We start from the raw sequence: 72089 nt of genomic DNA, 5'->3' as shown, positions 1-72089 counted from the left end.
CAGGAAAGGATCTTCCCCAAACTGTTGCCACAAAGTTGAAGCACAGAATCAAGGGGCATAGAATTAAGGGGCATAGCCCGAACCATGAAAAACAGCCCCAGACCACTTTACAGCTGGCGCTATGCATTCGGGCAGGTAGATTTGTCCAGGCATCCATCAAACCCAGGTTCGTCTGTCGGATTCCCAGATGGTAACGCGTGATAGCGCGTTCCCACTGCTCCAGAGTCCAATGACGGCGAGCTTTACACCACTCCAGCCGACACTTGGCATTGCGCATGGTGATCTTAGGCTTGTGTGCGACTCCTCGGCCATGGAAACCTGTCACGCCTGCTCCCTGGTGCTCGAGGGCGCCAGGCTGCTCATCATTACACACACCTGTCACCATGGATTTGCGCATCAACTTTCATTGGACTCCCCTATACCTGTCTATTCCTCAGTTTCATCCCTGTGTCAGCATTAATGTCGTTATGTTTCCCTTGTCCAGACGCTGTCCGTGTTTTGTTTCATGTCTGTTATTTATTAAATATTGACTCCCTGTACTTGCTTCTCATCTCCCAGCATTTGTTCTTACAGAAACCAATTTCATGAAGCTCCCGACGGAAAGTTATTGTGCTGACGTTGCTTCCAGGGGTAGTTTGGAACTAAATAGTGAGTGTTGCAACCGAGGACAGACTATTTTTACGTGCTTCAGCACTCGGCGGTCCCCCTCTGTTAGCTTGTGTGGCCTACCACTTCACGGCTGAGCCGTTGTTGCTCCTATAGGTTTCCCCTTCACAATAACAGCACTTATAGTTGACCGGGGCAGCTCCAGCAGGGCAGAAATATGACATCCTAAGGTGGCATCCTATGATGTTGCCAAGTTGAAAGTCACTGAGCTCTTCAGTAAGGCCATTCTACTGTCAATGTTTGTCTACGGAGATTGCTGGCTGTGTGCTCGATTTTTATACACTTGTCAGCAACAGATGTGGCTGAAATAGTGGAATCCACTAATTTGAAAGGGTGACCACATACTTTTATAAATATATAGTGTATAAAAAACCATCATATCAAAGTAAACTTAGTCACGCAATGATATGTTGTGTGGTCCTCCCACTGCAACTCAGAAAAGCATGCATTTATTAGGCTACAGATTAAATAACTTATGAACTTCACAACGTGGTGAAAGTGGACAGTGATGCGCTTGATGCTCCTTTCCAAAAAATATCTTATTCTGGTGACATGATGATTTATGCTTGGCTACTGTTTGACAAGTAAAAATGATCTTGCTCTTATCCATATTAATTTTCTCATGTAGGTTGCCTATCCGCACTGTATCTGCGAGCTGTTGACTAGACCAAAGTGTGCACATTTGCAATATAACTTTTGTGACGCAACCAACAGTAGAGTGGAAAATGCAATGGAAACCCATTTTAACTTGTATTTTTATTAGGTACATGGGAATTTAAGTGCAAAAGTTATTTTTATGTGCGTTACGCCATCACACAGCCTGTTATCTGCAATAAGTCCGTTTGATGGAAACTCATCTCTGGTGAGAAAATGTGCATATTGATTTATGCAGATTTTAGAGTATTCGCATATCTTTTTGCCAAGTGTGTTGAACTCTCATGTAATTTAGACCTACAGTACCAGTCAACAGTTTGGACACAACTCATTCAAGGGTTGTTCATTATTTTTAATATTTTCTACATTGTAGAATAATAGTGAAGACATCACTATGAAATAACACATATGGAATCAAGTAGTAACCAAAAAAGTGTTCAACAAATCAAAATATATTTTAGATTTCAGATTCTTCAAAGTAGACACCCTATGTCTTGACAGATTTGCACACTCTTGACATTCTCTCAACCAGCTTCACCTGGAAGGCTTTTCCAATAGTCTTGAAGGAGTTCCCACATATACTGAGCACTTGTTGGCTGCTTTTCCTTCACTCTGAGTTCCAACTCATCCCAAACCATCTCAATTGGGTTGATATCGGGTGATTGTGGAGGCCGGGTCATCTGATGCAGCACTCCATCACTCTCCTTCTTGGTCAAATAGCCCTTACACAGCCTGTAGGTGTAGCACAAATGGTAGTCCCACTAAGTGCAAACCAGATGGGAAGGCTGCAGAATGCTGTGGTTGCCATGCTGGTTAAGTGTACCTTGAATTCTAAATAGATCACAACAGTGTCAACAGCAAAGCACCCCCCATCGACATCGGGATTGCGTGATAAACCTCCAGGTAAACGCTGCACTCCCAGGAGTCATGTGTATCCTTTATCCCAGGAGGAGATGTTGGCTATGGAGACATATGTCATGGAAGCTCTGGGACAGGGGTACATTCGGCCCTCCGTGTCACCCGCCTCCTCGAGTTTCTTTTTTGTGAAGAAAAAGGATGGTGGTTTGCGTCCGTGTATTGATTATCGAGGTCTCAATTCCATCACGGTGGGTTTTAGTTACCCACAACCTCTCATCGCTACAGCAGTGGAATCATTTCACGGAGCGAGGTTCTTCACGAAACTGGATCTCAGGAGCGTGTATAATCTGGTGCGTATTCGGGAGGGAGATGAGTGGAAAACCGCGTTTAGTACCACATCTGGCCATTATGAGTACCTCGTCATGACGTACGGGTTAAAGAATGCTCCAGCTATCTTTCAATCCTTCGTTGACGAGATTCTCAGAGATCTGAACGGACAGGGTGTGGTGGTGTATATTGCCGATATTTTGATCTACTCCGCTACACGCACCGCGCATGTGTCTCTGGTGCGCAAGGTTCTTGGGCAACTGCTGGAGCATGACCTGTACGTGAAGGTGGAGAAATGTTTTCCAAACGAGCCGTTTCCTTCCTGTGTTATCGTATTTCCAGCTCGGTGGTGGTAATGGAGGGTGACCGCGTCAAGGTCGTAATTGGCCGACTCCGACCACGGTAAAGGAGGTGCAGCGGTTCTTAGGGTTTGCCAATTACTACCGGAGGTTTATCCGGGGTTTTGGTCAGGTAGCAGCTCCTATTACCTCACTGCTGCGGGGGGGGGGGGGGGGTGCGTTTGCAATGGTCAGCAGAGGCGGAAGGTTGAAGGCGCTGTTCACCGAGGCGCCGGTGTTGGCGCATCCGGACCCTTCTTTGGCGTTCATAGTAGAGGTAGACGCATCCGAGGCTGGGGTTGGAGCGGTGCTCTCACAGCGCTCGGGTACGCCACCGAAGCTCCGCCCCTGTGCTTTTTTTTTTGCTTTTTTTCGAAGAAGCTCGGGCCAGCGGAGCGGAATTATGATGTGGGGGACAGGGAGTTGTTGGCTATGGTTAAGGCCCTGAAGGTGTGGAGACACTGGCTTGAGTGGGCTAAGCACCCTTTCCTCATCTGGACTGACCACCGTAACCTGGAGTATATCCGATCAGCTAGGAGACTGAATCCTCGTCAGGCAAGGTGGGCCATGTATTTCACCAGATTTCGTTTTACGATCTCGTATCAACCAGGGTCCCTCAACACTAAGGCCAACGCGCTGTCCCGCCTCTATGACACTGAGGACCGGTCCATCGATCCTACTCCCATCATTCCGGCGGCTAAGCTGGTGGCACCAGTAGTATGGGAGGTGGACGCGGACATCGAGCGGGCGCTAAGGGAGGAACCTGCGCCTCCACAGTGTCCGGAGGGTCATAGGCACGTGCCGCTCGCTGTTCGTGATCAATTGATTCGATGGGCTCATAGTCTACCCTTGTCGGGTCACCCGCTCACCCGGGAATTTCAAGGACAGTGCGAGGTCTTAGGGGGAAGTACTGGTGGCCCACCTTGGTGAGGGATGTGCGATTCTATGTCTCCTCCTGTTCGGTGTGCGCCCAGAGTAAGGCTCCTAGGCACCTGCCACGAGGGAAGTTACAACCCCTCCACGTTCCACAACGGCCGTGGACCCATCTATCGGTGGATTTTCTTACTGACCTTCCCCCCTCTCAGGGAAACACGACGATCCTGGTCGTTGTGGATCGGTTCTCTAAGCCCTGCCGGAAGCTAGGTCAGCAGTGTGTAGGGCCATTTAACCTCTTGAAACTCAAGGGGCAGTATTTCATTTGTGGATGAAAAACGTTCCCGTTTTAAACAAGATATTTTGTCACGAAAAGATGCTCGACTATGCATATAATTAACAGCTTTGGAAAGAAAACACTCTGACGTTTCTAAATCTGCAAAGATATTATCTGTGAGTGCCACAGAACTGATGCTACAGGCGAAACCAAGATTAAATTTCAAACAGGAAGTACCCCAGATTTTGGAGGCGCTGTGTTCCAATGTCTCCTTATATGGCTGTGAATGCGCAAGGAATGAGCCTACACTTTCTGTCGTTTCCCCAAGGTGTTTGCAGCATTGTGACGTATTTGTAGGCATATCATTGGAAAATTGACCATAAGAGACTACATTTACCAGGTGTCCGCCTGGTGTCCTCCGTCGAAACTATTGCGTAATCTCCAGGTGCGTGCATGTTTCCATTTTGAAGAGAGGAGAAACTAAACTGCCACAAGTGACTTATCATCGAATAGATATGTGAAAAATACCTTGAGGATTGATTCTAAACAACGTTTGCCATGTTTCTGTCGATTATTATGGAGTTAATTTGGAAAAAAGTTTGCGTTTTAATGACTGAATTTTCGGGTTTTTTTCTCAGCCAAACGTGATGAACAAAACGGAGCGATTTTCTCCTGCACAAATAATATTTTTGGCAAAACTGAACATTTGCTATCTAACTGAGAGTCTCCTCATTGAAAACATCCGAAGTTCTTCAAAGGTAAATTATTTTATTTGAATGCTTTTCTTGTTTTTGTGAAAATGTTGCCTGCTGAATGCTAGGCTTAATGCTATGCTAGCTAAAAATACTCTTACACAAATGCTTGTTTTGCTATGGTTGAAAAGCATATTTTGAAAATCTGAGATGATAGTGTTGTTAACAAAAGGCTAAGCTTGAGAGCCAATATATTTATTTCATTTAATTTGCGATTTTCATGAATAGTTAACGTTGCGTTATGCTAATGAGCTTGAGGCTATACTTAAGATCCCGGATACGGGATTGCTCGTCGCTAGAGGTTAAAGTCCTGAGGAGAATAAACGCGGTTTGTTATCGATTATTACTTCCTTTGTATTATCGCATTAACCCCTCGTTTCATGTCTCTCCTCAGGCCGGTGGTAGCTGGTCCCATGCAGGAAGGTGAGGTTCCGGAGGTCCCTCCGCCCCCTCTGGACATCGAGGGGTCCCCGGCGTACACGATACGAGCTATTCTAGACTCAAGACGCCGGGTGAGGGGCCTGCAGTACCTCGTTGACTGGGAGGGGTACGGTCCAAAGGAGAGGTGCTGGGTCCCGGTGGGGGATATTCTGGATCCATCTATGTTGAGAGAGTTCCAATCGCCCTGCGCCTCGGCCCCCGGGTCGTCCCCGAGGCCGGCGTCGGCACGCTGCGAGTCAGGGGGGGGGGGGGGGGTACTACTGTCACGAATATTACCGACGGTGGCTCCCCTTCTTGTTCGGGTGGCGCTCGGCGTCACCGGTCTACTAGCTGCCACCGATCCTTTGTTCCGTGTTCGTTTGGTTTTGTCTAATTGTTTTCACCTGTTCATTGTTTGGTTGTTAGGGTGGTGTTATTTAAGTTAGTTTAGCCCGCTTCTGTTTGTGCAGGCTTGTTCTTCTGTATTTGTGAGAGGTGTTAGTGTTTTGTTGGGTTTTCTCGCTGTCCTGGTATTTTTACCTAAGGGTACCTAATGTAGTAATAGTTATGCCTGTGTTGGGTAATACTATTTTGTTATTTTTGATTTTGGACATTAAAGCGTGTTTTTTCCCGCATCCTTTGCTCTCTGCGCCTGACTCCACACCCATTCACTCATTAAGCGTTACACATGAAGGCCTGCTTCATGCACTCTCCTCTGAACAGTTGATGTTGAGATGTGTCTGTTTACTTATTTGGGCTGCAATTTTCTGAAGCTGGTAACTCTAATGAACTTATCCTCTGCAGCAGAGGTAACTCTGGGTCTTCCTTTCCTGTGGCGGTCCTCATGAGAGCCATTGTCATCATAGCGCTTGATGGTTTTTGAGACTGCACTTGAAGAAACTTTCAAACTTCTTGAAAATGTACATATTGACTGACCTTCATGTCTTAAAGTAATTATGGACTGTCATTTCTCTTTTCTTATTTGAGCTGTTCTTGCCATAATATGGACTTGGTCTTTTACCAAATAGGGCTATCTTCTGTATACCAGCCCTACCTTGTCACAACACAACTGATTGGCTCAAATGTATTTAAGAACAAAATAAATTCCACAAATTAACTTTTTAACAGGGCACACATGATAATTGAAATGCGTTCCAGGTGACTACCTCGCTGGTTCATAGAATGCCAAGAGTGTACAAAGCGGTCATCAAGGCAAAGGGTGGCAACGTTTAACACTATTTTGGTTACCACATAGAAAATTGTAAAAATAAAGAAAAACCCTGGAATTAGTAAATGTGTCCAAACTTTTGACTGGTACTGCTGTAAATTCCCAATAAATGACTTGCTGTAATACAATAGAGTACAATTATAAGCATTATAAGCTTTATGAGCATGAAACATTTTGGTTAAGCGAACAACACACGCAATTACTGGAACTTGCCTGTATGTTTTGTTTTTTTGTCAGTGCCTTGAGGTTAATTTGGAGAATTTTCTGAAATACTATCTTTTTAACTGATCGTTTGTTCCCTTCGTTGGCTTTGCCACATGTCTACGCAGGCTGTATTGGAGCCAGAGGGTGTTCCTGACAAACAGAATTTAACTTGCTGAGTGTGGTTTGTGCTCAGATTAATATACACAAATAGATCCATAGATAATAAGTCGCCTATACTTTTCCAGTGAGAATAATAACAAGTGTAGTGGAATTTCTAAATACTATCAAATTAGGAGAGACAAACTTATCACACGTCAGTTATACTTGAACTAAATCTTTATTCAAGTAACTTATCGACAAGGGAGCTGGTCACAATACCCACACAAGGTGGATATAGTGAGAACTGACTGAGTGGAGTTAGCTTCTGGGTTATATACTAGCTCAAGATAGGTCAAGATAGGTGCAGCCTCAAATGACGTGCAATGGTTCCAAACACCAACCCCGCACATCCTGTGCCAGTCCTTAGGCCCCAAATACAAAGAACTTGTTGTTTTGTTTAGTACTTAGCACATTTGTCTCTAGTTTCCACCTTGAACTAGGGAAGAGAACAATCTCACCCTAAGAGGAGGTGACTGACGCACAGACACTGTGGAGATAAGTGATTGGTTCCCCATTACTCACGCCATCCCTTCGCATGGTTTGCAATAAGCAAAGACACATTCTCCTCTGCCATATTCCCTTTCTGATATTCTGCATAGCAACAGGGACATGTGATAGACAAGCCTGACTTCTCCCCTCTCTGGACCCAAAGTGACTGAGGCCCAAATGAGGGAGGAAGTGCAACTGCTAATAACAACTAATAACAAGAGTTTCAGCAGTTAAGTCATGTAAGCATATTATGCAGATTAGACATCTTAATTATCTATGTTACTTAGCTAATTCTGATTTCAACGCCACACAAGCCATGAGCCAGCTTCTTGTGGTCAATTTGCAGTCTACAAATGATTTGTAATTATGTTCCAGCCCCCGACCATCAGCTCAAGAAAGAATTGGCCCGTTGCTGAGTCTTGTTGATGATCCCTGTCCTATAGGATAAAAAAGGATAATATAATTCCATCTGGGTTATCAGGAGGGGTCAGTCAATGAATTATGCTCGTGAGCAAACATTCTATAACTGCTGGTTGCCCAACCTTTGCTTTATACCTGTTAGAATGACACACTCCAGTTTACAGTATGTATGCACCCTTTCAGTTTGTTTACTAATCATAGAAGTAGCAGAAAAAGAAAATTTACAACAAAAAATGGAGATGGCCTCAACGTCTGTGCGCTCACAGACGTCATAACGGGACAGATACTAAGAAGAGTCCTCTTTCATTCTCTATGGTCTCAATGCATTTGAATGTATACTGTAGAATATGAGATATTAATAGAGGGTTTTACCATAGTCAGCGGAATAACCTTGAAGTGATGAGTGTGTCACAGGGCTCTCTAGGACCAATCAATCAAAGACAGCCTATTAACATGAGGTAATGTGGTCATTTATCTGTCTTCCATTCTGCACAGACCCTACTGCTATAGTACCCCAGGGCTTCACACTCTCCTGTATCATCTCACTATGATTATGACTGGCATGGACATTTTAGAGCTTTAATCTCTTGAGGTGAGGAATGTGTCCTTTGTAAGTTAAAATCAAGTGAAATGCGCATCACCGTTTCTGGGAGGTGTTTAATATCATGTCAGTATGCATAGGGTATACTAGAGGCTTAGTTAGATCCACTATTTATTCAAATGCATAAAACTTAATTTCCCAGCTTCCTGTTTATGCCTGTAAAGTCTAATTTGTTGACACTATTTTCATAATGACTCACACTTATTTCATTATCAGTAATCAATAAAAGCAATTATTTGTCTCCCAGAAGTACAATGGCATTAGCATTAGAGATAATGACTCTTGCCTTTATGGAAAGATTTTTGATAGTAAATAGTTTAAGACACACAGTGCGATGTAGTGTGGGGTGTGTAGGGTCAAACTGACATCTACTGTTCCTGTTAAGGTGGTCATGGTAAAATTCAGGTATCGCAAGATAATTGGGTTTTAATCATAGAGAGATGGACCTGGAGGCTCCTCTCACTCTGGGAGAGACATGAAATATCCAGCAGGACAGTCTGAGGTGCACTTGAGATAGCACGTTACACAACACTAGGCTTGCCAGAGTAATGTGTGAGCCTGCTCATGTGGAATAGAATACACTATGGTGTACTGGAGGTGATCTTGATATGATGACCTAGCAGGCATCTACTTGTGGGTAACAACATGGGGTTATGTGATTTACCGTAGAGATTGGTTTGTCTGATATAAGACCTTGTTACTTTGTTGAGTCCCTTGATGGAAACAAGTCCAACAATAATTGGCTAGATTTTCCATGTTGTATATTTACGTAGTTGAACACAAGTTGTTCTCTATGGACTTATCAGAATTAACAGCTACAGAAAACACATTTACTTCTTCCTATAAAAACTCACTTTGTAGTGTGAATAGAAAAGGTAGAATGAAAGGCACCAGCACCTGGTTCTTACTGCATGTGTCAAAAGTCATGAAAGTTCTATAGAATCTATGCTTACAGGGAGCACAATTAATTTTAATGGGTGGTACTGCTTGTTACACATGACAGTATCCTCCACTCTGTCTGTAAATAGATGTAGTTAATGGGGCATATTATAACAATGCACTTTGACCTGGCACATTCTATCACGCTCTCGTTACCGGTAACTGCTACCCACCAGCTTTACAGGAAACATGCTCATACAGACAATCTGTTCCTTACTGTAAAGTTTCCATAGCAACTCTGCCAGAAAACTCTAGCTTTGTTCTATGTAAAACATCGTCATGAATTTGATAAGACCAGCAATAATAGTGCCTATAGATGTCTCTACCCATCTCCAGGCAGAAATGGCTTCAACTCCCATAGAATGTATTGCAGGTGGTAAGTGAGGGTACAGTGTATGTAGACATTAAACAGTGTTATAAAGTCTCAGTAGATTGGAGAAGTTTGGTAATCCAGCTAACTTCTGGAAAGTGGTCAAATAGTTGAAACAAAATTCCCCTTTGTTGCCCCTGCAGGTTTTGACAGCCACTGGTCCCATACTAGACAAAATTCCCATTTGTGTTGCTTATAATAGCCATTGTTCTTCAGCTGGCCACCTATTTGAAAGGATCATCTCTGAAAAGTCCTATAATTCTACTAGAGAGAGTGCTCTAGTCACCTCAGAACAGATTGTAAAGAATTCTGCACATACGGAATCATTTCAACCATTTCACAGTAGTGGGAAAAGCATCCAATTGTCATACTTGAGTAAAAGTAAAGATGCCTTTTAATAGAAAATTACTCAAGTGAAAGTCTCCCAGTAAAATACTACTTGAGTAAAAATATTTTGTTTTAAATATACTCAAGTATCAAAAGTAAAAGTATAAATAATTTCAAATTCCTTATATTAAGCAAACCAGACTGAACCATTTTTTTTGTTTTTTTAATTTACAGATAGCCAGGGGCACGCTCCAACACTCAAAGATCATTTAAAAATTAAGAATTTGTGTTTTGTGAGTCCGCCAGATCAGAGGCAGTAGAGATGACCAGGCATGTTGTCTTGACAAGTGTGTGAATTGGAGCATTTTCCTGTCCTGCTAAGCATTCAAAATGTAACAAGTACTTTTGTATCAGGGAAAATGTATGGAGTAAAAAGTACATTATTTTCTTTAGGTAGTGAAGTAAAAGTTGCCAAAAAAATAAATAGTAATGTACAGATACCCCAAAAAAATACTAAAGTAGTACTTGAAAGTATTTTTACTTCAGTACTTTACACCACTGCCATTTGATTTCTATGATGTACTAAGTGCTTTGCTAAAGATATATATTTTTAAAATCGATGGGCTGATTCACTTAATCCCTTCTTACTGCAGCACCCTGCACCACCTATTGTAGAAATATTGACCTATATTTTTTACTTGACAATTGTTTCTGGTGTTATCCCTAAGATCTGGAAAGCAGATACATAAAGGAGGAGATCCTTCTGACTTAGATAACTACTGTCCAGTCTCCAAATTATCTTGCCTTTCCAAAGTTTTAGAATCCCTGGCCATCTGTCAGCTAAGAACTTCTCACTCTATTCTAAATGTGCACCAATCCAGTTTTAGACTTGGACATAGCACCGTTTCACCTTCTATGCTTGTTTTAGATGGTATTAAATTGCTATCATAAAAATATATGTGTCTGCGCTACAGACAGCTATATCGGTCCGCAAATACAGAACTAGTAAAGGCCCAGTGCACTACTTTTGTGGGGGGAATTTCTTTTTCTTACAAAAAACTAAATTGCCCGGACTACAGACAGCTATATTGGTCTGCTAATTTTAATTTTTATTCCATTTTTAATTAACCAGGTAGTTTAGTTGAGAACAAGTTATCATTTGCAACTGCGACCTGGCCAAGATAAAGCATAGCATTTCGACACAATACAACAACACAGAGTTACACATGGAATAAACAAAACATACAGTCAATAATACAGTAGAACAAAGAAAACAAAGTCTATATACAGTGAGTGCAAATGAGGTAAGATAAGGGAGTTAAGGCAATAAATAGGCCATGGTGGCGAAGTAATTACAATATAGCAATTAAACACTGGCATGGTAGATGTGCAGAAGATTAATGTGCAAGTAGAGATACTGGGGTGCAAAGGAGCAAGATAAATAAATAAATACAGTATGGGGAGGAGGTAGGTAGATACATGGGCTGTTTACAGATGGGCTATGTACAGGTGCAGTGACCTACCTTTAAGCTGCTCTGACAGCTGGTGCTTAAAGCTAGTGAGGGATATGTAAGTCTCCAGCTTCAGAGATTTTTGCAATTTGTTCCAGTCATGGGTAGCAGAGAACTGGAAGGAAAGACGACCAAAGGAGGAATTGGCTTTGGGGGTGACCAGGGAGATATACCTGCTGGAGTGGGTGCTGCTATGGTGACCAGTGAGCTGAGATAAGGCGGGGCTTTACCTAGCAGAGACTTGTAGATAACCTGTAGCCAGTGGGTTTGGCGACGAATATGAAGTGAGGGCCAACCAACGAGAGCGTACAGGTCGCAATGGTGGGTAGTGTATGGGGCTTTGATGACAAAACGGATGGCACTGTGATAGACTGCATCCAGTTTGTTGAGTAGAGTGTTGGAGGCTATTTTATAGATGACATCACCGAAGTCAAGGATCGGTAGGATGGTCAGTTTTACGAGGGTCTGTTTGGCAGCATGAGTGAAGGATGCTTTGTTACGATATAGGAAGCCGATTCTAGATTTAATTTTGGATTGGAGATGCTTAACTTCTTGGTGACAGGGGGGCAGTATTGAGTAGCTTGGATGAATAAGGTGCCCAGAGTAAACTGCCTGCTACTCTGTCCCAGATGCTAATATATGCATATCATTTAGTAGTATTGTATAGAAAACACTCTGAAGTTTCTAAAACTGTTTGAATGATGTGAGTATAACAACTCATATGGCAGGCAAAAACCTGAGAAAAATCCAACCAAGAAGTGGGAAATCTGAGGTTTGTAGTTTTTCAACTCTTTGCCATTCCAATATACAGTGTAAATAGGGTAATATTGCACTGCTTAAGGTTTCCACTAGATGTCAACAGTCTTTAGAACTTTGTTTCAGGCTTCTACTGTGAAGGGGTGCTGAATGAGAGGGTGTTTGGCAGAGCCAGGTGTTTGGCAGAGTGCCATAGGCTCTGACGCGCGGTCACGAGAGAGTTAGCTCTCGTTCCATTGCTTTTCTACAGACATAGGAATTCTCCGGTTGGAACATTATTGAACATTTATGTTAAACATCCTAAAGAATGATTCTATACTTAGTTTGACAAGTTTCTATGGGCTTTAACCTGTTGGATCTCTAGGGGCGCTATTTCATTTTTGGATTAAAAAACGTTCCCGTTTTAGGCGCGATATTTTGTCACGAAAAAAGATGCTCGACTATGCATATTCTTGACAGTTTTTGAAAGAAAACACTCTGAAGTTTCAGAATCTGCAAAGATATTGTCTGTAAGTGCCCCAGAACTCATTCTACAGGCGAAACCAAGATGAAACGTCAAACAGGAAATGAGCAGAATTTCTGAAGCTCTGTTTTCTAATGTCTCCTTATATGGCTGTGAATGCGACAGGAATAAGCTTAGACCTTCTGCCGTTTCCCCAAGATGTCGGCAGCATTGTGACGTATTTGTAGGCATATCATTGGAAGATTGACCATAAGAGACTACATTTTCCAAGTGTCCGCCTGGTGTCCTGCATCGAAATTGGTGCGCAAAGCCAGGTGCAAGTATTTTTCCATTTGATTGAGAGGAGAAACCATGCTTCCACGAACGATATATCATCGAAGAGATATGTGAAAAACACCTTGAGGATGGATTCTAAACCACGTTTGCCATGTTTTCAGTCGATATTATGGAGTTAATTTGGAAAAAAGTTCGCGTTTTGAGGACTGAATTTTCGGGTTTTTTTTGTAGCCAAATGTGATGTACAAAACGGAGCTATTTCTAATACACAAAGAATCTTTTTGGAAAAAACTGAGCATTTGCTATCTGAGAGTCTCCTCATTGAAAACATCCGAAGTTCTTCAAAGGTAAATTATTTTATTTTAAGGCTTTTATGTTTTTGTTGAAATGTTGCGTGCTGGATGCTAACGCTAATGCTAACGCTAAATGCTACGCTAGCTAGCTACTTTTACACAAATGATTGTTTTCCTATGGTTGAACCATATTTTGAAAATCTGAGATGACAGTGTTGTTTACAAAAGGCTAAGCTTGAGAGATGGCATATTTATTTCATTTCATTTGCGATTTTCATGAATAGTTAACGTTGCGTTATGGTAATGAGCTTGAGTCTGTATTCATGATACCGGATCCGGGATGGGGAGATCAGAGAGGTTAACAGAACTTTTTGAACTTTTCGTCCGACGTTCGGCTGGACCTGAACGTGCGTTTGGATTTGTTTACCAAACGCCCTAACAAAAGAAGCTATTTGGACATAAATTATGAACTTTATCGAACAAATCAAACATTTATTGTGGAACTGGGATTCCTGGGAGTGCATTCTGATGAAGATCATCAAAGGTAAGTGAATATTTATAATGCTATTTCTGACTAATGTTAACTACAAAATATGGCGGATATTTTTTTGGCTGCTTTGTTGTCTGAAAGCTGTACTCAGATTATTGCATGGTTTTCTTTTTCCGTAAAGTTTTTTTGAAATCTGACACAGCGGTTGCATTAAGGAGAAGTATATCTCTAATTCCATGCATAACACTTTTATTTTCGTCAACATTTATTATGACTATTTCTGTGAATTGATGTGGCTCTCTGCAAATACATTGCATGTTTTAAAACTACTGAACGTAACGCGCCAATGTAAAATTTGATTTGTTTGGTATAAATATGCACTTTATCGAACATAACAAATGTATTGTGTAACATGAAGTCCTATGAGTGTCATCTGATGAAGATCATCAAAGGTTAGTGATTAATTTTATCCCTATTTGTGCTTTTTGTGACTCCTCTCTTTGGCTGGAAAATTTTAATTATGAGATTTTTGTTGTTTTGAATTTGGTGCCCTGCACTTTCACTGGCCGTTGGCGAGGTGGGACGTTACCGAGTTTACAGTCTAACCAGACACCCAGGTATTTGTAGTTGTCCACGTATTCTAAGTCAGAGCCGTCCAGAGTAGTGATGCTGGACGGGCGAGTAGGTGCGGGAAGTGATCGGTTGAATAGCATGCATTTAGTTTTACTTGCGTTTTAAGAGCAGTTGGAGGCCACGAAAGGAGAGTTGTATATGGCATTGAAGCTCATCTGGAGGTTAGCTAACACAGTGTCCAAAGAAGGGCCAGAAGTATACAGAATGGTGTCGTCTGTGTAGAGGTGGATCAGAGAATCACCAGCAGCAAGAGCGACATCGTTGATATATCCAGAGAAGAGAGTCGGCCCGAGATTTGAACCCTGTGGCACCCCCATAGAGACTGCCAGAGGTTCGGACAACAGGCCCTCCGATTTGACATACTGAACTCTATCAGAGAAGTAGTTGGTAAACCAGGCGAGGCAATCATATGAGAAACCAAGGCTGTCGAGTCTGCCAATAAGAATGTGGTGATTGACAGAGTCAAAAGCCTTGTCCAGGTCGATAAATTCGGTTGCACAGTAATGTCTCTTATCAATGGCGGTTATGATGTCGTTTAGGAACTTGAGCGTGGCTGAGGTGCACCCATGAACAGCTCTGAAACCAGATTGCATACAGGGCTAGTAAAGGCCCAGTGCACTACATTTGTTTATAAAAAAAAAATCTGATTTTTCAGGGGGTGCTGCAGCACCCTCAGCACCCCTACACCCCGCGGCTATGTGCAGACGAAATTGGTATGTATGCCATTCCCCCAACCAGGCTATGTTAGAGCTGCAATGTGACTTTGTTGCCTTACAGAAAGCGCTGGTTGGTTTAAAACTTGTACGTAATACAGGCAAGACTAAATACTGTATATGTTGTTCTCTAATTCTCTTAAAAGGAACTACATGTTTATTAATTGGATGTTTCTCCCATCGATCAGGTTCCCGCCTAAAATTATCTGGACATTTGGATTGACAAAAACGTAATGTTAAAAAAACATGGATGTGCTAGTAAAAAAGCTAAATTTAAAGTGGGCTTCTTTCTTAGAAATAGATCTTACATCTCCCTAAATAGAAGCAGGCAGATTGTACAGTCAACTTTCCTGCCAGTTCTTGAATATGTTGACACCATTTACTAGATTGCAGCAGCCACTACTCTTAAACCTTGATGCCGTCTACCATAGCAGGGTTTCCCAAACTCGGTCCTGGGGAACGTCCCGGGTGCACGTTGAATTCTTTTGCCCTAGCACTACACAGCTGATTGAAATAATCAAAGCTTGGCAATGAGTTGGTTATTTGAATCAGCTGTGTAGTGCTTGGGCTAAAACATGCACCCAGGGGGGGCCCCAGGACCAAGTTTGGGAAACCGTGTGCCATAGCTCCCTTTGCTTTACCATAGGGGACAGTACTAACCACTGCATCCTGTATCAAAAGGTTGTCTAGTCCTTATTAAAGACATCATTATTCATTTTTTTGTTAACAAAGCTCTACTACACAAGCTTCCAACTTACCTAACTTAGTTGCTAATGTATAAAAGAATGGGTTACCAAACCTGCTTGCAGAATTGGTTAGCTTTTGAGGTCCCTCTGGTCTTGACCAATTTAGGTAAATCCTCCTTTAGTTTTAGTGCCCCCCATTGTTGGAATAACCTACAAAATTCCTTGCATCGTGATTCCCTGGTGCTGCTAGGGCAGTTTAGGACTCTGGTGTTGAATTGAGGATTGCAGTTGTGTCGATTTGATTGTGGTGCTTTATTTGTCGAAATGGTGGTGTTGAGGTTGTACCTTGTGGTTATTTTTTATTCTTCTTGTACATTTTTCTTCCTGTTTGTGAGAAAATGTTTGTAGTCAGAGCACTATTATGTCTGACTGATTAAATTATACGACATGCTATTTTATCAAATCGATTACCTAACGTTTGATTGATTACATGATTGAATTAAACGATGCAACAATTAACTCATTAACCTGGGGCACCACGGAAGTATTAGTTTATATAGAGCGGCTATCTCCCGAATCCACTCTTGAAGATCTTTTATATCAATAGCAGTCAATTATTAATCGTCACCTTATTTAGTCTCATCTGAACATTGCAAAATTATTGGTTATCTTCACAAACCCTGCCTAACAAGTTGAATCAGCAATACGGAAATTGGCTTAATTATTTATTTACTAAATACCTAAATAATCACACAGAATTACATATACACAGGATGGATCATACATACTAATCATGTCATAAAAGAAAAAGTCCCTAGCGGACGAAACCGATATGACGGCTGGTTACACATAGCAAGGGAGTTGGGTTTGAATGAAAGAGCGGGAAGACTGAGGAACAGAAGGGGATTGGGTCTCTATCAGACCTTGAGCAGCTATGCAACCGTAAATACAGAATCTTATGCATTCTAATAACCGCTGTCATGATGTTGCCCTCTTTGGGTATAGCAAGCCTCATCCCCCTCTCCCTGCCTCCCCTTTTCCTCCTTCAACTAGGCTGCTGTGATCAGAGAGACGTCGTACATTTCTGAGGATCTCCTCATGGACACGCAGTGTAAATTTTCATATCGCACAAAGGAATTTCTTCCACCTCACAGAACTTGAGGTACGAACAAATTTCATGTTCCGGAGAAAGTATAAAAGATCAGTGAAGAATCCAGCTGCGAACTGGTCCGTTTGTTACAACTTGGGGAAGCTCATGGGAGACGGTGTGGCCACATTACCATAACGCTGTTTATATAATAGCCTCAGATATGAGGTTTACATCTAATTGTTGTATAAGATGAATGAGTGAGTATGATACTGTTTGTAAAATTGTGTAATATGATTTTGGACTGTTTAATGAAGGAAAATACAATTCCTTTTTGATTTGAACTAAATCAGAGGACTGCCCCTGAGCCTAGTTAGGGTCAGGCATCCTGGGACAGCCCCTTTTCTGCAATTCCGAATAAAACCCAACTTTGAGAAATTATCACCAGACCATGTTTTTCTCCATTAGGAGAGGACGAAGGTTGTAGACCATTGCTGAATCTTTTAACCATACCATGTGGTTAAACTCTTAGACTATCGATACCGACAGAATAAGAACAAGTCTTTGATATTAATTACTAGTCTGCAGCTAGGCATTTGGTATCATTGAAAGCGAAGAACGACAACCGTCGAAACATCCATTCTATAACGAATGAAGGAATGTCCCCTGAACTAACCACTATAACCACAACAGAAAGAGGGAGAGAGACGGACAATTCTACAAAAGAAACAAACTTTTCACCAGCGATCAAGACGACACAGTGAGCGTATGTATGTATATGTATGTGTATGTATATATATATTGCAATTGTTCCCGAATGAGTGAGCGTTCATGTGTAAAGGATTAGCATTTCAATTGTTATAATTATCAACTCTGTAGTAACTTCTCAGCTGACCCCCACTCCCCGTTTTGTCCACCAAGCCGCGATGCCGGTTTAGCCCACTAGGGCACATTCCCTTATCACTTCTTGTAACCATATTTACTGTGTTTGTTTATGCATTTCTGTGAATAACTTAGTTAGTAATAAATAAATGATTTAAGACAATTGATGTATGGATGACTCATAGTGAAGACTGGGTTCGTGCAGATAACCAACAATTTGCGATGTATGGAATGAGACTAACGTGAGGTAAATTTAAATAATTCATTAATCAGAAGACTATGGATCAGATGAAAATATCTGAAAGGTTATATTAGGAAATTATAACCTTGTAATCTGAATATTTTTCCTTGGTGTCCCGACTTCCTAGTTATTTACAGTTATATGATTAATCAGTTAATCGCGTAATACTAATTACAGAGAATCTTTGATAAAAAGTCTTCAATTTAATGATAGTAAAGACACGATACTGCCCATTTGGAAAAGGAAAATGCAAAATATATATTGATATATTTACACTGAGCTGAGCTTTGATAGATGGGTCGAAGATAGAAGACTGGTTTGGCCAGCAGAGATCACCCTTGTCCCTTGTAGAATCTGTCTGGTCGTAGAGCGGATACGTTGAAGTACCCTGTCGTTCTCAGAAGATTGTCTGTCCTTTCCTAGGCAAAGTACGTTTACAGCTGCTGCTGATAACTCGACATATAGGATGTATCACCTCTTCAGTGAATAAGAGTTCAAAGTTCATACCAAGTTGCCATACTCAGCTCGTGCTGTATTCTGGCTGGTCTAGTCGAACTTCACCATTCCAGCGTGGTGATTGTCACCTCCACATTGAAATTCTCCCATTTAAACGTTAGGACAGCAGTCCTAATATTTCTTTAACTAAATGTTAATTTCGTTAGGTTGTAGTTGAAATTAGCCCTTTTAAGGCTAATACAGAATTTAGTCTTGCCTGTATTACGTACAAGTTTTAGCCCTTCATCGGGAACTAATTGACTTCCATCAATGGGCTTTTGTAGTGGAAAAGAGAAGGGCGTGTTTCATAGTTCTCAACCAATGTATGTTCACTTGGGCCACTGAGTGAGCATAGTTTACTTTATGAAAACAATTCTCTCATTTCTAAGCTAAAATTACATTTAGTCTTTTCACAAATAGTTTCATATTTAAATATTTAACAACAATTCCAATTCTACTATAATGTGTAGACTTTCCAAGATACAATTTATGTCATCCAATCTTCAGATATAATGTCCCAGACACCAACTGATCTGACATCATATTCTTTAAGTACCAACAAACACTTTTAACTGGTTGGATTACAGAAATATTGTTCTTTTCCCCAATCTTTTTATGTTGCCATACTAACAAAGGGCTTTCCAATAGTCCATTCTGTAGAATGGATAGAAAAGGGTTAATGGTATTTATGGGGGGGTCATAAACCTCACCCAACAGGGCAACATCATGACAGCACCATTGGGAATGAGACCCTGGTCTTAATTGGGCTTCCCTGAATAAATACATTTTAATAATAAAAATAATATACATGTAGGCCAATTAGAGCTGTATTTTGTTGATATCCCATGCCCGTCCTTTGGATTGAAGTATCCTAATTATCTAGGTTTGTTTTTGGACTCTCTGTTTTGCTTGCTGGCAGCATGATTGATGGTACCTCAAAGATAACATTTGTCTCTGCCTGAGACAGACCCAACTATGTTTAATCTGCAGATTAGAGAATTTGACATGTTTAATTCATGAAACAATGTTGAGGCAGCTATCACATTTAGGAGGTCCAGCTACTTTTCAGTTTTTATATCTTGTTGTGATCATCTCCCAGTTGCGGTAATAACACACTTTGTCTTAGGCCAGATCTAAATAGACTGGTGTGTGTTGTATCTTAGCAAGATTACCTTCAGCGAGCAGAGCATATTTGTGTGGGGACATTGTGATTCATCCAAGCAATACAATACGTGCAGTGTGTACCCCTACCCTAGGGGAGTTCAGTGGAAAAGTGTGACAGTGATAGCTACTCTGCTGTCTTCTTAAATAAGCCTTCAATTACATAATGCAAGAGGAACAACGAAGCTATTTGGTTAACTGATTTGTGAAAGATTTCTGATGTGAATTTTTTAGTGTTTTTCAGTATTACAGTTTTGCTCTATGACTGTGTGTATGGTCATTGCTGCTATGCACAACATGTTCTAGGTCTCATCCTTATGGCCTGTCATTGGGTTCGGGAATACTGGAAGCTTCCTAGAGATACACAGTACTTAAGAGGAGAACGTGTGTGAACATTTTTCAAAGAAAGCTGATGCTGTATACTGGCCATTTGGGTTGGGTCCGTGCTATCCGGTATCCTTGGGACTTCCGTGAAGTAGAAATTTAAAAGGGTTAAGGTAAGGGTTAAAGTTAGGGTTAGGTAAGGGTTAGGGTTAAGGGTAGGGACGTCCCAAGGCTTCCGGATAGCACTGATCGTTGGGGTGGGCTTGGTTTTGGGGAGGGTCCGTGGGTGGCTTTGACCCATTATTTGGATTCCTCAAGTCTTAAACATTGGTAAGAAGTGGTTCGGTCCAAATTCGGATGTTGGGTGCTATATTTATTGAATATTATATGAACCCTATAATTTGAAATGGGCAATTTGGGTGCAATCAATTACCTTAATCTCTCAGAGTTCAAATGATCTTTCAACAAAATAATGTTTGAGGAATCCTGATGTTATCTGTTTCTAACTACAGAAACCGTTTCAGAACAATCTGAGTGTCGAAATCCTCTTTCTTGTGCATTTTGAGGTGGAACACTGTGTTTTATGGTCTTAGCTGACAGTAGACCCCTTCCCACCAACATCTAGCTCAGCTCCAGAGCTATTTTTAGCCATTAGCTCTTTCCCTCCCTCTCTCACTCATACCTCCTCCCTCTCTCTCCCACTGTTATCCCCTTAAAGACTGGGGATGTGGTTGGGGGTGAGCTTCCACCAAGACTGACCCTGTTTTCTTCTGTTATGCATTATCTCAAAATATAACAGTCTCAAAATATAACATTACTGGAGCATCACTTCAAAAATACATCACGCACATCATATACGTCCACACACATAAACACATGCACTACATGTATGCGGACACCTGCTTGTCGAACATCTCATTCCAAAATAATGGAGTTGGGCTCTCTTTCCTGCTATAACAGAAGGCTTTCCACTAGATTTTGGAACATTGTTGCGGGGACTTGCTTCCATTTAGCCACGAGCATTAATGAGGTTGGGCACTGATTTTGAGTGATTAGGCCTGGCTTGCAGTCTGCGTTCCAGTTCATCCCAATTGTGTTTGATGGGGTTGAGGTTAGGGCTCTGTACAGGCCAGTTAAGTTCTTCCACACTGATCTCGACAAACAATTTCTGTATTCACCTCGCTTGTGCGCGGGGGTATTGTCATGCTGAAACAGGAAAGGGCCTTCCCCAAACGTTTGCCACAAAGTTGGAACCACAGAATCGTCTACAATGTCATTGTATGCTGTAGTGTTTAGATTTCCCTTCACTGGAACTAAGGGGCCTAGCCCGAACCATGAAAAACAGTCCCAGACCATTATTCCTTCTCCACCAAACTTTACATTTGGCACTATGCATTGGGGCAGGTAGCATTCTCCTGGCATCCGCCAAACCCAGATGGTGAAGCGTGATTCATCACTCCAGAGAACGCGTTTCCACTTCTCCAGAGTCCAATGGCGGCGAGCTTTACACCACTCCAGCCTGTGCTTGGCATTGCATGGTGATCCTAGGCTTGTGTGCAGCTGCTCGGCCATGGAAACTAATTTCATGAATCTCCCGATGAACATTTATTGTGCTGACGTTGCTTTCAGAGGCAGTTGGGAACTCCGTAGTGTGTGTTGCAACCGAGGACAGACGATTTTTACATGCTACACGCTTCAGTACTCGGCAGTCCCGTTTGGTGAACTTTTCTGGACTACTACTTTGTGGCTAAGCCGTTGTTGCTCCTAGCCATTTCCACTTCACAATAACAGCACTTACAGTTGACCGGGGCAGCTCTAGCAGGGCAGAAATTTGACCAACTGACTTGTTGGAAAGGTGGCATCCTATGATGCCACGTTGAAAGTCGCTGAGCTCTTCAGTAAGCAATTCTACTGCCAATGTTTGCATGACTGTGTGCTCAGTTTTATACACCTTTCAGCCATGGGTGTGGCTGAAATTGCTGAATCCACTAATTTGAAGGGGTGTCCACATACTTTTGACTCCAATTTATACATGACAATGGAGGGACATGCAAATGTATCAGTCATGATGACTCATTCTGGGTAGCTGGTTCTTTTATTCATTACATCTAATACTAAGTCACAGCCTAGTTCTCCCCTATTACTGAGTCCCATACAGTGATACTAATAGCATTGTTACTTAACGGGTTTTGTCCAGATTTGAGTATATTCAGGCGCTAAAACCATCCTCTGGAATAGGTGAGCCATGTAATGATGAAATAGATTTCAGGCATAAAAATGGTAGTTTATTGTTTATTTAGTAGACTACAGTGTATAAGACCTCCACAGAAGTTCAGAGAGGTGTGTAGAGTGCACTTCTGTCTTTTCTACATACGCTTCACTGTTTACTGACAGGGGATAACTTGCACGCAACAGTGTGTATGTGTGTATGTGTGTGCTTGTGCTTCTGTGTAAGAGGGAGTGGAGGAGAAAGAACACCAGTGAGTGGGGGAGAGGGAGCAGTAGAAAGAACAGAGTAGGGGAGAGAGAGAGCAAGAGAGCAAATCTAAAGTAAGAGAGAGAGCGCAAGAGAGAGATAATCAAAAGCGAGAGAGAGAGAGAGAGAGAGAGAGCAAATCATAAGCGAGCGAGAGAGAGAGCAAATCATAAGCAAGAGAGAGAGAGAGAGCAAATCATAAGCAGAGAGAGAGAGAGAGAGAGCAAATCATAATCAAGAGAGAGCGAAGGAGAGAGAAACCAAGGGACGTCTTAACACGTTGCCGTGACATGCAGGTGTACGTCACAATTCCCAGGAAAGGTTCTCTTGTGTGAATTTAAATGGGCTTCAGACAGAGGATTCCCTTCACTTGGAGTGGAGCTGCTCTCTGTTCTGTAGTGTAGTGAAGCGGAGCAGAAAGAACAGGAAGAGAGGAGAGCAGAGGAGTGAATTGGTCCCACTTCCCATGCAGCCCAACTGTTTGACAGAAGGCATGATCCTTGGTTCTAATCCAGCTACTGCCCTTTTGTGCTCTGAGGTACTGTATGTTTCCTACCTTGCTTTAGCGAAGCTTATGTCTACAGTATACATACATGTATGTATTGTACATGCTGTACTGTAATGCTTTGAATGTGCTTGAATGAATGGGTGTGAATGGAACTGTACTATGTGTTTAAAATGAATGAGCACAAGTTCAGTGTCAGATCACTATGTCATCATACTACAGGCTAGTGGTAGTTTATCATCACTTCATCGATATGTTATCAGTCACCTTTGAGGGATTTTCTGTTGGTTCATTGCATTCTTCAGTTCATTTTTCCATTTGGCAGGAGATGCATGTTTGGTCACTAACCTTTGATTACATAAATGAGGTGATGTAGTGTAATAAATGGAAGTTTAGCTGAAGGGCAGCTGAGGAGAGCACCCTATGGTAAACACTTTCCTCTAGAGTCTGCATCCACCTGCACCTTTATCAGTCGTCTGTTGTCAAGCAAAATGATGCTGCTGGTTGCCACTGCCTGAATAGGCACACACCTACTGTGGAAAAAGACCTTGTCCCTGCACCTTCCTCGCCTTCTCATTTATATCAGTCCCTGAGCAATAATAGCCAGTGACGTGTAAGAATACAGTATAATGATCTCTGCCCCAAGAGAGGAACAAGTCTGATTAATGTTGTGTACATGGAACATAATGTGCGGTAGGTAGGGGAGAGATGGGGAATGTTAGATGGAGAGGTGGAGAATGACCATGTATTGTAGTTGCACATTTTGGGTGTTTGAATTCTAGTACTGTTCAAGTCAATGGAAAATGCATAACATCACCAATTTAGCTCCAGATTTGTAAAGAGCCTGAGGTTGAATTGTTGAAAAAGTTACATTGTTTAATAATTCAATGGTAGCTCTTGAGTGAACAAATGACCCCTTCATTGCATCAAATAGATACTTCTAAGATCAGAGAGCACTCAATGATTCTGTCACATTTTGATAACCATCTTCTCTGGTAGAAATAATGATATGTTATGTTAAACATAGAGGTCTCTAATTTAATACTTTACTTGGAACAGTTTACTTTAAAACATTCATCATAACGAGCAGGAATAATCTCATAGATTATTAAACAGAAGTGTGACTGAAGCAAAGGGATTACTTGAAATGAGGCGTAAAGTGGACAAATACAGTGCCTTGCGAAAGTATTCGGCCCCCTTGAACTTTGCGACCTTTTGCCACATTTCAGGCTTCAAACATAAAGATATAAAACTGTATTTTTTTGTGAAGAATCAACAACAAGTGGGACACAATCATGAAGTGGAACGACATTTATTGGATATTTCAAACTTTTTTAACAAATCAAAAACTGAAAAATTGGGCGTGCAAAATTATTCAGCCCCCTTAAGATAATACTTTGTAGCGCCACCTTTTGCTGCGATTACAGCAAAAGGTCGCTTGGGGTATGTCTCTATCAGTTTTGCACATCGAGAGCAAAATCTACAATGGAATGGTTCAAAAATAAACATATCCAGGTGTTAGAATGGCCAAGTCAAAGTCCAGACCTGAATCCAATCGAGAATCTGTGGAAAGAACTGAAAACTGCTGTTCACAAATGCTCTCCATCCAACCTCACTGAGCTCGAGCTGTTTTGCAAGGAGGAATGGGAAAACATTTCAGTCTCTCGATGTGCAAAACTGATAGAGACATACCCCAAGCGACTTACAGCTGTAATCGCAGCAAAAGGTGGCGCTACAAAGTATTAACTTAAGGGGGCTGAATAATTTTGCACGCCCAACTTTTCAGTTTTTGATTTGTTAAAGTTTGAAATATCCAATAAATGTTGTTCCACTTCATGATTGTGTCCCACTTGTTGTTGATTCTTCACAAAAAATAAAGTTTTATATCTTTATGTTTGAAGCCTGAAATGTGGCAAAAGGTCGCAAAGTTCAAGGGGGCCAAATACTTTCGCAAGGCACTGTAACTAAGAGGATAATTACCTCATTTGATTTAGGGCTGGATTCAAGCAAAGCTGCCTTGCATGTCTAGACATAGTTTTGTTCTGTTTAGAAGTCTGCTGGAAACATATTGAGATCTGGCGTTGCATTAGAGGAATTTATCTTTCTCTCCTCTCTCTCTCTCTCTGTGTGTCAGGACGTCTGAGTTACCAGTTTAGATGTCTTATGTGTTCCTTCATAGCCCTGCGAACAGTCCATAAAATAGAGCCGTTTTTTACTCTCATATCCTCTCTAATAATTCTTCAGATGCATTTGAAGGGCACAGACAACAGTTGGCTGTATTCATGTGTTATGTCATTGGCACTGGCTGAGGTAAAAAAGAAAAATGGCATACACTGATTGCTTTACATCACTGCTATGCATTAGCACTTAAATCAAGACAAATATGCATTGATACGTCTCATCCAGTTCACATTATTCATTTTGACGTGAGCGCAAAAGCATGGCCACCTCCTTCATGCAGACTTGAGTGCCAGCTGGACGTCATGCATATGGGAAATACACTGAAACATGGAGACAGTGCAGATTCGAGGCATAGACATTACAATCTGGAGCTATGTGGAGTTACCTCTCTTTATTTCAGCCTTTTTCTTCTGCATCTTCTGCGTTTGTTCTATTTTAGGTTTTCATTGAATTCCACTGAATAATGATTGATGGTAAACATCCTCCTCCTGCATTCTTCTGGGTCACTCTCTCCATTAATCTAGATCCCATTGATCCTCTCATTATTAACTGTAGATTTCGTAAAAGGCGTGCTGCACAGCACTGCCTTCCCCTGCTAGGTGCCAATTCTCCCAGCCAGGGTGACAAAGTATGTGAGTTGGTAATCCACTGGGGGTCTGAGCAGTGGAGGAAAACCTGCTGTGTTCCATGTTTTCACCCATGTCCAGCTTAATGGGCAGATCTGGGATATTGGACTCTGACTCTTCGTAATGAGTTGTAAGAGAGCAGACTTTTGCCTTTCGTAGTGGATAGAATATTCGTTATCGTGATTTACGTCCCATTGAAAACCAGGACCTAGGCTGAATCCTCCAGAGATTAGCAAGATCTATCTTGTTAAATGTCATACATTGTATAATCTGTAGGACATGTTTTCTGGCTATTTTTAGACTGTTTTTTTTTAACCTTTCCTTTTATTTTGAATCTTGTTTTAAAGATAAACAGAAGTAAGCAATACAACCATAAAGATCAGCAAGACATGAGTAAGTGTCAGTAAAGAGGATCCCTTGTGTCAAATAGGAATAATGCACAAATTCTTGAAGACCCAACCCATGACAATATTCACTGCAACCTTGGTGTCAGTCTGTTAATGAAGTGACAATTCAGTCTCTCACTGCCAAGAGGAAAATGTCATAAGGCACTAATTTAACCATGGCTCAGATAAACAATTACTAGACCCCACACTCTTCTCAATTTACATCATCAACATAGCTCAGGCAGTAGGAAGCTCTCTCATCCATTTATATGCAGATTATACAGTCTTATACTCAGCTGACCCCTCCCCAGTTTTTGTGTTAAACGTTCTACAACAAAGCTTTCTTTGCCCTTAACCTTGTTCTGAACACCTCCAAAACAAAGATAATGTGATTTGGTAAGAACAATTCCCCTCTCTCCAATGATGTGATTACTACCACTGAGGGTTTAGAGCTTGAGATAGTCACCTCATACAAGTACTTGGGAGTATGGCTAGATGGTACACTGTTCTTCTCTCAGCACATATCAAAGCTGCAGGCTAAGGTTAAATCTAGACTTCGTTTCCTCTATCGTAATCACTCCTCTTTCACCCCAGAAGCCAAACTAACCCTGATTCAGATGACCATCCTACCCATGCTAGATTATGGACACGCAATTTATAGATCAGTGTGAGATACTACCGCATCCCTCATCCTCCCTCATCCTCCTCATACAACACCCGTTCTGCCAGTCACATTCTGTTAAAGGTCCCCAAAGCACACACATCCCTGGGTCCCTCCTCTTTTCAGTTCGCTGCAGCTAGCGACTGGAACGAGCTGCAAAAATCAGTCAAACTGGACAGTTTTTTTTTATCTCCCTCTCGTCATTCAAAGACTCATTCATGGACACTCTTACTGACAGTTGTGGCTGCTTCGCATGATGTATTGTTGTCTCTACTAGAGGTCGACCGATTTAATCGGAATGGCCGATTTAATTATGGCCGATTTCAAGTTTTCATAACAATCGGAAATCGGTAATTTTGGGCGCCGATTTGCCGATGTTTTTATTTATTTTTTAAATATTTATTTAACTAGGCAAGTCAGTTAAGAACACATTCTTATTTTCAATGACGACATAGAAACGGTGGGTTAACTGCCTCGTTCAGGGGCAGAACGACGGATTTTCACATTGGATCCCCCGAGCTGACAATCTTGCAACCTTACAGTTAACTAGTCCAATGCAATAATGACCTGCCTCTCTCTCATTGCACTCCACAAGGAGACTGCCTGTTACGCAAATGCAGTAAGCCAAGATAAGTTGCTAGCTAGCATTAAACTTATCTTATAAAAAACAATCAATCATAATCACTAGTTAACTCCTCACGGTTGATGATATTACTAGATATTATCTAGCGTGTCCTGCGTTGCATATAATCTGACTGAGCATACAAGTATCTAAGTATCTGACTGAGCGATGGTAGGCAGAAGCAGGCACATAAACATTCATTCAAACAGCACTCTCGTGCGTTTTGCCAGCTGCTCTTCTTTGTGCGTCAAGCATTGCACTGTTTATGACTTCAAGCCTATCAACTCCCGAGATGAGGCTGGTGTAACCGAAGTGAAATGGCTGGCTAGTTAGCGCACGCTACTCGCTCTGAACCTTGGCGTGGTTGTTTCCCTTGCTCTGCATGGGTAACGCCACTTTGATGTGGTGGCTGTTGTCGTTGTGTTGCTGGTTCGAGCCCAGGGAGAAGCGAGAAGAGGGACAGAAGCTATGTTACACTGGCAATACTAAAGTGACTATAAGAACCTCCAATAGTCAACGGTTAATTAAATACAAATGGTATAGAGGGAAATAGTCCTATAATTTCTATAATAACTAAAACTACTTATCTGGGAATATTGAAGACTCATGTTAAAAGGAACCACCAGCTTTCATATGTTCTCATGTTCTAAGCAAGGAACTGAAACGTTAGCTTACTTACATGGCACTTATTTTACATGGAACATATTGCACTTTTACTTTCTTCTTCAACACTTTGTTTTTGCATTATTTAAACCAAATTGAACATGTTTCATTATTTAATTTAGGCTAAATTGATTTTATGGATGTATTATATTAAGTTAAAATAAGTGTTCATTCAGTATTGTTGTAATTGTCATTATTACAAATATATATATATTTTTTAATGTAAAAAATCGTCCGATTAATCGGTATCGGCTTTTTTGGTCCTCCAATAATCGGTATCGGCATTGAAAAATCATAACCGGTCGACCTCTAGTCTCTACCTTCCTGCCCTTTGTGCCGTTGTTTGCCCAATAATGTTTGTACCATGTTGTGCTGCTACCATGTTGTGCTGCTGCCATGTTGTGTTGCTACCATGCTGTGTTGTCATGTGTTTCTGCCATGCTATGTTGTTGTCTTAGGACTGTTTTTATGTAATGTTGTGGTGTCTCTCTTGACGTGATTTGTGTTTTCTCCTATATCTTTTTTTTTATTCCAACCCCCGTCCCCTCAGGAGGCCTTTTGCCTTTTGGTAGGCCATCAATGTAAATAATATTTTTTTTCTCACTGACACTGACACTGAGTTAAATAAAGATTTGATCAAATAAATACAATAAATGTTAAATCCAATGGGTAATGAGTAATATTGCAGCACTGAGACAGTATTAACATCCATAAAGACTACTTACCCATGATAAACATCAGCACAAATTCCATAGCATTACTTTTTGAGCAGTGAATCTAATAAGCTGCAGTCAGTGGTCAGTGACAGCTTGATGTAGGATAATTAATTTTTGTAATTCACCATGTCGGAGAGCATTGTATATTAGTGTTAATTTGTTAATCACATTGTCAGCCACAATGAAAATACGAAATCAAAGGCAGTGGTTTCAGCTCAAGCAAAACTGAAATGATTTGCTAGTATTAACATAGGTGTTATAATAATCCAGGTTTGCTGGAGTTGTATTCATGAAAGCATGCAGAGTTTACTTTACTCTGCTTTTTATTAAATGCCACTGCCCTCACGTGAAGAGTGGAACATTATTTCGCTTCTTTGAAGTTTTCAGCATTCTTTTTACCATGCGTCTGGTACTTCTTTTTGGTATCCTGTCTTATCGACTTTGGCAGTGTCTTGCAATGCTGACTGTAACACCAGGGACGACATTTGTCCTTTTCAATAAGAAATTACATACATTTTCTCACCTCTTTAGATTGTGTATTAGATGTTGGATTTACAGATCATATCTTGCCTGACCAGCATAATTACTACCATACAGACACAGTGACCTCTCTGTTACAGCTTTGTGTAAATTGTATTGTATTTGATTAGAGGTGGCTGTTTCACTTAGCAGAGGCAGCTACAGTTTTGGATGTAGTGTAGTGATGATGATATATTTTTCCTATCTGTGTACACTGAGGCTTCCATGTCATCCACATGGGTAATGAGGTGCAGCCCAACCATCTCAGGCATCCTTCCCTGGCAGTGACCGGATGTGTAGTTGATACGTCTGGCTGGAATAATTGAATAGTTAGTGTAATGAGTTTCTGTATCAGAGAGTTCCATCAATGCTTCAGAGAAAAGCCCTGTCTAAACCAGAGCTCTTATTCAATAACATTTGATTTGGTGTTGTGGTCATGATGCTATCGGTGTTTGCCACAGTTTACTATTTCATCATTATACCCATGCTTAAATCTCCTAAAAGCAGGGCAATAAGAAAACATAAACTCTCCATGATTATCAGAGCAGGAGAAACTATGCTCTTACAATCATGTTTCTAGCCATGTCTATAAACCTTGATATGCTTGTTACTATCATAGTTGTTTTCTCAAGTATATTTGTCATACTGTATGTAATACTGTAAATACATTGGATATCTTACTCCCCAGAGCTCTCACAATGAAAACAGAATATTCCATTCTTGTAATTATTTTTAATTCCCATGACATGTCACCACACCTGTGCCTCTGCTTGTTAGTGGCAAACTAATAATACTTAGATGAGGTGTATCTCTCACACCTAATTGTTCTCAGGCAAGCTGCCTGATCTCACAAGCTTACATGAATGTTTGAGAGCGCAGCGGTAATCAGTCTGGTAATTATGAGGCTAAAATATTCTGATCATTTCAATGTGTTTTAAGCCCAGGGATAGATGCTGGTTGTTATGGTGACTGACTGGTGGTGGCAACATTGGGTTATGCCGTTTACCTCGATTAACCCTTGTTGCTGCCACACAACTGTCCAAGATTACCCCATCACCCCCACACAGAAATGGAGCACGCCTCCAAGTAACCTCTGAAACACACTCTTGGTCATGTATTTATTCCCTTTACAATTTCATGAAGCTTACTGCAAGTTTACGGCAGGTCCTCTCCATATAAGAAACTGAGAGTTTGAGTGTTCACTTTGGGAATGGGAAATCTACCTCTGGATTTCCTCTGAGAGTTCAGCGTGGTTAGCGGATCACACAAACTAGCCTCCATTGTGATTTTTTTATATTCTGTGACGTACATGAGTTCATCTTCAACATTATTATCTTCTGATTGTATGCATCTTTCTAGTTGACATGGAGCTTGCTGTTCCAGTGGTGCTGTACAAAAGTCATGATTTCATACGTACAATAATTGCTGGGTTGCCAGCTTGCCAACACATCAGACATTCTAATCTCAAAGCCATTAAACAGTAGCCTCTGGAGGTCAGTGCTATTACTCCTAGCTGTGCCATTTGCCACCATCGAATTCAGAACCACTACATTTCGACAAAATCATTCTTCTTGATTTAAATGGTACTTAGACCAACTGAGAGAAATGACTGTACCACAATGTCTTTTCTTTGGCTATGCCGGATTAAGTGATATGACATGCTATTCTATAAAGTCCTTTCTCTGTAATTAATATTACCTGATTGAGCTAATCATGTAAATGTAATTAACTAGAATGTCGGGGCATCACAAAATAATATTTATAGAGCTGTTATCTTCCAAATAAACTCTTAAAGACCTAGTAATATTTTACATCAATAGCAGTCAATATTAATCGTCACCTTATTTCAGTCTCATCTGAAAGTTGTAAATTCTTGGTTATCTTCACAAACCCTGGCTAACAAGTTGAATCAGCAATACAACATTGGGTTGAATTATTTATGTACTAAATACCGAACTAATCACACAGAATCACATATACACAGAATGAATCATACCTTGATTACAAATTATGTCATAAAGGAAAACGTCCCTAGCGGACGGAACAGATATGACAGCTGGTTACACAAAGCATGGGGGTTGGGTTTGAGTGAAAGAGCTGGAAGACTGAAGAACAAAGAGAGAAGCTATGTCTCTATTGGCCCGTAGGCAGCTACTGTATCGTAAATACAGAATCCTATGCATTCTAAATTACCGCTCATTTGGAAAAGGAAAATGCAATAAATATTTACTCTGAGCTGCGCTTCAATAGGTTGGTGGTAGATGGAAGTCAGTGTTGCCCAATTGAGTCCTTTGAAGAGTGTCTCTGGTGGTGAACGGGATACGTTGTAGTGTCGTCGTTGTGTGGTAGAGGCGATACTCCGTCCGTCCTTTCCTAGCCCACGTTTACAGCAGCCGCTGCTAACTCAACGGCTAGGAGGTATCACTTCTGTAGTGAATAAGAGTTCAAAGTTCATACCATTCGCAACCAAAGCTCACGCTGAGGTTGGCTTAGTTCTGTAGTTGACATGTTAGATGTTAGTCCTTTTCAACGTATGGACCGTCGTCCTATCGTCCTCGGAACAGGAGGTTACATTTTCGTCAAGGGCTTATATAGTGGAGGGAGAGAAGGGTGTGTTTCATAGTTTTCAACCCATGTCTCTTCACAGGGCTGGGCCACTGATTGAGCAGTGCCCTAACCTTATGAAAACCCAAATCTCTCATTTGGAAACTAAAATTACATATTATCTTTTCACAAATAATTGTATATTTAAACATTTGAATTGCACAACAATTCCATGTGAATCTGATAACTATAATGTGTAGACTTTCCCAGATACAGTTTAGGTTGTCCTTTCATCGGTCATAATGTCTCAGATGACAACCGAACTGACATCATATTCATTAAGTACCAACGCATATTTTCAACTGGTTCTAATACCAAAATATGGTTCCTTTCCCTCCACTTGTTTGATGTTCCCAGACTCTCTATGTTTAACAAAGGCTATTCAAGAGTCCCTCTGTAGAGTCAAGAGAGAGGGAAGGGAGAAAGGTATTTATGGGGGGGTCATAAACCTTACCCACAGGCCAACGTCATGACAACAATGACATTAATATGGAATGCTAACTTCTTGAAGTGTCATAAAGGAAGTAGGGGGTAACTAACGCAAATATCTAGCAACCCAAAGGTTGCAAGTTCGAAACTCATCAGGGACAACTTTAGCATTTGAGCTAATTAGGAACTTTTCAGCTACTTACTACTTTTTAGCTACTTTGCAACTACTTAGCATGTCCCCCTAATCTTAACTCTTTAAACTAACCATACCCCTAACCTTAACCCTTTTAACCTAACTCCTGAACTTAACCTTAACCCCTAACCCTAAGCCCTAGCCTGGTTAATGTTAGCCAACAGGCTAACATTAGCCACCTAGCCACCTAGCTAGAATTCGTAACACATCACATGTTTTGCAAATTCATAACATATAGTACATTTTGTACATTTGTAACATATAACACATTGTAATTCGGAACATATAATACCTGTCACACCCTGACCTTAGTATTCTTTGTTTTCTTTGTTATTTTGGTTAGGTCAGGGTGTGACATGGGTGATGTATGTGTTTTTGTCTTGTCTAGGGGTTTTGTATGTTTATGGGGGTGTTTTTTGTACGTCTATGGTTGCCTAGATTGGTTCTCAATTAGAGGCAGCTGTCCATCGTTGTCTCTGATTGGGAACCATATTTAGGCAGCCATATTCTGTGGGTATTTTGTGGGTGATTGTTCCTGTTCCAGTGTTTAGTGTTACTGTTTCGTCTTTGTTCCTTTTTTCGGTTTGTTGTTTTTCTTCGGTCTTTAAGTATTCCCATTAAATATGGATTATCATCACGCTGCATCTTGGTCCTCTCTTTCACCCGAAGACAATCATTACAATGCCATACAAAATGGGTGATGGACATCCACAATTTAATACATACCAGACGAAACATAACAAATCATGCTAAATTGAGTGTCTCGGATTTAAGTACAGAATAATACAAAATGCTCTGAGACAGGTTGAGCTATTAGATACGGTCAGCCATAGCTAGCTAGACAACACTGTCAGCCATAGAGCTAGTCCCAACTGCTCATTAATACAGCTTCAGGAGAACTGTTTACTGAACCCATTGAACCTGTTTACAGCACAGACTAAAATACACCCCTTAACTGTACCAAGAGTTGAAGTTGTTGTTAACTCTGAATTGTTGTTGAACAAAGTCTTCACTCTCATGTCAATACTTCTCTATCATATTCAGGGTCCTATCCTCATCCTATGTCTCACAGGATGTTCGTATTTGATTTGATTTCCTATTTGTCGGGTTAATACAGAATGAACAATAATAGCTAGATCACCCCTGAGTCGTGATCAACCTATGATTTCCCATAGAAATGCATTTTTCTGTATATAAATTATTCATTCAATGGAGAGAGCCTGCAGGATAAAGAATAGACAATAATTATTCATCACCAAGCTCTAAACTCGGAAAGGAGCCACTAAATTACCCCATGGATGAATCAATGGGGAAGAGTTATTTTGAATGTCATGCTTTGTTGAAGCACCCTATTTAAAATGCTAATTGTTTAGCCTAATTAAGATCATACATGGTTATTAGTCATATTCCTGCTCCATAGCAGATGAAATCTTTATCTGTGAAAGTGTAGCAAATCATCCAAGGCCATTGTAAAGCGAAAGAGATGATTGCTTTTTTTAACCATATTGACTATAGTGATAGTCCACTTGACATATTGTAGAAAGTATGCCTGAGGTAATGGTTCCAGTAGTGATGCAGTCTCTTTAAATAGTTCAGGCTTTGACATGTGAAATTAACTCTGATGTTAATGGGGCATGACACCTCAATAAACAAATTCATATTGTCCAATGTACCCCACTGTCAGATTCTCCCTAGGAGAGGTGGGTGTGGAGTCAGGCGCAGGAGAGTAAGAATTGCAAGAAGGGCGTTTTTATTACAAGTCCATCAACAGAACAGGCACAGTACCACAACAGCAGCCACTAAAAACCAGGAACGCAGTCCAGTCGAACACGGAGGAAAACACTCCTCTGACTAAACTAACGTGCGGGAAAACAGTCCTGTGAAAACACCTGTTGTAACAGAACAAACAAAACGGAACCCAAACCAACGACAGATACACAAACAATCCCGCACAAAACGTAGCGGATAGGGCGAGATAAATACCCCACTGATTAACCTAAACTAGACACAGGTGAACACAAAACAGACAAGACCAAACGAAAAAGAAAAGGGTTCGGTGGCAGCAAGTAGACCGGCGACGACGACCACCGAGCGCCGCCCGAACAGGGAGAGGAGCCACCTTCGGTGGAAGTCGTGGCACACACACAGACACCTGGGTCTATAGATAGATGGATGTCACTCAAATGTGGGTAAAAATGGAACAGGGAAATAACTTTGATGTCTAGCATCTTATATACAACATAGCCCTCATGTGGATTTGTGGGAATGGGTAAAAATGCATTATTTGCTGTGGAATTGATTTCATTTGCCCACATACAAACCTAAAAACAAGTCAAGTGTTACCTAGTATAGCTTACATTGTACAGTAATATATTAGCATATACTGTATTTCTGCTGCAGCTTTCATTTTGTGAAATTAGCCACCATTTGAAAAGAGCAAAAGAGTACCAGTTTGTCATCCTCTCCAGCCAGCACCATTAAGTGTGTTTACCTCCACCTGGCAGGATGGTGGGTTGGCTGATGGCCAGTGCCCGCATTCTGGCAGATTTATGAAGGGGGATGGATGGGGACCACACTTGTCCTCCTGGCTCCTAGCTGAGCTGTTAATGTCTTTGTACTGTCAATTAATTGAGTTTCAGAGTATGATGAGGGCACAATGGAGCAGGCTGTCCCCATCTGTTCACCTTTTATGGACCATGACAGCTCTTCAAGGTGAATGGGAGGTGTTACCCTTAAAGCTTACTGTTGGCTCACTATTGGCATTAACAACGGCTGCTGAAAATATACTGCTGCTGCATTGGCAGGACAATTGGGAATTCACTTTTATATGCTGGTGAGGCATAGTCAAGTAATCTGAAACATTTTGTACTCTGAAGGGGTTTGTATCGTGTGGTCTCTGCTGGTGCATACTCTGAGTAAACAACTAGATAACTTTGACAGTTTGATACAGTACCGCAGTCTGATACAGAGAGTAAAAACAATATGCTGAAAACACATTTATCTCAATTCTCAAAAACATATATAACATTGTCTTCTTTGAGAAAATATGCTTTTCACTTCCGCTTATGATAGCTTGGTGTCACTCTATTCTCTATCTAGACTTGGATCAGTGCCACAGGTTGGTGCAGGCAAGTGCAATGCTGCATTTTCAAGGCAGTGTATTTTAGGCATTGATAGAAGGACTGCCAAACAAGTCGATTGGAGTTATCTAAATGTGCTGCTTAATGGAAGTATTGCCTACTGTATCACTGATGAGCAGAGGAGAGGTGTTATGAGTGTGCCTACTGCATTTTCTATGGTGATATACTGTATATGAAATGTGTCGGACAAAATGGAGAAATTATGTGACATGATGAATGGATGCTTTATCCAACTCACATTACTAGAAAAACACCATTTAGTTTATTCCACCAGTAAATATTATTTTGTGTCAGGTTGACTGTATTTTGACACAATCAGTCAACAGTTTCATTAACAATATGACAACCCTGGTTCAGACTAATAAAATAAAAATGTTCACCTCATGGATAAAACCAGTGGTGTTGGTGTACCTGGAATGAATGGAATGGCTGGACAAAGTAACAGAGGCTTTAGATCCATTTTGGCCAGAAATATTCCAGGTGTTGTAGTTCCAGGTACACCAACCAATCACACTGCATTATTCATTTGACTCTGCTCTTTCTTCTCCAGACAGCCTAAACATACCACTCATTTAAGGGTGTTTTTATCCACTCAATAGAGAGTATATGTACTTCTTTCAGCAGACCATGGAGGCCAGTAATACTGAACCATGCAATGGAGTTCTACTTTAATAATGGACTCTACCAAGTCAGTTTATAGAATCACTCACAGTTAAGATGATGTTTTTTCACTTAGATGCCATACAAGACAGTAGTATGCTTGCATACTGTCAATACCAGGCCCCTGACAGATGGTTGAGTTGCAGCCAGGTTTTACAGGTCAACACAGACTCAGCATCACTCATAAAGCATTGGATGTCCATAAAGGAACCACATCAGACCAGTATGAGGATATTGCCGTGTTTGCTGCACGGTTTATTGGATTCTAACACTGAGTTGTCCTTTTTGGCACCTGTGTAAAGAAGCATTTCAGGGGTAGAAACGCATAATGTAATCTACCCATTATCATTATAGCTTGTTTTATCCTCCAGGCAGGGTCTTAGGAACTAAAAGACTTAAGGCCAGTTTATACTTGGTCTGACGACATGTCAGAATAGAATGTGACAAGTGTCACTGGTCAAAACAACATTTTAATGTATAATCCGGTGGAATGTCTATAGACCATCACTGCCACTGTCAGTATCACACAGACATGAAAAAAGTTTAACGCCTCATGTCCACCAGATGCATCAAACTCTTTGTGTTCCGACCGAAGTCATTAATTGTCAATGGAGCCATCCGCAACGCTACAGTATGTTGCATAAGGAAGTTAGCCTTAAGTGGTATGTTTTACTCACAGAGATTGCACCCTCTAGCCGCCTCCCACGCTCCTCTCCAACCATGTATTAGAGCAGTGACTCGCCACATTATAGGACACATCTACTACAAAATGGGAGAAAAGCCTAGTATGATCTGGTCTGGCACATCCCATTTAAGAAACTGTATGACTTTTTTTTGTCACCTTAGTCTTTAAAGATGCTGTCTGGGATCTTAAGCACTTACACATTCGTAACATATCCTATGAATTCCCCCCAAAAAGTACACAATTGTGCACAGTTTTCGGGGACCGTTTTGGATCATGAGCACTGCTTTCAAAACTACTGAGAGAAATTATACAAAACCTTTGGAGCATCATTTCAAGCCAAGTGATATTGCTCCATTAGAGTGCCTTCCAAGCAGAAAATGTGTTGATGTGAGTTTGGAAAGGAGGGAAGTCATTTTGAATCTATTCCAGAGGCCCTAGTTGCCTAGTTCTGTCTTTCATGTTAGAAATGCAGTGAAAAAATGCAGTTTCATACAGATTACCCCTCCACCAATCAATACCAGTTAGTCAAATTTGGATAAGCCCACTTTGATATTATCAACCAATTTCTACACACAGACACACAGTGATACAATCCTTAGAGAGGCATGAGCCACCTGTCTCAAGTTAAAATTTTCAGATTTTCCTCCCAACCACAAAGATGAAAACCGTAAACGTCAATTAATAGCCCAGGCATTTATTTGCTTCAATCACTGAACACAACCTATGCTTATTAGAGACAGGCTTCTATTTGAGCCAGGCATCTATTTCCTTAATGCACACAGCTTTTGCTCAATACTAAGCATTTAATTAAAGTTTTATGGTAGATCAATGGGAGGAGCTAGTGTTTATGTCACATACAATAACCTTTCAAACATTTATTTTAGATTTAGGGAAGGCAGATTTAAGTTATCTAATTATAGTCAAGTCTCCACCTTTCTGAACTGTTATCTAATTACAGTCAAGACTCCACCTCTCTGAACTGTTATCTAATTACAGCTAGACTCCACCTCTCTGAACTGTTATCTAATTACAGTCAAGTCTCCACCTCTCTAAACTGTTATCTAATTACAATTGTCGTGTCTGGACTATCATTAAATGTGAAGACTGTATATTTAGTCATTAATTAATAATTATTAATTGCCTCATCAGTTCTCATTACTGAACGTCGCAAACCCTTTGATATCTGCACAAACCCTAGTTAAAATCATGAATCAGCGATATACAAATTGGCTTAATTATTTATTTACTAACTAAATAAATAATCACACAGAATTACATATTGGTTACTACCAATGATAGAAAAGTCCCTACTGAGCTAAGCTGATTAGGATGGCTTGGTAGACAAAGGAAAGGGTTGGGGACTGAGAGAGCGGGAAAGACAAAATGGATTCACTACACACAGCCCATAATTATAATAATTGAAATGCTAATCCTTTGCACATGAACTTCCCAGAAGTTACAATGTATTTAGTGGTTGTAGGTGGTTAGAATGACTACTTCAGAGTACCATTCAGAAATGTTCTCATAAAATAGATGCTTCGGCGGTTGTCGGTATTCTCGTTCTAGGTTGAAGTAATTTCTAGCTGGAGACTAGTAATTCGTGTCGTCTAGAATTTGCTCCTTCTTCTGTAGTGATCGATAGTCTGAGTTTAACCATTTCCAGCCGTGTAGCCAAAACTACAGCTGTATGGTCTCCGTGGCCTATAGAATTGTAGCCATTCCAGAGTGTGGACTCTGTCCCAGCATTCTCTGACTTAATGTACATTTCTAGGAAATGGGTTTTATACACTTCTAGAAAATGTGGTATTCCCTGACGCCTGATGTAATGGCTGACGTGAGGTCAGCCATTACATCAGTGGCATGGCCACTGACTAGATAAAACTTTACATCTTAACAAGTATCTTGTTTAAAAGGCCAACAATCACATTACATTATTTCACAAATAGTTTAATCTTCACTCATTCACATTTTATACAACAATTAGATGTAAATCTGATCACTGTGAAGTATAAACAGACAGAGGTACAGTTATGTTGTTATCCTGTCCTTCCCTAATGTCACAGAATAAAATAACTTTGACAGGATTGTTCTTTAATTACCCACGGACCATTCCCACATTCTCAAAAATAGAAACTTTGTTTAGTTCTCCCATTTTGGGGATTAGGAGTTTTGGCAAGAGAAGCCCTTTGTTCTGGGAGACTCTCTACCTCAATACTGCATGGCAGTTTCTACCAGGTATTTAGGACCTGAGATAATAGAACCTGGGTTAGGAGAAAGAGTGAGAGAGGGGGGAAGCCACGATCTACACCCAGAAAGGGCCACGTCATGACACTATCAAGTTTCCATCTCTCTAAACTGTTACCTAATTGCAGTCAAGTCTCCACCTCCCTAAACTGTTATTTAATTACAGTCGTTTCCACCTCTCTAAACAGTTTCAGACTAACCCATTTAGAATCATTTTATAAAACCGGAGATATGTAAAGGTTTTCCTCCTCTTCGTCTGAAGAGGAGAGGGGAGAAGGATCGGAGGACCAATATGCGGCGTGGTAAGTGTCCATGGTTCTTTTAATAAGAAATACTCAACATGAACACAGCTGATACAAAAACATGAAACGAACGAAAACCAAAATAGTACCATGTGGTGAAAAACACAGACACGGAAACAAACACCCACCAACAAACAGTGAAACCCAGGCTCCTAAGTATGATTCTCAATCAGAGACAACTAATGACACCTGCCTCTGATTGAGAACCATACTAGGCCGAAACATAGAAATCCCAAAATCATAGAAAAACAAACAGACTGCCCACCCCAACTCACGCCCTGACCCCCCCCAAAGGTGCGGACTCTGGCCGCAAAACCTTAACCTATAGTGGAGGGTCTGGGTGGGCATCTGTCCGAGGTGGCGGCTCTGGCGCGGGACGTGGACCCCACTTCACCACAGTCTTTCTCATTGTCCGCCTCCGTGGCCTTCTAAACATGGCGACCCTTCTAAATGGCCCCACTGGACTGAGGAGCAGCTCGGGACTGAGGGGCAGCTCGGGACTGAGGGGCAGCTCGGGACTAGTTGATGACTCTGGCAGATCCTGGCTGACTGACGACTCTTGCGGATCCCGGCTGACTGGCGGCTCTGGCGGATCCCGGCTGACTGGCGGCTCTGGCGGATCCCGGCTGACTGGCGGCTCTGGCGGATCCCGGCTGACTGGCGGCTCTGGCGGATCCCGGCTGACTGGCGGCTCTGGCGGATCCCGGCTGACTGGCGGCTCTGGCGGATCCCGGCTGACTGCCGGCTCTGGCGGGTATCAGACAGATAGAAGTCCACTCTGTTGCCTATGTCCTTTTAACCCTTTGTTCTGGAATAGGCAGAAAGGTCAGGATTAGCATCAGGGTCTATTACCTAACACCCATCATAGAGATTTCACTGTCACTATCTGAGCCATGTTTCCCTCTGAACTCAATATCAGTGCAAGACAGATTTAAAATGTAATGTAAATGAAACAAAAAATGTGTAATTTACATCAGTGGTTGTTTGCCAGACACCACTAAAGTTTAGCCCAAACACCATTGAATGCCAAGACATAAGATTACACTAGTGCCACTTCTTCCTATACGCAGGCTACGTGCTGCGCTTTGCGCGTAGATCCCCGTGGCCGCTAGAGGGCGAAAAAATAAAACATTAACTCAGTCGGGGCCTCAAATTACTGTTGAGAGTTAGAAAAGTAGAATTCACAAAGTGCAATTTCGACATTTGGTAGTGCATCAGCAGTTTTCAACTTGTCACTCAATTAGCCCATGTCAGCTAATATTGCTAGGTAGGTAGTTTAGCCAACTATCTTAACCTTGTAGTCGGCCTAATCATCACCAAATTACCAACCGGTTACGCAGGGCATGTGCTCAGGGACCCTGACCTCCAGGGTCTCCATTGATATCATGGCCAAAGTCATGGCAGAATGTGTAAAATTGCAGGAAATTTGCTTTAAAACTGCAACATTTTCTCAGTCCCATGGCAAAATGTGAAGAACTTTCCTTGACCATATCCTGCCCCCAAACATCTAGAGGCTGCACTGGATTACACTGCAATTATAAGGATTAGCTCTTACATTGTGCATGTTCATGTAACACTTGTCTCAAAACACAATTGTTATTGTTCTACTGTTGCATTTGTGCTCATTCTTAGGATGGAAATTGGGCATTAAGCACGTACAGCATTTAATTTCAGAGGGAAATCCTAACTAAAACTAACAATTAATTATGCCCACAACAGTTAGAAATGCCATATGGACCTGTGGGTTTGAATACAATAAAAAAAAGGCACATTTCTGTTTCCTTGTAGAATGTGACCATCTGGCAGCTGTTTCTCTCGTGGTGCCAAGTTCCGGGTAGAGAGCTCTGTGTGGATGTCTGCTGGGCTGTGTGCCACAACCAAGAGACAGTCACTGACTCTGGCCCCACTGTGTGGTGGTGGTTTAACTGTTGCTAAAACTGTCTGAGAGAGAGAGGATGCTGTAGTAACATTTTGTGCAACAGTTGGCTAACAATTTGGTGTCATGTACAGCTGTTGGTTTTTATAGGGTGGTTGAGTCACATTCAGTGGCGGATTTAGGTGTAGGCGACATGGGCAGCCACCCAAGGCTGCATTTTCCGGGGGCGGCACGGGGCACATGCACAATTTTTTTGGGGAATGGTGACGTTTGCACAATCGGTTTTCTATCGCTTATTTGCATGTCACCTCAATGATATCATGTCACGGTGTGGGACTCTGGGTCAATTAACCTTGTCGGAGTGGGCACCCTGATTCTAGTTTGTGAGCTAGGCCCACTCAGAAGTACGAGATGGGGAGGGGGGCGGGGATAGGTTGACCTCAGGTCTCCCCACCGGAAGCCCGCGGTAGGGGGAGCGGGGGAATCTATCAAATAGCGCACCTCTAACTTTGTTCAGTACTAATGCAATTAGTAAAATCAGTCACACTACGAAATGCTACCAAATATACCAAAATTCATTCATAATACTGTGAATATATAGTTTCACAGACATGTTGTGGCTTTTTTTTCTGGTTTGTGCGAAATCGTTAATAATAAAATAAAACCAGTCTGCACACCACCTAGGTGAATTGGTTTAGTCATGACTCTTGGTTGACAGTGTTGGGGGATGGGTAATGTAGTATTGACTCTTGGTTAACAGTGTTGGGGGATGGGTAATGTGTTGATGCTCAAATGCCAAATCGACACACATTTGTTTCTATTTGTTTTTGTTCGCCCAGGGAGCTTGAACTGCTACTGGTCACATTGAACATTGAGGTATCTGCCTGCCTGGACTCATATACCCTTTTGTAAATTAAATGGGAGACATGAAGATGATAATTTATTGTGGAAATAGTTGTCAAAGTTATCAACCTGAATAGCATTAGGAAATTAAATCATGTAGAGGCATGTTTAGGAATACCTACCTCACATAGCTTGGATGTTTCTGAGTTTGTGGGAAATGTGTATTTAATCTTGATAACTAAGAGGTTAAAATTAGGGAGGTCAGTTTACTGTTTTGGTCAGCAGCATGTGCTTGCAACTGATAGGTCACTGGGCAGTGGTCTGCTCTCTCTGGCTCTGAGAGGCAGGGAATGATTGCTCGGATTCAGAATAACGGGACTTGGCTCCGCCTACATGATGCACTGATAGTTCCTGTGTTCAACGAATCAATCTCCTTGTGCTCACTGAACTTCTTCGTGCGTATTGAAATACGCGTCAGTTTCACGTTCAATGAATAGCGTACTCAAACTTGCTGATGTTGACGAAAGATTTAAACATTTTGAAGAACATCTGGAAGGTAAAGCATTTTGAAAGACAAGTAACGATTTTGGAATAGGCATTATATAGCCACACAGTCCACTTCAACCAACTGATAGGCTAAATCAATTAAATCGTACCGAGTTTATAAATTGAGTCTTAATGGATTTCTGATATTTGAATATATAATGAAATCTAAGGATGGTGGCAATTTAATATGTCATGTTGTAATTGAGAAATAAACGCGTCACACTGGCGACTGATTGTGCTGGACCTCTGCAAAGGTAGGACGTTCTTATTTACCTTTACTTTCCTTGTTCACTTGTTGATATTCATTACAGCCGACGATAATTAGTTAGTTTGAGTGAACAGCGATGTGGGTAATAGTTCAGGGAATATTACGCAGCCCATCAACTGTTTCATATTAAAGATGTTTCACTTAATTGGTAGTTGTTAAGCATCTGCTTCTGCTATGACTTGAGTCGCACAATTTCCTTATAAAATAATCATATTGATTGGCATGCCTGGCAGTGTTCAAACAAAAAGTTATTATCACTGCATTGAAAATGTTTTCAAAGGCCATAACTAAGACTCCATCACAGGATCCTCTTGAACACTTCTTAAATCTCTATAATGAATTTATCAGACTTTCTATTATGGACAGTAATTAATATTGGGAGGCTTGATGAGGGATGGATTACACAGTGATACCCTTTGGTCAGTTGGACATGTTGCTGACATTCTGCACACAGCTCCTCTCAATTGGCTTTGTAACATGACCCCCAGCCAGCTGTTGTGCAGGGCAGCATGTGTGCAGCGCAACAACTGGAGAAATACCAATAGGGGGCCCTAGTCCTACTCTATAGCACCCTGTGCCTCAATTATGCAAGTTTCTAAACACTCCTTTGTATGCATTTACCCCATAAAACATTTGTAGCCTAACTAAACCTCCTTAGTACAGTATGATGTAACTGTCTCTTAAAAGTGTGTTGTTTTCTCTGTACTTTAGGCTATATCTCTACCTAGAATATGTGCCATCTCCATTTTATTCTGACTGAAACTCTTGGCATGCATGCAGCATGAATATAGCCTACAGTGTCTCTCTTCCTAGACAAATCTGAATAACACCACTTTGAATGCTTCTCACAGCCAGTCTCTCTCAGCCTCAGACAGCTTCTCTTCTTCTGTAGTGTGTGACATGACTTTGTCAGGCCAGGGAAAGTGCTTCTCTAGCTCACAGAAAGCTGCAGTCAGGGCCCTTTCTCTTTCTGTCATATCGAAACTACAATGTTTTCTTCACAGTTTAAATCATTTCACAAACCTTCTCGCTTACTGCAGTGCCAGGTGGCTTGGAGGCAAAAATGTTCATTAATTAGAATCTACATAATCCTGTTGCTGCAGGATTATTTTTCAGCTGTAGCAAACTGACTCAAATTAAGATCCTACATCTGTACTAGAGAGTTGCAGATGCTCTGATGAAGTGGCTGGTGGTGAAGTAGCGTGGGAACTGTCTGTCCAAGAGACTGTGGTGGCACAAATGGCATCACTTCTATGTAAATGACTCAATCAGACTGGCCTTAAAAGGCATTGTTTGTTTGGGATGACATGAGCCAAAATGTCATTTCTCAAGAAGATTCAGTAATTGGTCTGACTGTTTGTAGCTGGACATCCTGGGTGGTTTTGACAGTATGTTAAGGATTTCTAGAACAGTATTACCATGTAGGATGATTAGTGCTGTCAACCTGTCTTCTCTACGCACTACAAATTAGCCATATCTAGTTAAACCTCTTTTTTTGTTTACAAATCAAATCAAATGTATTTATATAGCCCTTCATACATCAGCTGATATCTCAAAAGTGCTGTACAGAAACCCAGCCTAAAACCCCAAACAGCAAGCAATGCAGGTGTAGAAGCACGGTGGCTAGGAAAAACTCCCTAGAAAGGCCAAAACCTAGGAAGAAACCTAGAGAGGAACCAGGCTATGTGGGGTGGCCAGTCTTCTTCTGGCTGTGCCGGGTAGAGATTATAACAGAACATGGCCAAGATGTTCAAATGTTCATAAATGACCAGCATGGTCCAATAATAATAAGGCAGAACAGTTGAAACTGGAGCAGCAGCACGGCCAGGTGGACTGGGGACAGCAAGGAGTCATCATGTCAGCTAGTCCTGGGGCATGGTCCTAGGGCTCAGGTCCTCCGAGAGAGAGAAAGAAAGAGGGAGAGAAAGAAAGAGAGAGCACACTTAAATTCACACAGGACACCGAATAGGACAGGAGAAGTACTCCAGATATAACAAACTGACCCTAGCCCCCCGACACATAAACTACTGCAGCATAAATACTGGAGGCTGAGACAGGAGGGGTCAGGAGACACTGTGGGCCCATCTGATGACACCCCCGGACAGGGCCAAACAGGAAGGATATAACCCCACCCACTTTGCCAAAGCACAGCCCCCACACCACTAGAGGGATATCTTCGACCACCAACTTACCATCCTGAGACAAGGCTGAGTATAGCCCACAAAGATCTCCGCCACGGCACAACCCATGGCCATGAAAGAAATACCTTCTAGTTATCACAAACCAGTTATCACGAACACATCACTTAATCTTATAAAGAAGATAGAAGGTGGATAATAGAGCATATCAAATCCAAACAGACTGTGTCAAATGCTTCGTTAGAACACATAACATCTATTGAAGCTTAGCTGAAAGTGTCGTCATCTTATTTATTCCTAACAGGCACAATTAGGCTTAATAACACAGACATATCCTCCTGTGATTGTGGTTTAACAAACACTGTCGGTCTGGTGAAAACCTACCTTTCACTGTTTAGAATGAGACTCTGGCTAAGTGTGGTAAAGCTTGTCTCTCTGACCAACTATTTCATACAGTGTTACATGTTCCACACCACACTCTGGGCCCAGGTTGGTTTCCACAATGGAGCAAGTGCTAATTTTAGAACACACCGAATACTGTAAATAAGAGATGAAAACTCATTTCCTCCATAGACGTGAACCAAAACATCATTCAGCTGTTTTTAGGATGGAGAGAATCAGAGGAAGGCAGAAGTATTCACTGCCAGGCTGATAAGTTGTGATGTACTTCAGGCACCTCCTCAACCAGAATGGGGTTTAGAATACCCCTTTAACGTGTGTAAAGTGAAGTTACAGTCACATTACAAGGCCCTCAATGCACACAAGTATGCCTTTGGAGAGTGTTGGTATGATATGAATCCTTGTAGCCATTGAAGTAAGATTCATGCAAAAGCTAAACATAGTACAGATCATTTCCAGAGGCATTTAAAATGCTATTTGTGTTTATACCCGATTTTTCGGCATGCAGTGCCTTCGAAAAGTATTCAGACCCCTTGACTTTTTTCACATTTTGCTAGGTTACAACCTTATTACTTAATTATTAAATTGTTTTCCCCCCTCATTAATCTATACACAACACCATAATGACAAAGCAAAAACTTGTTTCTAATTTATAAAAACATATCAGACCCTTTTCTGATTACATTGTTGAAGCACCTTTGGCAGCAATTACAGCCTCAAGTCTTTTTGGGAATGACGCTACAAGCATGGCACACCTGTATTTGGGGAGTTTCTCCCATTCTTCTCTGCAGACCCTCTCAAACTCTGTCAGATTGGAAGGGGAGCATTGCTGCACAGCTATGTTCGATCGGGTTCAAGTCCGGGGTCTGGTTGGGCCACTCAAGGACATTCAAAGACTTGTCTCGAAGCCACTCCTGCATTGTCTTGGCTGTGTGCTTAGGGTTGTTGTCCTGTTGGAAGGTGAACCTTCGCCCAGTCTGAGGTCCTGAGCGCTCTGGAACAGGTTTTCATCAAGGATCTCTCTGCATTTTTCGCTGTTAATCTTTGCCTCGATTCTGACTAGTCTCCCAATCCCTGCCACTGAAAACACCCCCACAGCATGATGCTGCCACCAAAATGCTTCACCGTAGGGATGGTGCCAGGTTTTCTCCAGGCGTGACACTTGGCATTCAGGCCAAATAATTGAATCTTGGTTTCATCAGACCAGAGAATCTTGTTTCTCATGGTCTGAGAGTCTTTAGGTGCCTTTTGGCAACTTCAAGCAGGCTGTCATGTGCCTTTTACTGAGGAGTGGCTTCTGTCTGGCCACTACCGTAAAGGCCTGATTGGTGGAGTGCTGCAGAGATGGTTGTCCTTCTTGAAGGTTCTCTCATCTCCACAGAGGAACTCTAGAGCTCTGTCAGAGTGACCTCCCTGACGACGGCCCGTCTCCCCTGATTGCAGAAATGTTTTGGTAGCCTTCCCCAGATCTGTGACTCAACACAATCCTGTGTCGAAGCTCTACGGAAAATTCCTTCGAACTCATGACTTGGTGTTTGCTCTGACATGCACTGTCAACTGTGGGACCTTATATAGACAGGTCTGTGCCTTTCCAAATCATGTCCAATCAATTGAATTTACCACAGGTGGACTCCAATCAAGTTGTAGAAACATCTCAAAATCAAATCAAATTTTATTTGTCACATACACATGGTTAGCAGATGTTAATGCGAGTGTAGCGAAATGCTTGTGCTTCTAGTTCCGACAATGCAGTAATAACCAACAAGTAATCTAACTAACAATTCCAAAACTACTGTCTTATACACAGTATAAGGGGATAAAGAATATGTACATAAAGATATATGAATGAGTGATGGTACAGAGCAGCATAGGCAAGATACAGTAGATGGTATCGAGTACAGTATATACATATGAGATGAGTATGTAAACAAAGTGGCATAGTTAAAGTGGCTAGTGATACATGTATTACATAAGGATGCAGTAGATGATATAGAGTACAGTATATACGTATACATATGAGATGAATAATGTAGGGTATGTAAACATTATATTAGGTAGCATTGTTTAAAGTGGCTAGTGATATATTTTACATCATTTCCCATCAATTCCCATTATTAAAGTGGCTGGAGTCAAGGATGATCAATGGACACAGGATGCACCTGAGTTAAATGTTGAGTGTCATTGCAAAGGGTCTGTATAAGGTACTTCTCTTTTTTATTTGTAATACATTTGCAAACATTTTTTTTGTATCTGTTTTTGCTTTGTCATTATGGGGTATTGTGTGTAGGTTGCTGAGGATTTTTTTTAAATGTAATCCATTGAAAAATAAGGCTGTAACGTAACAAAATGTGGAAAAAGGTCAAGGGTCTGAATACTTTTCCCAAAGGCACTGTAAATCATTTCCATCTGTGGTCCATCTCCAGCTTTATGTACCATCTGACATTGTTGTCACAGGCACATACAGTAAGCAACACAGAAGCAGTTGTATAACGTCTGTATAGGATGAATGATCATGAATGCAGTGGTTTGGTACACAATATGTTCCTTTATTCCCCTCCACTGCAGTGGGTTGATGAGTGATCAGATTCCACTGAAGCCTGTAGCGTATTGTGAGGCCTGGCAAGGTGACTGGGAATATGGTTGAATACAAATAGTGTAGTTATTCCCTGCGTAAGGAAATCAAACAGGCAAAACGTTAGTACAGTGGAGTCGCAATTCAACGGCTCAGACGCGAGACGCATGTGGCAGGGCCTACAGACAATCACGGATCCGTGGCCATCGCGAGTAAGACATTTTAAGCGTGTTACGCCCTCGCAAGGCTGGCGGCCCAGACGGAATCCCTAGCCGCATCGTCAGAGAATGCACAGACCAGCTGGCTGGAGTGTTTACGGACATATTCAATCTCTCCCTAACACATTCTGCTATCCCCATTTGCTTCAAGATGTCCACCATCGTTCCTGTAACCAATAAAGCTAAGGTAACTGAACTAAATTGATATTGCCCCATAGCAATCACTTGTGTCATCAATATGTGCTTTGAGAGGCTAGTTAAGGATCATAGCACCTATACCTTACCTGACACCCTAGACCTACTTCAATTTACATACCGCCCCAATAGATCCACAGACGATGCAATCGCCATCGGACTACACACTGCCCTATCCCATCTGGACAAAAGGGATACCTATGTAAGAATGCGGTTCATTGAGTATAGCTCAACCTTTATTACCATAGTACCACCCAAGCTCATCATTAAGCTTGGGGCCCTGGGTCTGAACCCCACCCTGTGCAACTGGGTCCTGGACTTCCTGACGGGCAGCCCCCAGCATAAATAAGATAGGAAGATAGGAAACAACACCACCACTTCGCTGATCCTCAACACAGGGGCCCCACAAGGGTGTGCTCAGCCCCCTCCTGTACTCCCTGTTCACCCATGACTCCATGGCCACGCACGCCTCTAACTCAATCATCAAGTTTGGCGATGACACAACAGTAGTAGGCCTGATTACCAACAATGATGAGACAGCCTACAGGGAGGAGGTGAGGGCCCTGGCAGAGTGGTGCCAAATAATCTCTCCCTCAACGTCAACAAAACGAGGGAGCTGGTTGTAGACTTCAGAAAAGCAGAGGGAGAAAGTCCCTATCCACATCGACGGGGAGAAGGTGGAAAGTTTTTTATTTTTTTTAAGTTCCTTGACGTACACATCACTAACAATCTGAAACGGTCTACCCACGCAGACAGTGCGGTGAAGAAGGCGCAACAGCGCCTCTTCAACCTCGAGGCTGAATAAATTTAGCTTGGCCCCTAAAACTCTCACAAACTTTTACAGGTGCACAATTGAGATTATCCTGTCCGGCTGTTTCACCGGCTGGTACGGCAACTGCACCGCCCACAACCACAGGACACCCACAGCACTCGATGCCACAGGAAAGCCAAAAAGGATATTGATCACCCGAGCCACAGACTGTTCACCCCGTTATCATCCAGAAGGCGAGGTCAGAACAGTAGCATCAAAGCTGGGACCAAGAGACAGAAGTTGTTTTTCAATCTCAAGGCCAACAGACTGTTAAATAGCCATCACTTGCCGGCTTCCACCCGGTTACTCAACCCTGCACCTTAGTGGCTGCTGCTCTATGTAATCACTGGTCAGCCACAATGACATCTGCTAAATAGGTGTATGTGACCAATAAAATTTGATTTGTGAGGTCTGTGGTGTACCGTGAGGTCTGTGGGGTACCGTGAGGCCTATGGCGTACCATGAGGCCAGTGGCGTACAGTGAGGTCTGTGGCGTGCTATAAGGCTTATAGAGTAAATTGAGGTCTAGCGTAAAGTGAGGTATGTAGCGTAGAGTGATGTCTTTAGCGTACAGTTAGCTCTGTAGTGTACAGTAAGGTCTGTGGCGTACTATGAAGCTTATAGTACACAGTGAGGCCTGTAGCGTACAGTGAGGTCTGTAGTGTACTGTGAGGCCTGTAGCGTACAGTGAGGTCTAGCGTACAGTGAGACCAGTGAGGCCTGTAGCGTACAGTGAGGTCTAGCGTACTGTGAGGTCTGTATTGTACAGTGAGGTCTGTGGAGTGCTATGAGGCTTATAGCATACAGTGAAGTCTAGCGTACAGTGATGTCTTTAGCGTACAGTGGGGTCTTTGGCATACAGTGAGGCCTGTGGCGTAGAGTGAGGCCTGTGGCGTAGAGTGAGGCCTGTGGCGTATTGTGAGACCTGTGAGGCCTGTAGCGTACAGTGAGGCCTGTAGCGTACAGTGAGGCCTGTAGCGTACAGTGAGGCCTGTAGCGTACAGTGAGGCCTGTAGCGAACTGCAGCGTACAGTGAAGCCTGTAGCATACAGTGAGGCCTGTAGCGAACTGTAGCGTACAGTGAAGCCTGTAGCGTACAGTGAGGTCTGTAGCGTACAGTGAGGTCTGTAGCATACAGTGAGGCCTGTAGTGAACTGTAGCGTACAGTGAAGCCTGTAGCGTACAGTGAGATCAGTTGCGTACAGTGTGGCCTCCGATGCCTGTAGCATACTGTGAGGCCCTGTAGCGACAGTGAGGCCTGTAGCATACTGTTAGGCCTGTAGCGTACAGTGAGGTCCTGTAGCGACAGTGAGGTCTGTAGCATACTGTGAGGCCCTGTAGCGTACAGTGAGGTCCTGTAGCGACAGTGCGGTCTGTAGCATACTGTTAGGCCTGTAGCGTACAGTGAGGTCTGTAGCATACTTTGAGACCCACGAGGCCTACTGTAGATTTAGTACAGAAAGGGGAAAGGTAAGATGGGGTAAATGTGGTTACGTGAGCGAGCAGGGTTTATGTTCTTGTCCCAGCTTAACATAACTCATGATATTTCTGCATCATATCACTTACCTGTGCCTTGGAGCATAACTCAATGCTCTTGCATTACATATTAAACATCTAAATGGGTCTGACAATTAGCACTTGTCAGTTTTCTGTTCAAACACTGTTGTTCTCCAATCTCGTCTCCACATCAGTAACATTTCACCCTGAGAAAAAGAGAGAACTTGTAATGTATGAATATTTTGTGTGGCAGTACCTATATCCAAAACGGTTTGGTTGTTTTGTTTGTTGTTCATGTAGCGTACTGTATCTGTCTCCTTTTCACATTGTAGCTTTGTTTGATGACTTGAGTCCACTGGCATTCTGTATCAGTAGTTCATCTGGCAGTATGGTCACTGTGGATCAACGTAAGATTCTCCTTGAAGAGGGAGGCCTTGGACATGCAGCAGAAACTAGGGAATAGCCTGAGGGGAAAATATATATATAAATAAAAATTTGACAAAGATATAAATCACAACAGAGCGCTGGAGCCTGCAGGCAGCTCTATCCTCCACAGCACCAGCTGTTTCACTCACACACTCCGACTTTCTGCCATGCTGAGTGGAGAGCAGACCACTCTTCGGAGATGAGATGCAACCATAGCTCTATTATACTGTAGGCTTATGCTACTAGAAAAGATGTCGAAAGATAATTCATGATAGCCCTGTCTGTGATACATAAAGCTGGTACAGTCAAAGTATCTATTTTCTGAGTATTTACAATGCTTTGCACTACAAGAGTTTATTTCATTCTCTGAGAGCAGGCATGACAATGAAATGTTCAAATATGTAACCTCTTTGATATCTCTCTGAATGACTATGTGATCTCTTTGATCTCTCTCTGAATGACTATGTGATCTCTTTGATATCTCTCTCTGAATGGCTACGTGATCTCTTTGATATCTCTCTGAATGGCTATGTGATCTCTTTGATCTCTCTGAATGACTATGTGATCTCTTTAATCTCTCTCTGAATGGCTGTGATCTCTTGGATCTCTCTCTGAATGGCTATGTGATCTCTCTTTGAATGGTTCTGTGACCCGTGTGAATGTCTCAACTGATTGCAGTACTTAGAGCTGCTGTTCTGTTCTCACCAATTCCTTACATCACGTGCTTACTTTAGCATGAAAGACTTAATGATCTTAACATGACTCTGTAATCTGCACACGCTTTGTTACTTCGTGCTGTTGACATGGCGATGGTCTAACAATAGAATGGGGAGAGGACAGAACAATACTATGAAACGTTTGATGGTGAGAAATGAGGCATGGAAGGAGGCTAGCGGTCATATGGTCGTACTGTAGCGCAGAGTGGTCGACCGCAGCGGTCCAAAGTCATGGAAAATAGCAATCTCTGTCTCAGCTGTAACAGCAAAGTGACTCTGTGGTGGGTCCCAATAATGTAAACCAGCCACAATACATGAGGAGGGCATTTGAGGTTCCTCCATCTGTGCCTGATGGCCTCGAGTCACCGCACATTCCTTTGGTCTTAGCCAGCGTTGGTTTTAGCCTCTGAGACATTGTGTCCTACTGTACCTCTTTGTTCCTTGCCTTTAGCATCTTTATTCATGAAATAATTTCCATGTGCTCTTTCATATAGAAACCATTTGTGACTTATATGTCATATAACACATATGTTATGACATAGCTGTTACAGTGGAAACCTTATTAATGAAGTGACTGTGTAGGGCTGAGACCACTCTTCTCCCCCTGTCTCCTCATTCTCAGCTCCAACCTCTCATTTAGTGGTGGTGACATCCCCTGTCCATCTGAGTATGTCCAGGGAGACCTGAATGTGTGAAGCTGTAAAGAGAATGTATAATGCATGCTGTTATCCCACTGCCACACTGAGCCTGCCAACAGGTTGGACTGTGGAGAGGGGGGGGGGTGGGGGTTGATTTGGAGAGGTGGTGGGAGAGGAGGTGGTGAGAACAGCTGTGGTGCACGCTCAGACTAGATGATGAGTCCAAAGGCGTCCCTCAGTGTCGCCACGAGTCCCCGTTTCACGGACACAGTCACCTTGGAATCTGACACCTGGAGGAGAGCAAGTTTGTGTGTACACGTGCATAAGTGTGTGTATATGTGTGAATTGCTGCTCTCTATTGCACTACTTTGCTACTTTAAAGGCATTATCGACCTGAAGAGTGATGTTTTACTTTCTCCTGAATTTTCTGTTGATCGTTTCACAGATTGTTAATTATTGTCTGTATTGTTATTACTTAGCATTAAGACAGCTGGATGGCTATGACCTGGAAGTGAACTGTCTCCACATTGTCATTCTTTAATATGTTTTTAGACAGAATAATACATTCAGTAGTGTTGTGTAGAAAACCAGCTGATGGTAGTGCATGGTATCGTACTGAAGGCAGCTATTGGAAACAAAACACTTTTTGATGCAGCGTCTATTAGTTCATTATTGACTGCCGGTAGTATTTGTATTGATCTCTAGATAGCCCAAGTCCAATATTTGACCACGGCTCACAGGGGAATGTTATCTCTTGAGGGCAGAGGGGCCAGTGCTGGCTAGTGACTCTGATAGCAATGACTAAATCGCTAGATTTGTTTACTATGTCTCAAATTCAGTTGCAAATGCAACACCTTGGCACATTCATCCATCAACCTTCCCCATTGTTGTATTATTAATACAATTCATTTAATGAAGGCGTTCAGTTCTATACAGGTTACAGACCTCCTAAAGTTTGAGCTTTGAACTTTAAGATTTAAAAAAAATATTAATCTTTGTTTGGAAAAAAAGTTTGTTTGGAAGTGGAAAACCATACTCTTTCTCTATCGAAGATCAAGATCCCAAGCACACAGTGCAAATGGCATTTCAAATGTAGTACAAACATTTCATAGAGGTAAAATCCATATACTCCTACACACTCAAAACATGCATGAACATAGCTTCAAACATCACAAACACACCCACAAACATCACATAAACACACCCACGCCATAAACTTCACACAATAAACACATTACCCCACCCCACTCCCAACACAACCCCAACTAACTACCAACCAATACACACACACACACACACACATACACACACACACACACACAAATCAAATGTATTTATAAAGCCCTTTTTACATCAGCAGATGTCACAAAGTGTTATACAGAAACACAGCCTAAACCCCCAAACAGCAAGCAATGCAGATGTAGAAGCATGGTAGCTAGGAAAAACTTAGGAAGAAACCTAGAGAGGAACCATGTTATGAGGGGTGGGTGGCCAGTCTTCTTCTGGTTGTGCCGGGTGGAGATTAGTAGAGTACATGGCCATTAAGGCCAGATTGAACATCTTGAAGAACAAACGTTCATAGATGACCAGAAGGATGAAATAATAATCACAGTGGTTGTAGAGGGAGAAACAGCTCAGCACCTCAGGAGTAAATGTCAGTTGGCATCTCATAGTCGGGCATTCAGAGATCGAGACAGCAGGTGTGGTAGAGAGAGGAAGATGGAGTCAAAAATAGCAGCTCCAGGTCAGGGTTCCATAGCCGCAGGCAGAACAGCTAAAACGAGCAGCAGCATGACCAGGTGGACTGGGGACAGCCAGGAGTCATCAGGCCAGGTAGTCCTTAGGCATTGTCCTAGGGCTCAGGTCCTGAGGGAGAGGACACCAGATATGGCAGCAGAATTACACCAGATATCAGACTGACCTTAGCCTCCCGCTACATAGACTATTGCAGGCTGAGACGGGGGGGCGTCGGGGGACACTGGCCCCGTCCGACAATACCCCTGGACAGGGCCAACCAGGCAAGATTTAACTTCACCCACCTTGCGAAAGCACAGCCCCCACACCACTAGAGAAATATCAAAAGACCACCAACTTACTACCCTGAGACAAGGCTGAGTATAGCCCATGAAGATCTCTGCCGCCGCACAAGTCTGAGGGGGCTCAAGATTGGACAGGAAGATCGCGTCAGTGACTCAAACCACTCAAGTTGAGTGTAGCGCAAAAAAGCCTGGCATGATGAGATGCACCCCTCCTAGGGACAGCATGGAAAAGCACTAGTAAGCCAGAGCCAGACAGGCAGAGACCGCAAGAGCGTTTAGTCATTCCAGTGCCTTGCCATTCACCTTTGCACCCCTGGGCCAGACTACACTCAATCATAGGACCTAGTGAAGAGTCATCTCTTCAGGAAAGACTTAAAGGTTGAGACCGAGTCTGTGTCTCTTACATGGGTAGGCAGACCATTCCATAAAAATGTAGCTCTATAGGAGAAAGCCCTGCATCCAGCTTTTGCTTAGAAATTCTAGGGACAATAAGGTGGCCTGTCTTGTGACTGTAGCGTACATGTAGGTATGTATGGCAGGACCAAATCGGAGAGATCGGTGGGACCAAGTCCATGTAATGCCTTGTAGGTTAGCAGTAAAATTTTAAAATCAGCCCTAGCCCTAAACAGGAATTCAGTGTAGAGAGACTAGCACTGGAGTAATATGATACAAAAATGTGGTTCTAGTGAAGTTGCCATATTTACCACTAACTGAAATGTATTTAGTGCTTTATCTGGGTAGCCGGAGAGTATAGCTTTACAGTAGTCAATTCTAGAAATGACAAAAACATGGATTAGTTTTTATGCATAATTTTTGGACAAAAAGTTTCTGATTTTTGCAATGTTACAAAGATGGAATAAAGCTATCCTTGAAATATATGTTAATCGAAAGAGAAATCAGGGTCCAGAGTAACGCTGACTGTACAACCATCAAGGTTAATTGTCATATCAAATAGCAGATATCTTTGTTTGGTGGGACCTAGAACTAGCATCTCTGTTTTGTCAGAGTTTAAAAGTAAATAATTTACCGCCATCAACTTCCTTATGTCTAAAACACAGGCTTCCAGGGTTGGCAATTTTGGGACTTCACCATGTTTCATCAATATGTACAGCTGTGTGTCATCTACATAGCAGTGAACATTTACATTGTGTTTCTGAATGACATCACCAAGAGGTAGAATATATAGTGAAAACAATAGTTGTCCTAAAACGGAACCTTGAGGAACAGCGAAACTTGCAATTGATTTGTCAGAGGACAAACGATCCACAGAGACGAGCTGACATCTTTCCAACAGAAAATATCTAAACCAGGCAAGAACTTGTCCTTGCAGACCAATCAGGATTTCCAATCTCTTCAGAAGAATGTGGTGATCGATGGAGTCAAAAGCGGCACTAAGGTCAAGGAGCATGAGGACAGATGCAGAGCCTTGGTCTGACGCCAGTAAAAGGTAATTTACCAGTACAGTCTCTGTACTATTATGGAGTCTAAAACCAGACTGAAGCGTTCCGTATACATTATTTGTCTTCAGGAAGGAATGTTTGAATGAGAAGAATGGGAGGTCAAGGTTTGGCTTTTTCAAGAGAGGCTTTATTACTGCCACTTTTAGTGAGTTTGGTACACAGCACGCCCACAAGCGAGCCACTCAGGTGGAGAATGACGTGTGATAGAGGACGTGGAACGAGATGGCAGTAACAATCCAGGCTATTTGCTCTGAGACCAGCATAATAATGTAATGAAACAAGCAGGGGACAGGGTTCGAACCCTCAGCATTCTAGCCCAAAGTCCAGCATGCTGTCGACTGTGCCCAAATGTATTAATTGGGGTTGGGGCCAATTTGTGGCTAAAAACACTATCAATTGGAATCTTTAACAAGTGGAACAGGGAAAAAGTATTATTATTTGTTTTTCACAAGCGTAGCAGGCTGTGAATTATTCTAACAACATTTCTAGGATGGGCTATTAGCTGAACAATAGACTATTCAACCTTTACTATAGAATAGTCTAATAGCTGAGCTAGGTTTGAAACCCCCTCACCGACCAGTTCATCTTTGCTTGTCGGCTTGCAGAGTTATGGATTAATGTTTTTTCAGTTGATGCCAAACAAGTTTGATCGGGTTTAAATCAGGAGACCTACATGTAGAGATGAAAACATTTGTTTTTTAGATATACTGTAGGTGTTGTAGATATTTTTATTTAACCTTTTATTTTACTACATAAAACTTACTCTGCTTGTGTTTTGACCCAGTTCATGCCCTCATTTGCATTGCAAACCCAGACGGTAGTGTGTTTTGACCCAGTTCATGCCCTCATTTGCAATGCAAACCCGGATGGTAGTGTGTTTTGGGTCAATGTCTGCATTTGGAGAAGAAAAAAATACATTTAGCCCAACAGCCAACATTAGGTACAATACTAGAAATAGACATGTAAATAGGCCTAGAGTGCCTTGCGAAAGTATTCACCCCCCTTGGCATTTTTTAAATATTTTGTTGCCTTACAACCTGGAATTACAATGGATTTTGGGGGGGGTTTGTATCATTATCATTTGACTTACAAATTTGAGTGTGCCCCCCCCCAAAAAAGTCAATACTTTGTAGAGCCACCTTTTGCAGCAATTACAGCTGCAAGTCTCTTGGGGTATGTCTCTATAAGCTTGGCACATCTAGCCACTGGGATGTTTGCTCATTCTTCAAGGCAAAACTGCTCCAGCTCCTTCAAGTTGGATGGGTTCCGCTGGTGTACAGCAATCTTTAAGTCATACCACAGATTCTCAGTTGGATTGAGGTCTAGGCTTTGACTAGGCCATTCCAGTACATTTAAATGTTTCAAGTGTTGCTTGTCGTGGAAATTTCCTGTATTACCAAATCATGAGAGAGCAAACCACATACAAGTCAGAGTTATCATGAAGTCCATCTTTAATTATATGAGCTTCACCATAGCCCTGTGACTCTCAGATCAATTCAGTGTCTAGAAATGAATTCTTTGAGAGTGCTTACAAAACAGTCCTTAGTATCATTTATATCTAAGACACACCCATCAAAACTCACATGACGACTAACAGATCTTAGGAACATTATACAAAGAACCTTTTACCAGAAAAAGGAGTATCCCATAATGTATAGCATTAGCTATAAATTATCATTCAGTTTGGTCTCCTAAACCGAAGCTCTTATCTCGTTCTTGGTACCACTTAGAACCAAAGACATTACCTCATCCAATGGCATATATCAAATACACCCCCCCCCCCCCCTGGACAAGCTTACAGAGAGATGTGACTGGCACACAGACATTGTGGAGCCATCTAACTGGTTCCCCATTAATCACACCATCCCTTAACATGGTTTAGGAATAGTTAGACACATTCACAGATAAGACTAACCCGACCTCTCCCCTCTCTGGGCCCAAGTAACCTTTTCCACATAAGCATACTATAAAAATTTATAAAACATCTTATTTATAAATGTTACCTAAAGGATTCTGATTCTGCCACGACATGCTTTAGCAGTATGCTTAGGGTCATTGTCCTGCCTGTCATTGAATGTCTCGCCAGCTTTGATCCATGCCTGGGCCTGCAGGACGCGAAGGTCTTTGTCAGACAAATCATTGGGTCGAAACTACAGAACATTATGGCTATTAGCAGGGCTATATTTTGGCCTTTCTGAATATTATTTTGGCCTTTATTCAGATTACAATCGCTCACTTGTTTTTTTGAAAACCAAATAAATCTCCAAAATAGCATTACTTTTTAAACAATTATGATTATTAATTAATTTTGAATTATTTAAAAGCCCCTTAGGATCTGTGAGAATATCTGAGAATATCTAACGGAAAATGCCCCTTAGATATTAATGTTGAATCTTCCAATACTCTAAATGGAATTATTGGCGGAGAGTCACGTCATGGAAAAATATATTTTTAGATATACTGTAGGACTACTATAGGCAAAATGAGTCTCACTAGTGTTGAGTAATGTGCTGTTAAAAGTGGTGTAGGTCTTATTTAAAAATAATATTGAAGTTAGAAGTAATAGGATTTGAAGCAATACAACTTTTGAAGCAATATGATTTCAGCATCGTTTCACACTGCTCTGAGACAAGCATGGGGACTGGTCTTGATAAATCAGTGAGATTTTTATTTTCACTGAATCTCTGTTTGGGTATTGGTTAGACTAGAATTAGAAAATGAGGGTGCAGAAATGTTATGCTCTTTGTGTATCCTTTTATTTAACTATGCAAGTCAGTTACGAATAAATTCTTATTTACAAGGACAGCCTACTCCTTCCTCCCCCTTTGGGGAATTGAACCCCGGTCTCCCGCGTGCCCTGCCAGCACAACACAGGGATTCTTTAGCTAAATAGCCCAGTACTGTACTGCCGACCATCGCGTTGTACATGGCCATATTTTCCTAACGGAAACCCAGAGGATTTTTTATTTTTCTTGGAATAGAAACACCATAATATTAATCTAATTAATTAAGCAAGTACCAGTCAAGAGTTCGGACACACCTACTAATTCCAGGATTTTTCTTTATTTTTGCTATTTTCTACATTGTAGAACAATAGTGAAGACATCACAACTATGAAATAACACATACTGTATGGAAACAGTTAAGAAAAATGATTATTTACAAGGACAATCTACTCCTTCCTCTCCATCGAGGAATTGAACCCCGGTGTCCTGTGTGCCTGCATTCTCTAGTACAGACATGGCCTGCTCTCCCTTGTGTAAGGAATTAGGCACTTTCCCATGTTTACTAAAGTATGTATTGTATGTTTACTTGTGCGACTGCACAGTAGCCTAATAAACAAATGCAGGTAGCTTATCTTCCAAATGCTTTGTTATCGACACGTAAAAGCATAAACTGTACAGTACTGTATTTCTTCATCAGCATCTTTATGCGTTCCTTAATAAAATAATGATTAAAATACTCATTCAAAATGCAGATGTTGATTTAGTTATGGATCCATAACGAATTACTATGGGAATACATTTTACTGATTTACTATGTTATTACAAAGAAGGTTTTAAATTATATTGTAATGCCAATATGGGAGACTATCAAATGCTTCTCTGGTGGACATACTAGCACTAACTTGCATTAACGTAAAAAATGGCTGACAACTAAATAACGTGCCATGGAACGCTGCTGCAGTATGACACAACTTTTAAAGGAGGAACCACTGTAGATCGAGGCACAGACACGGTCTCAATGGGGAAAGGAACGCTGAGGTGACTACACTGACTGTGCTATTGGCAGACTCCACTAAACTTGGCAGGCTGTCTATCTCATTGTGGGGCCACAGAACTACAAGGCCACCATGTCCAAGCTGATCGACCGTCCCAACTCCTCACAAGTCAATCATAGGTAGGGCTGTGGCGGTCATTGTCGTGCAAAAGATTGCAAGTCTCACGGTAATTGACCGTTAATTAACATAATCACGTTTAGCATCTCCAGGCCTCCACACGTACAAGCCGCTGATGCTCGCCTTTGGAACAAATACACCATCACAATAATACATTATTTATTTTAGTCAGGTCTAAAGAAACATTACGATATGAACAGGCCTTTGTTATCTGGCTATGCTCCATAGCATAGGCTGTAGGCCTGTTTATTTAGCTGACAAGATATGCTTAAAAGTCCCATGACATTATTTTATTTTACATGATTTTATAGTAAGAATATGTAATTGAACTTAGCTGAATAAAATGTACGAAGAGAGTGCGCATATGAAGTGGCTATGTTGGTGCGTAAAAGTGTTCATTTGAAACAAGTCCTATATTCTAGATTTTAGAGTTGTTTTGCAACTTTAGTTATGAATTATACAAACCTTAGATTTTCTTAGAAATCAAAACATATATGGCTGCATGGTAAGGCTATTGATGATTTGAGAAAGTAGGGAAAAAAAGCTTGCGCTCTGATCCTTGCCTCAGGCTGCACAGCTATTCTTTCATCAAGTGATAATTTTTTCACCCATTGGAATATTCTCAAAATAATCTAATCTTTACAAATATGTCAAATGGGTTTAGATTTAGAATGGCAAATTATGAAATGGGCAGGAACAGGGGCAGGGGAAAAAAGAGCAAATGGAGGCCGCGCTCTTTCCCACCGGTCCGTTTTCTAGGTTACTTGTGCTTAATATGAGCAGCTGAGAAATAAATATAAGAACACTTATTTCACTCCACACATCAACTACTGTTTGAGGAGCATGCTCTCACTGCCCGACAGGTGATATTCCTGTTTGAGGAGCATGCTCTCACTGCCCGACAGGAGATATTCCTGTTTGAGGAGCATGCTCTCACTGCCCGACAGGAGATATTCCTGTTTGAGGAGCATGCTCTCACTGCCCGACAGGAGATATTCCTGTTTGAGGAGCATGCTCTCACTGCCCGACAGGGGATATTCCTGTTTGAGGAGCATGCTCTCACTGCCCGACAGGGGATATTCCTGTTTGAGGAGAATGCTCTCACTGTCCGGCAGGGGATATTCCTGTTTGAGGAGAATGATCTCACTGTCTGGCAGGGGATATTCCTGTTTGAGGAGAATGCTCTCACTGCCCGACAGGGGATATTCCTGTTTGAGTAGAATGCTCTCACTGTCCGGCAGGGGATATTCCTGTTTGAGGAGCATGCTCTCACTGCCCGACAGGTGATATTCCACCCAAACACTGTATGCCATGACCTCTCCAACATTGTTCCTGCAGCTACCCAGTGCTTAATTTGGGAAACCATGTGAAATCTGTTTGGGAACATCGATAGTAGCATGTTTTAGCAAAGAAACACACAGTGCCTTCTGAAACTATTCAGACCTCTTGATTTTTTCCCCACATTTTTGGTGGGTTACAGCCTCATTCTAAAATTGATTAAATTGTTTTTTTTGCAGATCAATCTACACACAATACCCCATAATGACAAAGCAAAAACAGGATTTTTGACATTTTATCTCATTTCAACTGAAATAACACATTTACGTAAGTATTCAGACCCTTTTCTCAGTACTTTGTTGAAGCTGCGTTGGCAGACTCGAGTCGTCTTGGGTATGATTCAACAAGCTTGGCACACCTGTAGTTGGTGAGTTTCTCCCATTCTTCTCTGCAGATCCTCTCAAGCTCTGTCAGGTTGGATGGGAAGAGTTGCTGTACAGCTATTTTCAGGTCTCTCCAGAGATGTTTGATCATGTTCAAGTCCGGGCTCTGGCTGGTCCACTCAAGGACATTCAGAAACTTGACTCGAAGCCACTCCTGCATTATTTTGGCTGTGTGCTTAGGGTCATTGTCATGATGGAAGGTGAACCTTCGCCACAGTCTGCGGTCCTGAGCGGTCTGGAGCAGGTTTTCATCAAGGATCTCTCTGTATTTTTCTCTGTTCATCTTTGTCTTGATCCTGACTAGTCTCCCAGTCCCTGCCGCTGAAAAACATGCCTACAGCATATGCTACCACCACCATGCTTCACCGTAGGAACAGTGCCAGGTTTCCTCCAGAAATTACGCTCGGCATTCAGGCCATATAGTTGAATATAGGTTCATCAGACCAGATAATATTGTTTCTCATGGTCTGAGAGTCTATAGGTGCCTTTTGGAAAACTCCAAGCAGGCTGTCATGTGCCTTTTACTGAGGAGTGGCTTCCGTCTGGCCCCTCTACCATAAAGGCCTGATTAGTGTTCTCCCATCTCCACAGAGTAACTCTAGAGCTCTGTCAGAGTGCCCTTCTCCCCCGATTGCTCAGTTTGGCCGGGCGGCCAGCTCTCAGAGTCTTGGTGGTTCCAAACTTCTTCCATTTAAGAATGATGGAGGCCACTGTGTTCTTGGGGACCTTCAATGCTGCAGAAATGTTTTGGTACCCTTCCCCAGATCTGTGACTCGACACAATCCTGTCTCAGAGCTCTACGGACAATTCCTTCGACCTCATGGCTTGGATTTTGCTATGACATGCACTGTCAACTTATATAGACAGGAGTGTGTCTTTCCAAATCATGTCCAATCAATTCAATTTACCACAGGTGGACTCCAAACAAGTTGTAGGAACTTCTCAAGGATGATCAATGGAAACCTGAGCTCAATTTCTAGTCTCTAAGCAAAGGATCTGAATACTTATGTAAATAAGGTATTTCTGTTTTCGCTTTGTCATTTTGGGGTATTGTGTTTAGATTGCTGAGGATAAAAACATTTTAAATCCATTTTAGAATAAGGCTGTAACATAACAAAATGTGGAAAAAGTCTAGGGATCTGAATACGTTCCGAAGGCACTGTATTTCACTAAACTGTTGACAGCCCATCTGCGCGCACAAGAAATTAAGAAAGGAGAAAGGAGAGGAGATGGAAGCATATGGAGGTGAGATATTCTGTATAGTTAAAGTTAATGTCACCCAATGAATTATGAAAACATAAAAACAACATTACTGTACTAGGCTATTCAAAATCTTTTACAAATTCACTAATTGTAGGCTAACTGTAAGCCACAATCAATGAACCAACAGCATCGCCTACGGCTACGTTCTCTCCCAGACTCATAGAAATGTTGTTTAGTATAATGTAACCAGTCCATCCAGTATACATAATAATACAGTCCACACTCAAAGGCGATTACTCGAATTTGTTTAATTTTGGAGTATAGGCTAGACCAATTATGTACCAAATACTTCTTTAATCAGCACAGTCATAATTGGGGGCTTTGGCTTATAAGCCTATGCATATGCATAAGCTCTACTATGTGGGAGTTTTGAATTAATCATCATTAGAAAGCTCTGTCCATTTCGTTGTTAGGCTTTGAAACATACACAACAACCATGTTTCACACTGTTTCAACCTGCTGTTGAACTTCTTTCTTCAAATGTATCATCACAATGAGGTGAGTTACCATGACTCAATGGTCACGTGGAATTTTACTGTGGTCATGACTCATTCCTGCCGGTGTGCCATTAATACTGTCACTACAATAGCCCCAAGCCTGTACTTTGGTATAGAATAAGCAGTATGACTGTAAGCAGAATAAGCTATTTCGACATAACGTTTACTATACTGTATATTAGTCAACATGTAGAGCTTAAGGCTTGTGAAACCGGCATTTCAAACCCAGATGGTTACGATTGCCATTGACTCCTCTGTGTGTCTGCTATGCTCCGACCTACAGGCAACTTACAAAATAATGGAAACACTTGAGTGATCGTTGGTGTTTCCTTTATTTTCGGCATTTATGTTTTATAGCCTAGGTGGGTTGGTTCAACAGTCAGTCTGCTTTAGTGGTTATTTCTACCCACACCGTCTCTTCACACGGTTCATAAAGAGGGACTGGAGCAGGCTTGTTGACACATACAGCCAGCCGTTAGAGTGTGTGGTAGAGGACATGAAACCTGTCTGTTAAGAGTGTATGGTAGAGGACATGAAACCTGTCTGTTAAGAGTGTATGGTAGAGGACATGAAACCTGTCTGTTAAGAGTGTATGGTAGAGGACATGAAACCTGTCTGTTAAGAGTGTATGGTAGAGGACATGAAACCTGTCTGTTAAGAGTGTGTGGTAGAGGTGTGTGGTAGAGGACATGAAACCTGTCTGTTAAGAGTGTGTGGTAGAGGACATGAAACCTGTCTGTTAAGAGTGTATGGTAGAGGACATGAAACCTGTCTGTTAAGAGTGTATGGTAGAGGACATGAAACCTGTCTGTTAAGAGTGTATGGTAGAGGACATGAAACCTGTCTGTTAAGAGTGTGTGGTAGAGGTGTGTGGTAGAGGACATGAAACCAGCCTGTTAAGAGTGTGTGGTAGAGGACATGAAACCTGCCTGTTAAGAGTGTGTGGTAGAGGACATGAAACCTGTCTGTTAAGAGTGTATGGTAGAGGTGTGTGGTAGAGGACATGAAACCTGTCTGTTAAGAGTGTATGGTAGAGGACATGAAACCTGCCTGTTAAGAGTGTATGGTAGAGGACATGAAACCTGTCTGTTAAGAGTGTGTGGTAGAGGTGTGTGGTAGAGGACATGAAACCTGTCTGTTAAGAGTGTATGGTAGAGGTGTGTGGTAGAGGACATGAAACCTGTCTGTTAAGAGTGTATGGTAGAGGACATGAAACCTGCCTGTTAAGAGTGTATGGTAGAGGACATGAAACCTGCCTGCTCCGTCCGTACACTAACAATGGAAGGCTAGAGCTCCATTGTGCAGTAAAAGGTTTTAAGTTCTTCCGAGACCTCTTCAGCCAAGTGTTTTTCTCTTTGATAAGTCTTCTTCAGACCCACATGTTTCAGATATGTGTACGTTCCCCATGCCAATGTCACTTACCCATCACACAGTTGAACAAATACATTTAATCTGCTACTTAAATAATGTGATAGTCAATGTGTATTTTTATTCAATGTATATGTCATGGGTATATCTGAACATATAGGTCTACAATTACCTCTGTATTTGTACAGTGAAATGTAGACTTGGTTCAAAACTTCTCTTATTGGTTAATGTTCTCTGAGTCAGTAAGGTGTATGGTGGAGATAGAGTATCACTGCCAGCTAACAGCATTAAATGCATTATTACATGGGCATACCAGTGTAACGACAGGTTAGTGTAAATGAGAAAGTGTGTGTCTACATATTTTTGTGTGTGTGTGTTTTCTGTCTTGTGTTCATTGTTTCCTGGGTGCATGTTTGTGGGTGTGCATGTGTTTGTGTGTATGTCTCCTTTGCTGTGTCATCGCCCTCAGCCTTGCCTGTACCTAGCACCCCTATCACCTCCCTTTAACCTGTAGGAGGTGTCTGTGCGGAGCGAGAGAAAGGACAGCGGTGCTCCAGGCGACGGACTGCAAGAGCCTACCCAGCCTACAACACATGGGGACAGTAATCAACCACCCAGGAGCATACAGTACAGAGCTCATCTGATCTGTCAACTTCAAGACTGGAGTGTTGCTTGTACTTGGAGACATCCTTTCTAGCATTGGGAGTAGCAGTGACAGCCAGCCCTAGCAGCAGGCAGCGAGCAGAGAGAGAGCTGTGAATGTGTGTGTGTGTGTGTGTGTGTGTGTGTGTGTGTGTGTGTGTGTGTGTGTAACCTGGCCTTCCAGTTCCGGGGGAGAGCGGAGGAGTACTGTTACACTCCCTGACAGACCTTATACATGTTTCATCTGCTGCTTGGAGAACAGACGGGGTGTTTGTTGTCTATTTCAGCCCTCTCTCCTGGCCCGAGACGCTGCTGCAAACCGCTAGCCCTGTTGTCGCCTGTCGACCAGCAACAGCCACACATCTCCCCAAAGCTGAGGACCAGGCCAGGCCCCGGGTATCTGAAGGACTCACCTCCTCACCTGTCAGGCCATGCACAGGGACATGGAGTAAGCTAACTTTGAAAACTAGTGGTAAGGATCCAGGAGAGTATATAAGGCTATATGAGAGATCAGTAAATGAGGACGACCCTGGATTTTTAAGTGTCTCTGTGCTGTTGCAGCATCTTGGCACCTGACTCAACAACCAGCTACCGCCTCAGCTTCCGCCAACTACAGCTCCCAGCAAGCCTGCCAACTACTAAAACGGCGAGCCAGCCAGCACTTCTCCTCCAATATCCACTGTCCTTGACCATGAACGAGAACTTACGGCCCCCATCACTCCAGGTGAGCGTTCCCCGCGATGCCCCTGCCTACTCGGATGGGGGGAACGGCGGGGTCTCAGATGACCCTGTGTGGTCAAGCTTGTCCACCCCAACGCTACGACGCAAGCGCTTCAAGATGAGGCGCATGAAGAACGCACCCAGTGAGAGGGAGAAGGACAGGGGCAGGCTGGTGAAGGGGTGGCTAGCCTCCACCCGCTCCCACTCGGGCTCCAAGGAGTACCTGCAGCTGCCCTCCATCGAGATCACCCGGTCCAGCGACGAGGATGGGGCCTCCTGGTCCAACTTCTCTACGCCCAGCGCCTCACCCCAACGCAAACGCTTCCTGCTCCGCAAGTGGCTTAGGGTGAGAGAGAAGAAGGAGCACACCGGCAGCGAGAGCAGGTTGGTATGGGGTATTACCTCCCCCAAAATGTAAACCCAGACCTCTTTTCCTTTCTTCCCTGCTGTCTCCCCCTTAAACCCTTCATGCTGCTTTGAGCCTGCTGTCACTGTCCACTAATGTTTTGGCCAGTACTAACACTAACAGAAAGAACAAGGTCTTTGTCATTTTAGAATGTATTTTTTTATTGAGCTGTAAGATTGAATAAGATTTAAAGGTTTATGATTGTGAGGCAGCAGTCTGCTGCCCATTGTATTCAACATTTTAGCTGAAGCATGTTTTTTACACACCAAGAGGCAGGAACTAATGCTTTCAGTTATAGCACCTTGATACAGCATTCAACTGCACCATGACCTAAAAGTGAAAAAAAATCTTTAAGAAAGTCCTTGCGAAACTGCACATAGCCGTATTTAGAGAACATAGGGTCGGTGAATTAATGTTTGACTGCAGCCTAATGATTTAGTTAACGTGCATTTCCATGTAAAAAGACCCATGAGCACTAGTTTCAAGTTGTATTGTTACATGCACAGGATACAGCAGGTATCAAATGTATTTATATAGCCCTTCTTAGATCAGCTGATATCTCAAAGTGCTGTACAGAAGCCCAGCCTAAAACCCGAAACAGCAAGAAATGCAGGTGTAGAACTCCCTAGAAAGGCCAAAACCTAGGAAGAAACCTAGAGAGGAACCAGGCTATGAGGGGTGGCCAGTCCTCTTCTGGCTGTGCCGGGTAGAGATTATAACAGAACATGGCCAAGATGTTAAAGTGTTCATAAATGACTAGCATGGTCAAAAGGAATAAAACATTACAGTGGAATGCTTAACTGCCGAGCTCTTTCCCAGTAATGTACAATATAAGTAGTAATATAGATAAGAAATCAAATGTGAAATGCAAGAGAACACAAAAAGAAAAGAACAAGAGTGCAGTGATACAGGTCTTCTATACAGGTCTTCTATACAGGTCTTCTATACAGGTCTTCTATACAGGTCTTCTATACAGGTCTTCTATACAGGTCTTCTATACAGGTCAGTGCCCTGCCAGTACTGTTACAATGTGCAGGGGTACTGGAGTGATTGGGGGAGGAATGTACATGTAAACAGGGTTAAAAGTGTCTGGTAGCAGGATAAATACTCATAGCAATAGTTATCACAATTAACAATATACTAAGATGTGAAGTTCATAGGAGCACATTCGGTGTCAAATGAAAGCTAGTCTATATAATTTTTAATTAAGGCAAATATACATTTTTCCAAACATTTTCCATCCTAAAAATGAAGAAAAAGCAAAGGTTTTGAATTCTGGTCAAGTGAATCTCTTTCCATTTACTGTAGCCCTTACACTCACTGAACCCTGACCGACACCAGACGTTCATGGATGTTGAAAATTGGTTAGTCCAAATCTGAACCAATCATAGCTGTCTGTTTCACAAGTAGAGTAGGGTATAGGTCAGTAAAATATAGTACATTACTGTACTGTACAGTACAGTAAAGTAGAGCAGAGGTAGAGTACAGTATAATTTACTGTATTGTACTGACTATAGTCTACTGTACTTAACTGAACTCTACTGTACTGAACTATATATACTGTGCTGTGATGTCTAAACTTGTGAAACATAAACGTCTATGATGGGTACAGATTTGATCACAAGTCATTATGAAGTCAATCATTATCCTAATGAGCGCCACCCCAAAATGTTATTGACTCATCTTTGGGGGCGGCACTCATTAGAATAATAGCCAGGTTAACTGGACAAATATATAAAAATGGTATCCACGAGTTTATATGACTCTGGGGAAGTAGATAAAGGGCTGCATTGCCAAAAATCCCAAAGTATTCCTTTAACGTTAACTTCCCAATTTATTTTAAACATTTTGACGTTTCAACGTTCACACCCCTACAAAATCAAAGGGCATTAACATAATTTTTGTACTGTAAAATCTGACTTCTAAGTATTTTTCTGTCTAGGCAGACAGCAATTTCTGACACTCCATTTTATATTCTTATCAACTGGCTTGTTCTTGTGTCAGGAAACTTTTTTGGTACCTTTCTCTAGATCTGTGCCTCGACACAATCCTGTCTCGGAGCTCTATGGACAATCCCTTCGACTTCATGGCTTGATTTTTGCTCTGACATGCACTGTCAACTGTGTGACCTTTATATAGACAGTTGTGTGCCTTTCCAAATCATGTCCAATGAATTCAATTTAACACCTCCCTCTGCAACTGGATCCTGGACTTCCTGATGGGCCGCCTCCAGATGGTAAGGGTAGGTAACAACACATCTGCCACTCTGATCCTCAACACGGGGGCCCCTCAGGGGTGCATGCTCAGTCGCCTCCTGTACTCCCTGTTCACCCATGACTGCATGGCCAAGCACGACTCATAATTAACTTTGCCGACGACACACGAGTGGTAGGCCTGATCACCAACAATGATGTGACAGCCTATAGGGAGAAGGTCAGAGACCTGGCAGTGTGGTGCCAGGATAACAACCTCTCCCTCAACATGATCAAGACAAAGGAGATGGTGTACTACAGGAAAAGGAGGGTCGAGCACACCCCAATGCTCATCAACTGGTTTGTCGTGGAGCAGGTTGAAAACTTCAAATTCCATGGTGTCCACATCACCAATGAACTGTCATGGTCCAATCACACCAAAACAGTTGTGAAGAGGAAACGACAACGACAAAGCCCCTTAGGAGACTGAAAATATTTGGCATGGGTCTTCAGACCCTCAAAAGGTTATGCAGCTGCACCATCGAGAGCATCACCGCCTTTTATGGCAACTGCTCGGCCTCCAACCACAAGGCACTACAGAGTAGAGGTCGACCGATTATGATTTTTCAACGCCGATACCGATTATTGGGGGACCAAAAAAGCCGATACTGATTAATCGGCCGATTTTATTTTAAAAAATTTATTTGTAATAATGGCAATTACAACAATACTGAATTTACACTTATTTTAACTTAATATAATACATCAATAAAAATCAATTTAGCCTCAAGTAGATAATGAAACATGTTCAATTTGGTTTAAATAATGCAAAAACAAAGTGTTGGAGAAGAACGTAAAAGTGCAATATGTGCTATGTAAGAAAGCTAACGTTTCAGTTCCTTGCTCAGAACATGAGAACATATGAAAGCTGGTGGTTCCTTTTAACATGAGTCTTCAATATTCCCAGGTAAGAAGTTTTAGGTTGTAGTTATAATAGGACTATTTCCCTCTATACTATTTGTATTTCATTAACCTTTGACTATTGGATGTTCTTATAGGCACTTTAGTATTGCCAGTGTAACAATAGCTTTCGTCCCTCTCCTCGGTCCTCCCTGGGCTCGAACCAGCAACACAATGACAACAGCCACCACATCGAAGCGTTACCCATGCAGAGCAAGGGAAACAACCACCCCAAGGATCAGAGCGAGTGAAGTTTGAAATGCTATTAGTGCGCGCTAACTAGCCAGCCATTTCATTTCGGTCACACCAGCCTCATCTCAGGAGTTGATAGGTTTGAAGTCATAAACAGCGCAATGCTTGATGCACAACGAAGAGCTGCTGGCAAAACGCACGAAAGTGCTGTTTGAATGAATGTTTATGTGCCTGCTACTTAGATACTTGTATGCTTGTATGCTCAGTCAGATTACATGCAACGCAGGACACGCTAGATAATATCTAGTAATATCATCAACCTTGTCTAGTTAACTAGTGATTTATGATTGATTGTTATTTATAAAATAAGTTTAATGCTAGCTAGCAACTTACCTTGGCTGTGTAACAGGCAGTCTCCTTGTGGAGTGCAATGAGAGAGAGGCAGGTCGTTATCCCCTGAGCTGACAAGGTACAAATCTGTCTTTCTGCCCCTGAACAGGCAGTTAACCCATCCTAAATAAAGGATAAATAAAGGTGTAAAAAAATGTAAAAATAAAATATCGGCACCCAAAAATACTGATTTCCGATTGTTATGAAAACTTGAAATCGGCCCTAATTAATTGGCCATTCCGATTAATCGGTCGACCTCTACTGCAGAGTGTAGTGCGTACGGACCAGTACATCACTGGGGCGAAGATTCCTGCCATCCAGGACCTCTATACAGGTGGGGTCAGTGGAAGGCCCTAAAATGATTTGAAGCCACCCAAGTCATAGACTGTTCTCTCTGCTACCACACGGCAAGCGGTACCAGAGCGCATGCTGTGCGGTTAACAGTTAAAGTTTTCAATGTTTAGGTTAAAGTTTAGGCCCGGTAGAGTTGCATCCTTAGTTTACAAAGATCAGACAGCCCACTTGGCACAAACGTTAATTGAACGTCTATTCCACGTTTGTTCAATGTAATTTCATTGAAATTACGTTGAAACGGCATTGATTCAACCAGTGTGTGCCCAGTGGGAGGTTTACACTGGAGTAACACACACGCACACGCACTACGAAGCATGTGATTCATAAAATTGGATTTGTCAGCAAATTACACAATTAGATGAGAACCTGCAGTGCAGACTGTGTTCTTGTCATGTTCATGGGAATGGAGGAGCTTCTAGTTCAGCTGGGATTTGTTTTCTCCCTCTCCCCCAGCAGGGAGCAGAGATGGTAGCAGCAGATGGTAGACATAGAGGGTGATTACAACATATCCATGCCATTTGACTGAAAACATATATTTTACATAGAGGCATGTGTGCATAACCCTATCAGCTCTCATGATAAAATAACTGGACTAGAGGTCGACCGATTAATCAGAATGGCCGATTAATTAGGGACGATTTCAAGTTTTCATAACAATCCGAAATCGGTATTTTTGGACACCGATTTGGACCATTTTTTTTTTTTATATATACATTTTTTTACACCTTTATTTAATCTTTATTTAACTGGGCAAGTCAGTTAAAAATACATTCTTATTTTCAATGACGGCCTAGGAACGGTGGGTTGACTGCCTCAGGGCAGTCCAACGCTCTAACCACCTGCCTCTCATTGCACTCCACGAGGAGACTGCCTGTTACGCGAATGCAGTAAGCCAAGGTAAGTTGCTAGCTAGCATCAAACTTATCTTGTAAAAAACAATTCATAAATCAATCATAATCACTAGTTAACTACACATGATTGATGATATTACTAGTTTATCTAGCGTGTCCTGCGTTGCATATAATCGATGCGGTGCGTATCGTTGCTCCACTGTGTACCTAACCATAAACATCAATGCCTTTCTTAAAATCAATACACGGAAGTATATATTTTTAAACCTGCATATTTAGCTAAAAGAGAAATCCAGGTTAGCAGGCAATATTAACCAGGTGAAATTGTGTCACTTCTCTTGCGTTCATTGCACGCAGAGTCAGTGTATATGCAACAGTTTGGGCCGCCTAATTTGCCAGAATTTTACCTAATTATGACATAACATTGAAGGTTGTGCAATGTAACAGGAGTATTTAGACTTATGGATG

Source organism: Oncorhynchus clarkii, chromosome 27, assembly GCF_045791955.1.
Source record: "Oncorhynchus clarkii lewisi isolate Uvic-CL-2024 chromosome 27, UVic_Ocla_1.0, whole genome shotgun sequence".
Taxonomy (NCBI): domain Eukaryota; kingdom Metazoa; phylum Chordata; class Actinopteri; order Salmoniformes; family Salmonidae; genus Oncorhynchus; species Oncorhynchus clarkii.
The sequence above is the reverse complement of the archived record's forward strand: the minus strand, read 5'-3'. Positions refer to the sequence as shown.